The sequence below is a fragment of the Ambystoma mexicanum genome, chromosome 11 (genome assembly GCF_040938575.1).
Source record: "Ambystoma mexicanum isolate Mex_15411 chromosome 11, UKY_AmexF1_1, whole genome shotgun sequence".
NCBI lineage: Eukaryota > Metazoa > Chordata > Amphibia > Caudata > Ambystomatidae > Ambystoma > Ambystoma mexicanum.
The window spans coordinates 665,162,797-665,234,885 of NC_090934.1; positions in this window are offsets into that span (position 1 = coordinate 665,162,797).

Sequence of the window (72,089 nt, forward strand, 5' to 3'; positions counted from 1 at the left end):
CCGAAGTTTATAATATTACAGCTACAGGTTTTAGTTTCATATTGAAAACCATGTGTAATTTCTGCAGTTACTTCCAACTGAAAGGTTCTTCATCACTTTGATGTGATTTCAAGGCTGGCAAATCGTCTTCAGATTGTTTAGTTGGATACATGTTATGTTCTACCTCAGTCATGGCTATTTTTGCTTCATTTAGAATGAATGGTTCTCCAAGTGGTTTTGACTTCCTGTAAGGGATGTTGGACTACCTTCAGGAGTGTCTCTATCTAGTTGAGATTCAATTTCTTCCTCTTGTTGGCATTCATTGTCCAACATTTATTTGTATGGGTTGACATTGACATGCTGTATACTCCTTCCATTTGCTTTGACTGCAGCTTCAAATGATTCATAGCCACCTAATAATTTGTATTTTCTCCAAGGTTTGAAAAGTTACAGTAGGGCCATATAATAAAGTTTGCTATGTTGTGGAGATTTAAATGATAATTTGATATGATTCATTAGGCTGGGTTCGGTAAATTTCACTAGGCTTCCTTCACAAGCTGAGACTGAATATTTGCTAGTTGTCTCATCTGGTGTGCCATTGTTTTTGCAGGTGTAGATTTGGGCTATGCAGAAGAGGCACATTTTTTCCAAAGCAGTTATTCTGTTTGTGTGTTATGTCACAATTACATTGTTTTTTTTTAAATGTCCTGTATGTTGGAATTATTTTTGGCTATTGTTTCTATCTCTTGGTATGATTTTAGTATTTTTTTCAGGATGAAGCTGGACAAAGGATTAGCCCGACAATGTGTTCAGATTTGCCATATAGGGCTCTACCTTTTAAACGGACTGCAGCTTCGTAGCACCCGCATTCTCTATGGGTCAGCATTTTTATACCAAAGCTGTACTATTTTTGTGACAGTGTTTTGACAGATGATACATCATCCCAGAGGTATATTTGCTCTGTTTTCTGAGCTTTAGTGGGATATGCTGTGACATATCTTGCAAAAGCAGTGGGTTTGTTTGAAATGTATTGTATGTCTATGTTTACATTTCACAAGAAGACAATGATTGCATTGCAATCATTGATTTACTAAGATGCTTCGTCCCTTTTAATGTTGTATTTGTTTTTACAGGATTTGCCTTTTACACTGTGTTTAACAGAAAACATCAAGCTATTTACTTGTCCTTTTTTTGCAAACTGGTCTAGGGAAACCAAACCGACATTTGGTACAGTATTTACCTTTGTTTTTATATCTATGATGGCAGTATTTGCCACACTTACATCTTTGAAAGCATAGGATTTGTGTACGTAGGTCACTATGGGTAGTTTCCTCTGGATTGATATTCTTTTCTCCAAAAGAAGTGTTGCAGATCTACGAGTGGAGGGGTAGTTTTATTGCAGATGAAGTGCGGCATGGCAATGAAGCGATGGTGAAAGCAACTTGATACATTGACAGGGTCAAGAGAACAAAGTTCTCCTATTGTTTTAATATCTATTGGCTCTTTATTTTGGTTTGCAGTGCGTACAAAGTTGTGCAAGTAATCCAATGCGTACTCTGCACAACTTAAAGTAACAAACCATGTGGGTGGTCCTAGGTTTCTTAGCAAACAACGTAAATTAGAATGATGTTGGAACGAGTTTTCTTTTGTACCACACATTTTTGCAAAAGAGATTTATGATTCTTGACTACAAAACCTCATATTTGTCTTTTATCTTTTGAAGCAGTTGGGAAGTGGACATGTTTAAAAAATGTGTGTCTCTTTCTAATGTGTGTGAAACTCTATAAGATAGAATTGCTAGTTCACTTTCAAACAGGAGGTGGAAAATGGAAAATGTATTTCACAGTCTGTCGGAATCTGGGGTCTTCGGAAAATATTCTTAAAGAGCGATATTCAGATGCACTAATGTGTGTGGATCTTTAATCATATTTTCCTCCTTTTCCTGTAGGAAAGATTAGAGGAAAATACTTTGCTTCTACACTTGTTTCCCATATGCTCATTGTGGACCCATTAGTTTGATGCATTTGATATGTTATTGTTGGCTGCAGGAACACGAGCTATACACTGAAATTGGCCAGTTGCTGGTGAATCTTGAATTATTTGGGTGGTTTCTCTTAAGTTTTCCTCTATATCTATATCTTTATAGTATTCATTATTTTCCTTCAGATATTGTAGGGCTTGTCTAATTTTGTTTAAGTCAACTAATTGTTGCCAAATTGTTTTGTCTTTTGTTCATACACAATTATCTAGTACACTCAAATATTGATCTATTGGCCTTTATACTCTTAGAGGTTCTACATTTTCTTTAATCTCTAATGGCAAATATACTACTTTGCCACCTATGCCTTTCAATAACTCAGATGGAGGCAATTTGGCTGTTTTCGGTTGAAGGCATATTATAGATTGAAATGTTTGTGTTGTTTGGATTGTAATACTCTCATACAAGTTAAGTTGTTGGGGAGCCTCTGGGAGTGGGAATATGTCTAAGTTATTAATAGCATGTGCTGGCATTTGTTTATTGTTAAGCTTTGTATTGCAGTACGTGCAAACTATTGAGGAGTCAGTTATTTTGTATTTATTTTCTGTTAGTAGATTCAAAGCTATTTAGAACCATTGGGATTCCTTATTCTCCTATTGTCTAGGCCATATCTACTCTTTCGAGCAGGTGGCGAATGGTTGCAGTGTAAGGGATGTAATGAGTGAGGTTGGAAAGTGTGAAATGCATATGGAATTTAAAATCGAAAATGCTGACTGTTTAAAAAAGTTTCTTTTTGGGAGCATTTTCTTGAAAGTTCAAAAATGCACATGTGCATTTATAACAGCAGTGTGTGTAACTTTTTTGTAAAAGAAAAACAGAAGGAAAAGAGGTGTAGCACCTTTTTAAGTGGCAGTTGGTGAGTGGAAGTTTAACATGTTGGCAGTACATGCATACTTGCCAACATGATCAATTGCAAGATGTAGGTGCTTATGTAGTCTTGTTTTTTTTTCTTTGCATTCTGAGAGTTGTAGTTGCACATTTTCCATCATAACCTGGATTGCAACTGTCACAAGGCATAGAAGAAACTAAGATTGGATAAGCACCTACACATTGGAAAGCATCATGTTATCAAGTATGTAGGTACTGTCAAGAAATTAATCGTCCACACACTAAGTGGCAATTAAAAATGTTGCACAAATGTTTTGCATCTTTGTTTTCTTTGTTTTACAAAGAAGTTACACCCAATGCTGCTGTAAGTGTATGTATGCATTTCTTAACTTTCATGAAAATGCTTTTAAAAATAAATCTTGGTTAATACACAGCATTTTCGAGGCCTGGTTATTTTTTGACATTCTGGGACTTGTAGTCCGATTTGTGTAATGGATTACAAGTCACATAATGCAAAGAAAGAAACCAAGACTTGTTAAGCAGCTATGATATGATATGATGATATGATATGGTACTTATAACGCGCCTATACACAAGTGTTTCAAGGCATGATGAGGCAAGGGAGGGGGAACAGAGGGGAGACAGAGACAACGATCTTACTAGGCCAGGTGACATTGGAATCACGCAAGTGCAGGAGAGGGGAACAAGTGCAGAGGGCAAGGGGGAGGGGGTAGTGCAGTACATGGGATCGACAATAAAAATGAATAGAATAATAAAAACAATAAGTAAAAGTGTGGCCAGCTGGTGGCAAGTGCAAGGGTAAGTGCAAACATCAGGTGTCAAGTGCGTTGAGGGGACTGTAGGGATACAGAAAACAGTCCCCAAGTGCACGGGATGGCAGGAAGGCAGTGCAGGTGTGCAACTGGCGAGATCAGTGGGTAGCCAGGTGACCAGTGCAGTTTCAGTTTCAGCCAGTAGTTCAGCAGGTTAGAGGAGGAGAGAAAGCAGAAGCAAAGAGGAAGGTTTTGAGGTGCTTCCGGAACCGTAGATGGTTCTCCTCAAGTTTCAGGGAGGCAGGGAGGCTGTTCCAGAGGGAGGTCCCAGCCAAAGAAAGAGATCTACCAACAACGTGTTGCTTGGTGAAGGGACTGACCCTGAGGGAGTTGGAGGCAGATGAGCGAAGAGCTCGAGAAGGAAGATATTTAGGAAGAGAGAGTTGAAGATATTGAGGCCCCAGGCCCCAGAAGGCCCTGTGGACAATGCAGAGGGTTTTAAACTTAATCCTGAAAGCCACTGGGAGCCAGTGCAGAGATTTCAGTCCTGGAGAGATACGATCCCAGGGCTTGAGGCCAAGGACAAGTCTTGCAGTCCTGTTCTGGATGAGTTGCAGAGGTCAGAGAGTAGAAGCAGGCAGATTTAGAAAGAGGCTGTTGCAGTAGTCCAGCCTAGAGAGAACCAGAGCTCTGGAGACAGTGAGCTTCTGGGGGAAGGAGAGGAAAGCAAGAATACCTCTGAAGAGGTGCAACTGGTAGTGTGACTTCTTAGATACGTCAGAGATGTGAGGAGAGAAGGAGAGTGTGGCGTCAAAGATGACCCCAAGGTTTTTAGCCTCACAGGTGGGATCAGGAAGAGGGCCAAGAGAGACCCGCCAGAGAGCAACAGGAAAGGAGGGTAAAGGTGTGCCAATGATGAGAATCTTGGGCTTACTAGCATTAAGGCAGTGATCATTGGCGGCACACCCCTCCTGGATAGCAGACAGACAGTCCGAGATGAGAGAAGGAGAAGAAGTGGTGGAAGGGAGCCTGAAAATGAGTTGAGTGCCGTCTGCATAGCACTGAAAGTTGGGGCAGAGAGTGGCAAAGCGGTGGGTAAGAAGTGCCAGGTATTAGTTGAACAGCCAGGGAGAGAGGTTAGACCCCTAAGGAAGAGATAGAGGAGAGGAAGGACACACGTTGGACCTGGGAAGGTCGATCAGAGAGGAAAGAGGTCAGCCAAGCAAGGGCCTGATTGGTGATACCCAGGTTGTCACAGAGACGGTTGAGCATGATGGCATGGTTGACCGTGTCAAAGGCAGAAGAGAGATCAAGTAAGATGGGGACACAGGGGATGTTGGAATCGAGGTTGGAGAGGAGGTCTTCACAGATATTCAGGAGAGCTGTTTCATGCTTCTGGCAGCTTTGAAGCCAGACTGATCGTCATGGAGACAACAAACAGATTCAGTGTGAAGATTAAGCTGGTAGATGGCCAGCTTTTCCAGGAGTTTGCCCAGGATGTGAGTGATGGAGATTGGGAGATAGTTTGCCAGGCAGAGGGTTTCTTAAGAAGAGGAGAAGGAGTGGTTGCAGAAGTCAGCCAGAGCGGGGGCCAAGGTGTCAATGTGGTCCTTGATGGTTTTGGAGGAACATGGTTGAACCTGTTTTGATGCTACTTTCATAGATCAGACTTGTCTAGAAACCTTGTCTGGGGAGAACAGGGGAAAGGCAGAGAAGGAGGGAGGAGAGGTGGCCAAAGAAGGGCCAGAAGAAGAGCAGGGAATAGAGGGGCCAGAGGGAGAGGAAGAGAAAGAGAGGACAAGATGTCCTGAGATTTAGAGATGAAATTAGAAGCCATAGCCATGCACAGAGCCTGGGATTAGATGGGAGAGGTAGAAACTGCAGCAGGATAGGCCAGCTCCTTGCAGATTTTTAAGAGTTTGGCCAAGTTGTTAGATGCTGCAGAGACAAAGACTTGGATGTGGGCTCTCTTCTTGGTGCGGACAGAGACCTGGTATTGCCTTTGGAGCAGGCGGCAGGCCAGTTTGTTATAGGATGTTCCAGAAGCACACCATTTCCTCTCAGCCACCCTACACTTGTGTTTAAGGGTGGCGAGGTCTGAGTCATATCAGGAGTTGCACTTGGCTTTGGGCTTCAAGTGGATCCTCATGACATGGGCAAGAATATCGATAGTATCCTATATAGCAGAGTGGAGCATCGAGAGGGCTCTGTCAGGGTGGAGGTCAGCCAAAGGGGGAGGAAGGGGAGAAAGTGGTGGTGAAAGCCTCAACTGACATATGCTTCATGGGTCAGAGAACCAAGAATGTAGGGGGCAGTGCTGGAGTTGGCTTGACCTGGGGGGTGGAGAGAGTGAGCTGAGAGGAAAGGAGAAAGTTATCACTGTAGGAGAGAGGAGTGCTGAGAGGGACAGAGAGGGGAAGGTCTGTAGAGATCAGAACATCACGAGTATGCCCTGCAGAGTGAGTTGGGCCAGAGGGGAGGCTAGAGTGTGAGAGTCACAAGGGTCGCAAAAGAGTCCAGAGGAAGGACAGGAAGCATCCAGGTGGATGTTAAAGTCTCCAAGAAAGAGGAGTTGAGTGGTTGAGACCAGGAGGGAAGAGGATAGGTCTGCCCACTTAGCAAGGAAGGAGGAGATCTGACCAGGTGGCCAATAAATGGTAGCACAGTAAGGGAATGGCTAGGAGAGAGAGAGGGTCTGCAGACGAGGCATTCGAAAGAGGAGTATGTCTGCGGAGGAATGACAGAGGCAGGAATCCATTTGGGGATGATCAGGGCTACACCAATTCTGGGACATTGGACCTGGGCACAGAGAGGATCTTGTAGCCATCAGGGAGGAGTGTGTCAAAGCTTGTGACAGAGCTGGCTGTGAACAATGTCTCTGTGAGACCAAGGATATCCAGGTCTTCAAGGAGGCGGCAGATGTCAGGAGTGTTTGACAGCTGAGCGAGAGGTAAATGTGGCAAGAAGGAGAAGGTTGCCATCCATGAAAGACTTCCCGGGAAGGGTTCAAATCAGAGGTACACCCTGCAGAGGTGTAGAAGACGCCTGAGGGTGGGCAGAAGAGGAAGGAGGGGAGGGCAAGGTAGCCAAGGTAAACATTAATGATGACCTTAGAGGAGTCAAAGAAGGCCAGGATGGCCTACCACCAGATGCCATCATTAATGGGAGAAGAAGAGATGGGAGAAAGCACAGAGACCATATGAAGAGTCCATAGGTCTGGCAGGGGAACGACAAAGAGGATTTCGGTGAGGGTTTGCCCAGAGGAGGCACTGGTATAGGTATCACCGATAGGGTGGCCTGGGTTGGAGACCAGGATGTCCTTTTTATACTTCTTCCTACCAGATTTAGTGAGGAGAGCAGGATAGTCAATAGAGAAGCCGTTTGAAAAGATAGGAGAGACAGAGAGCACCATAGAGTAGGTAGGGAGAGGAGTGAAGAGGAAGGGTGAGCGAGCGAGGGGGTAGGGGCAGGGAAAAGACTAGGAAAGAACTCCCAGGGAGGAGTGTAGTCAGACAAGACAATGAGACAATAGTAGAGAATTGAACAAAGATGACAAGGGCTCAGACAGTAGAAGAACAGTTTGCTAGGCGGACGCTTTGCTAAGAAGGCAAAAGCAAAGACAGCACTACTTTCTCAATGTAGTTTAACAACAGAGACAGGTCTAAGAGTCCTGTATAATGGGAGAAAGGCCTAGGTTTCACAATAAATCATTCAAAATGTTTAAAGGGTCCCTTGCTTTTCAATCTCCACCTGGGTTTTTCCAGTCATGTATGTTATTCTGAATTATATTATAACATACCACTACCAATGTACGTATCAAAAATATCAATTTATTTCCATTTCATAAAAATACATCAATAAAATACATGAATCATATTTCATTTTTGTAAACAATTTTCTAAAAAACTTTCTTTCACTTGACAAGCTAGTATCAGTCACAATCTGTTTTCAAGTACATTAGACAATTAAACATTAATTAGTCAATAACACCAGTTTTCACTAGGAATCTATTGTCAAACCCAGTCTGCTGCTGACGGAAGGATACACTAGTTCTCATTGCTTCTTATCTTCCATACCACTGTCACTCATTCTACCACACATTGAGTCCTCATAAACTCCGAACATGTTTCTTTCCTTGAACATTAAACAATTGACTAGGAAATTCTTCAGGGGTGTGTACTTTAACAGTTTAATATGGAAACACCATGCTTGTCTTCATCTTTGTTAAGTGATTTCCTATTTCACTCTTTTCTACCATTCGTCTGGACCAAACCATGGATGGATACCTATGAAAAGCAAGTAAACACAGAATTATTTCATTAATTAACTATTCACAATTGTAATTTTATTATTACAAAAGTCATATTTTAGTTATTTGGGAAGGGACAATTAATTTTGAACCTCCTTCCTTTCTCTTGTCATGCACTACCCCTACTTATTCCAGGTAACAGGTAACGTAGGGGTGCTTCCTCTATTTAAAACATTTTGGCCTCTTTCCTGTATCAGAATTTTTTTTTCTTCTAATCACATTCCAAGATCTTTAGATTATCGCCAATTGTTGTTGGGACACACAGTCTTAAGTTAAAACATTGTTTACCTTTCTGGTAGATCTTCCTATCCCCATACTGTAACTTCTGGGATGAAGAGTTTTAGAATCTGATTGATGAAATTCTAGCACTCCTGCAGCAATGGTCACAAAAGGAGAGACACATATCAATTCTCGCTCCTATCATCAACCTCTACTACTCAACCACGGTTTGTGTATCTCTTTGTCTACATCCCTACTAACTTTACCTTCTTATCCAATTGCTGGTATGCAGATTCCGCTATCTTAATACACTCGGGCAGCTGATCATATGGCTTTTGTAGTCTTCAGGTATCCACAGGTCTCAGGCCATCCCTATTCTGTGTTCTTGACAGTACAGGGCACAAGAAAGCCAAATACAGATTGTTAAGTCTCTCTTGAAAGCCAGACTTCTTCGCCTTTTCTTCCTCCTTATCTACCCATATTTAAGGGAAACGGGATCTAGCCTGTTGGCTTACCTGGGTGACTCTGTGCGTTTAAGCACTGACGTTGATGCCGACTGCACCTCTGAATCCTCTCGCCGTCCTAGCCAGCCCTCATGTCTGTAGTTCAGCTCCTCATCTATAGCTCAGTATCGCAATCAGATCTCTTTTTAAGATGCACTGTTTGTATCATCATCGCCGAAGCGTTGTCACGCAATTGATCCGCAACCATTGGTCCTTTCCTCTAGTGTTTGATGCATGTTTCTTTCGTTGTATTGGGCAACCACTCTACCTTAATCCTTCTAAGTGTCAATTTTTAAAACCACCATTATCTTTTTCTTTACTTTGTTGTTACTCAAGCCTTTGCCCCGTTCTGTTGATCACAATGAGGTTCAGGGGGGAATGTCTGTCATCGCTTCACGCGACACTCGTTTTTCACCAGGCTACTTTTTATCCTTAAGGAATGGAGTGCCACTCGTCGAGGTAATTCTATCCAGTTTCCTTCATGTTATCTGTACTTTTTTATTATTATTTCAAAAACAGAGACAAAGAAGATTCTATGAGGTAGTGGCCAGATTATTCAAATGCACTTTTCGTCTACATCTCCTAGATGCAACCCTCTCCGTGCCTCATTCTGTTCTTTCATTCAGACCTACCTCTGTGCTTTTTGTTAGGAATATTAATTCCTTCTCTTTTTGCATCAGTTTTCTGCATTCCATATTTGTATCGTTACTGCTCTTCACCTGATAGACTACAGACCACCTTATTCCTCTGCTTTATGTATTTTTTCGATAAAGTGTCCCATTAGAGGGGCCGTGTTGGTTTTGTTTTTAATACAGCTTTTATGCTCTGTAATCCAAGTCTTAATTTTTCTCTCTGTCATCCCTATATAGAGCTTCTTACTGGGGCACCAAATCACATACACTACAAATTTAGAATTACAGTTAGTTAAAACCCTCTGCTTCCATATGCTGGTTAGGCCTAGATCTATTTCTGTGTATTTTTTGGTCTGTTGGTAACAGGAACAATTACCACATGGGTAATGTACCTCAGGTGCCGACATGCCCCAGGTTCCATCAGTGTGGGCTGGGCCTTTACTTGCTTTGTAATGTCATTACGCATTATCTGATCCTTAACCATTCTGCTCCTCCTGAAAGTAATCAATGGTCTTTCTATAGGACACTTTGCTTTTTCTAGGATTCTCCAGTTGCGGTTGACAATTTTTCCTATCCAATTTGATAGACTACTGTAGGTGTTCACGAAGAGCAAACTCTCTTTCTTTTTTTCTTTGGATCTGGACTGATGCTCAAGTATCGCTTCCCGGTGATTATTGTCCGCTCTTTTCATTGCTTTTTTAAAAAGCTTTACTGGATAGCCCCTTTCATGTAGGCTGTCTTTCAGTCTCTTAGCTCCTTCTTTATAGTCCTCCAAGTTAGTACTATTTTTCTTAATCCGCAAAAACTGTCCAAAGGGCAGGTTGTCGTGTTGTGGGTTGGATGATCACATGGCAAACATGCGTGATACAAAGAATACTGTTCCTACATTACGCTAATGTACGGTGTATGCTACAGAACCTTGGCCCACCCACATGGTTTGTCACTTTGAGTTGTATGTGGTAAACTAAGCCTCCTTCACATATCAGGAACACCATGAAGGTAAATAGTTTACATGTAGGTTTATTCTCTGAGATATAAAGTAGAGAAAGCACTGGGACATCCATCCAACCCAGCGCATTAGGTCCAACTGACACCAGTAGAACCCAGCACTCCAAACATCCATCAACACTCCACATAGAATGTCAGTGACATCACCACACCAACACTCCACATAGAATGTCAGTGACATCACCACACCATCATAACACACATTGCCATAATCAGGCCCCAGCACAGATTATGACACATCTCTCTCCTTTCCACTGACACAACACTACACCCATAATAGAGACCCATCACAAATGCAATATTACAAGAAAAGTTACAAATACATAACTCATACTAGCTCAGAAACCATTCTGAACTCCCAACTGAGCCAAACCGCTACACACAACATCTAACCAAGATCTTAAATGGAAAACAAAAAAATTAAACTCGAACCACAGGCACTCCCCCAAAGCGTGAACCCCACTGAACTATAAAACCGCTAAAGGACAACAACAATGGAAAACTTTGATCCTACCACTCAACCTCATATCAACACACTATCCCCATAACTTACCTAGACAGCACCTCACTGCCCATTAAAACTCCAGACAGCACCTCACTGCCCCTTAATGGTCAGCACCTCACTGCCCATTAAAACCATCAGACAGAACCTCACTGCCCCTTAACATGACCAGAAAGCACCTAACTGCCCTCCAGACAGCACCTCACTGCCCCTTAAAATAACCAGACAGCACCTCACTGCCCCCTAAAATGACCACACAGCACCTCACTTCCCCTTAAAATGACCAGACAGCACCTCACTGTCCTTTAAAACCCCAGACAGCACCTCACTGCCCCTTAAAATGACCAGACATCACCTCACTGCCACTTAAAAACCAAGACAGCACCTCACTGCCCCTTAACATGACTAGACAGCACCTCACTGCCCATCAGACAGCACCTCACCGCCCCTTAAAATGACCGCACAGCACCTCACTGCCCCTTAAAAGCACCAGACAGCACCCCAAAAATATGACCAGGGGACATGCCCCTACGAACACCATATAACATCACAGGACAACACATAAAACCCTACAATAACCAATCAAATACAGTTGGCGCCAAAGTCCCTGCGCCAACCCCAACATGTCAATGAAATGCAAAGCAACAAATGCAAAACCAGAACATATGACATGCCGCTAAAGTCCCCTGCACCGACCCCGCACCAACATGTCCGTGAAATGCAAGCAAATAAAATAACATAGCGCTAAAGTCCCTGCGCCATCCCCACAACCACAAGTCCAATTGGACCCATCCTGCAAGGGAAACATTGTTCAAAAACATTATAACTGCCCATGGACCCCAACCCACGAGTCCATACTGCAAACCTAGGGAATGTCCTAAACATTGGGTCACTGTAACGCTCACCTGATTCTCGCAGAGGCGCCGGTCTTGACTGGGCAACTACCGTATCTTCAAAGGTGATGTGTAGCACCCGGTTGGCTCTTTGGGCTGGACCTCTGTGCACTGTATGCCTGACGTGTAGAGTAAGATGTCTGCAGATAGAAAATATGGGGTTAATGAACTTGGGTTATTGGGGTGTCCCTATCTCTTTCCTCTTCTCCTCTCCTGTAGACCCCCAAAGGTTAACGCTCTCACCTTAGGTAAGTGAATGCCGAGCTCTCCATCTGCCTCAGGGCAGGGTGCTGTAACCAGTTTCTTCACTGGATAGGTAGCGCAGGCCTCTTGACTTCAGAGGACTGCTGTCCGTCGTTTACTGCACGAACGGTAAGTTTCGAGTCATTCAAATGTCTTTAAAGTCTTTAGTAATGATGTCTCTTGTTTTGCAGGGTTCCGGCGATGGCGGATGACGGGCTGAAGTGAGTTGAAGATGGAGCCCGTGTGATGAATAGAAGCGCCTGGAAGCACGTAAGTAAGCGCTTGTTGCCTGCTTCACTATGCGCTCTAACTGTCTTTTTATTTTGCAGGTACGAGTTCGGAGCGGCTGCAGGGTGCCGGAATACCCACTGGATTAGATGTGGAAAGGAGTAATGGCACGTGAGTATTAAAGTTCCCCAATGTCTTTAAACGCACCTTGTTTTGTCTTTCAGATGCGGGATGCAGCGCCGAAGGCCTCCGGAGCGTGCCAAGAGTTGGTAAACTTTTGTCTTTCAGATGCCGGAATGCAGTGTGAAGACCTCCGGAGCGCACGAAGAGTAGGTAAGCCTTTGCCTTTCAGATGCCGGAATGCTAACCTGTTCTTTCTTGTCTTTATAGGTGTTGCTGAAGACTGGATTCAGGATGGTAAGCCTTTGCCTTTCAGATGCCGGAATGCTAACCTGTTCTTTCTTGTCTTTATAGGTGTTGCTGAAGACTGGATTCAGGATGGTAAGCCTTTTTCCTTAGGCCCAGGACCGGATGCAGAAGACACGATGAGCGTTCTGCTGCAGAGGTTGCAGAATAACGCAAAGCAAGATTCATCCACCGGGTGTGGTTTAAATAGCCTCCTGTAGTGCTTAGGTGTCTCCTTCCACAGCCACGCCCAAGTAAGAAAAGAGTTCCTGGTAAGAAAAGAGTTCCTGCCTTCCAGAAGAGTTCCAGTGTTCTGAATCTAGGGAGTGGCTCCAGCCCCACCCAACAGGAAAAGTAGTTCCAAACAGAAGAGGATCAGAGGCTCAACTGGCAGGCAAGTAAGCAGCATGGTCTGCTGAAGGTAAGTCCACCCAAGCATTATGAGCCCGGCGCTTCCAGCGCTGGGACTGGGCATATTTATGAGCCTGGTGCCACTGGCGCCAGGACTGGGTCCAAAAGGTCCCAATTGGGACTGGTTGGCACTCGGAACCTGGGTTATGGATCTGCTTCCAAGGGAGTTGGGAAAACCCTGACCTTTTGGAAGCAGAGATCATGACAGTACCCCCCCTCAAGGCCCCTCCCAAACCGGGCTTCTCCGGGGGTTTTGGCTTGTCAGGAAATGTTCGGTGAAATCTTTTGATTAGGCGAGGAGCGTGGACATATTCAGCAGGTTCCCAGGATCTCTCTTGGGGGCCGTAGCCTTTCCATTCAATTAGGTAGAATAGTTTAGATTTGGAGATCTTGGAGTCCAGAATGCTTTTGACTTCAAACTCGAGTTCTCCATCCACTAGGATAGGTTTTGGAGATTTGGTTAGTCGGGTTTGAGGTTGCACGGGTTTTAATAGAGAGACGTGGAAGACCGGATGTATCTTCATGTGCGGGGGCAAGTCCAACTTGACCGCTACTGGGTTTACTGTGGTAGTGATGGAATAGGGACCAAGGTATCTTGGGTTGAATGTGCGTGGCCCTTTTAGAGATAGATATTTGGTGGATAACCAGACTTGATCCCCTACTTGATAGTGAGGGGCTTCCTTCCGATGTTGATATGCTCCTTTCTTGTATTGTTCTTTAGCCCTTTGAAGGTGAGAAACAGCTTCCTTAAAGGCTTGGGTGATTGTAGAATGCAGGTAGTCTACTGCTGGTGTTTCAAGATCTTGGAGGGGATCCAACTCCGAGGTTCCAGGGTGACTGCCGTACAAAAGAAAAAACGGGGTTTTCCCAGTTCCCGAATGGACAGAGTTATTGTAGGCATACTCGGCTATCCAAAGGATATCTTTCCAAGTTTTTTCAGTTTGTTGCAGCATGCAGCGTAAATACTGTTCCAGAGTTTGATTGGTCCTCTCGGTTTGTCCGTCGGTCTGAGGGTGGTGGCTGGTCGATAGTCTCACATCAATTTGAGCCGACCGACAGCAACTTCGCCAAAAATGAGAAATAAATTGACTACCTCGATCCGAAATTAGAACCGAAGGAAAACCGTGCAGTCGGACGATGTTTTCGAGAAATTCTCGGGCCAGAGTTGCTGCTGTTGGCAAGCCTTTGAGCGGAATGAAATGCGCCATCTTGGAGAATAAGTCCACGATTACTAGAATCGTATTGTATCCGGAGCATGGAGGTAAATCGGTGATGAAGTCCATAGAAAGCGTATGCCAAGGGCGAGGTGGGATGTCAATAGGGCGTAAGAGGCCTGCTGGTCTTTCCTTTTGACTCTTGTTTTGGTCGCATACTCCACAGGACATTATAAAGTCTCTGATATCTTTTTTCCAAGACGGCCACCAGAAGTAGCGCTTGATCTTTTCTGAGGTCTTGGCTATACCGGGATGACCTTCCATTAAAGAGTCGTGATAACAAGAGATTACTTTTTTCTGTAAATCTGTGCTGGGTAGGTATAATCGTTCTTGGAAATACAATAAGTTGTCCTTTACTGCAAAGTCCTTTCCCTGCAGATGCCAATTCTGTATGTCTGCTGGAGTTACAAGTTGCCTGGCTTTATCCTTAACTTCCTCTATGGATTCTGTGGCGATTACACCCAGAATTCTTTGTTCGGGAATGATTGGTACAGGTTTAGGGTTGACCAAGTGTTCTTCCACTCCCATCCGAGAAAAGGCATCGGCTTTACCGTTCTTTGTACCAGGTCGATAGGTAATTATGAAGTCAAACTCGGCAAAGAATAATGCCCAACGGAGTTGTCTAGAGGATTGGGCTTTTGCGGTCTTCAAATATTGCAGGTTTCGGTGATCCGTAATCACAGTAACGGTGTGTCGGGCCCCCAGCAGATAATGCCGCCAAGCCTTAAAGGCAGACTTGATAGCCAGAAGTTCCTTGTCAGTAATCGTGTAATTGATTTCAGGAGGCGAGAATTTGCGGGACCAAAATGCCACGGGATGCAACTGATTGGTTACCGGGTCTTTTTGTGATAGAACTGCCCCCATGGCAAGGCTTGAAGCATCAGTTTCCACGATGTAGGGGAGTTCGGGACGAGGGTGTTTTAAGATTGGTGCAGAGATAAATTTAGTCTTCAAATCCTGGAAAGCTTGTTCCGCCTCGGTAGACCATTCAAAACGTTTGTTTTTCTTTAACAAGGCAGTGATGGGCTGGACTATTCGAGAGAATTCGGGGATAAACCTGCGGTAAAAGTTAGCGAAGCCTAACATGCTTTGCACACCTTTTACGGAGGATGGTGATGGCCATTTGAGAACTGCATCGACCTTCTTTGAATCCATACGCACTCCGCCAGGTGATAATATGAATCCCAAGAATTCAACTTCAGTCACGTTGAAAACACATTTTTCCAACTTAGCGAAAAGTTTGTGTTGACGCAATCTTTCGAGGACCATTTTCACGTGTTTCCGATGTTCAGATTCCGATGAAGAATAAATGAGGATGTCGTCAATGTAAACAACAACACATACATTTATGAGCTCTCTGAGGACATCGTTCATAAAATATTGAAAGGCGGCCGGGGCATTGCAAAGTCCGAAGGGCATGACCTGATATTCAAATAGCCCATACTTGGTGCGGAAGGCCGTCTTCCATTCATCGCCCTCTTTTACTCGTACCAAGTGGTAAGCTCCTCTAAGATCCAGCTTTGTATATATGCATGCTTTTCTGACTTGGTCCAGGAGTTCAGGGATCAAAGGTAACGGATATCTATTCTTAACGGTGATCTGGTTCAGGGAGCGATAATCGATACAAGTTCTAAGGTCTCCTTCCTTTTTTGGAACGAAGAACAAAGCTGAAGAAGCAGGGGACTTGGAAGGACGAATAAACCCATTTGCCAGGTATTGATCCAGGTATTGTCGAAGGTGAAGGTTCTCAGGCTCGGTGAGGGCATAAATTCTACTACAAGGAGGAGTAGATCCAGGTATCAGGTCTATCTGGCAGTCATAAGACCTATGAGGAGGTAGAGAGTTAGCCTGATCCTTCCGGAAAACATCTTGGTATTCTAGGTATTCGGGAGGTAACTGGGGAGTCTCTGAAGAAATTGCGGCCAGTGCAACACCAGGTGGAGGGTGACAAGTAGAGACACATTCTGGAAACTGGACCGTTCTTGCTCGCCAATCGATCAGAGGATTGTGTTTCTCTAACCAAGGTATTCCTAGAATAATCTGAAACTGAGGGGCCTTGATCACATCGAACACGATCTTCTCATGGTGTCCATCTTGACTTACTAGCGTCACCTCTTGAGTGGTATGCGTTACTGGCCCGGAGGCTATCTCCGTACCATCCACCGTAGTAATGACGTCCTTTACAGCCTTGGGACAAAGAGTTAGATTCATCCTCAAAACCATTTCATGATCCACATAATTGCCGATGGCACCGCTGTCGACGTAAGCTTCAATTGCATGTAATCGATCCGGATTATCAGGGCTAATGAGGACCATAGGTATCACGAAATGCGAGGTCACGGAACTGGTTTTCACGCTCGGCAAGAGGACCTCTATTCTTGTCGGGCGAGGTCGTTTCCCTGCTCAGAGTTTGTAACTTTGGTAACTGCAGCTCCTACTGCCTTCTTGGCAGGTTTCACCGGACAGTCTCGAAGAAAGTGCCCTGAGTTTCCGCAATATAGGCATAATTGCAACTGTTTCCTCCTTTCCCGCTCCCTTTGTGTTAGAGGACCTTTCAGACCACCTATTTGCATGGGTTCCCCGGAGTCTACTCCTTTGGAAGGAGTTGGCGGTTTGGAAAATACTCGAGCATCAAACTTGGAACGATCGGCCTTCCTGTTCTGCAGCCTGTGATCTATTTGAACGACCAAGTCTATATAATCCGAACAGTCTTGTGGGGGATTCACTACTTGGGCTAAAACGTCTTTGAGCTCTCCACGTAGACCTCTATAAAACAGCGTAATCCTTTTGTCCTCAGGCCATTGAGTTTCCACTGTTAGTCTATTGAAAGATGCAATATAAGCCAAAAGGTCTTGATTACCCTGTCGCAACGAAAGAAGCTCATTGTCCAAGGCCTGCCCCTGTGAATGTCTTGCGAACAGTTTTTTCATACTAAGCTGAAAGGCTTGAAAATCATGGAGAACCGGATCATCGTGATTAACTAGAGGGATCGACCAGTCTGCCGCATTGCCACTAAGGTACGAAAGTACAAAAGCTACTTTTGCTTGATCAGTTGGAAAGGCTGCTGGCCGGCATAAGAAGTGCAACCGGCACTGATTGATAAATACTGCAAACCTCTTTGGGTCACCAGAAAATCGTTCGGGCGGAGCCAGAGGTACATTCCCAGGTAGGTTGATCTGCACTGGATTCATAGAGGATGTTGAAGGAAGATTTGCCCCTGATGCGGGTAACGGGGTCTGTCCGGCTTGTGACTGTAGCACTTGTCTAGCAAGATTGTCTGTTCTCTCCTTGGAAATAATTAGTTCCCTTCTTAGAGCATTCGTTTCCTGACGAGCTGCATGCACTTCTGCCCTTAGTTCCCCAAGTAACCGGGCTAGGGGGTCAGTATCCGAGGTTTCCATAGCGCCTGGGCGAGAGCTTTGCGGTAGGCTTTGCGTTCTGTAACGCTCACCTGATTCTCGCAGAGGCGCCGGTCTTGACTGGGCGACTACCGTATTTTCAAAGGTGATGTGTAGCACCCGGTTGGCTCTTTGGGCTGGACCTCTGTGCACTGTATGCCTGACGTGTAGAGTAAGATGTCTGCAGATAGAAAATATGGGGTTAATGAACTGGGGTTATTGGGGTGTCCCTATCTCTTTCCTCTTCTCCTCTCCTGTAGACCCCCAAAGGTTAACGCTCTCACCTTAGGTAAGTGAATGCCGAGCTCTCCATCTGCCTCAGGGCAGGGTGCTGTAACCAGTTTCTTCACTGGATAGGTAGCGCAGGCCTCTTGACTTCAGAGGACTGCTGTCCGTCGTTTACTGCACGAACGGTAAGTTTCGAGTCATTCAAATGTCTTTAAAGTCTTTAGTAATGATGTCTCTTGTTTTGCAGGGTTCCGGCGATGGCGGATGACGGGCTGAAGTGAGTTGAAGATGGAGCCCGTGTGATGAATAGGAGCGCCTGGAAGCACGTAAGTAAGCGCTTGTTGCCTGCTTCACTATGCGCTCTAACTGTCTTTTTATTTTGCAGGTACGAGTTCGGAGCGGCTGCAGGGTGCCGGAATACCCACTGGATTAGATGTGGAAAGGAGTAATGGCACGTGAGTATTAAAGTTCCCCAATGTCTTTAAACGCACCTTGTTTTGTCTTTCAGATGCGGGATGCAGCGCCGAAGGCCTCCGGAGCGTGCCAAGAGTTGGTAAACTTTTGTCTTTCAGATGCCGGAATGCAGTGTGAAGACCTCCGGAGCGCACGAAGAGTAGGTAAGCCTTTGCCTTTCAGATGCCGGAATGCTAACCTGTTCTTTCTTGTCTTTATAGGTGTTGCTGAAGACTGGATTCAGGATGGTAAGCCTTTGCCTTTCAGATGCCGGAATGCTAACCTGTTCTTTCTTGTCTTTATAGGTGTTGCTGAAGACTGGATTCAGGATGGTAAGCCTTTTTCCTTAGGCCCAGGACCGGATGCAGAAGACACGATGAGCGTTCTGCTGCAGAGGTTGCAGAATAACGCAAAGCAAGATTCATCCACCGGGTGTGGTTTAAATAGCCTCCTGTAGTGCTTAGGTGTCTCCTTCCACAGCCACGCCCAAGTAAGAAAAGAGTTCCTGGTAAGAAAAGAGTTCCTGCCTTCCAGAAGAGTTCCAGTGTTCTGAATCTAGGGAGTGGCTCCAGCCCCACCCAACAGGAAAAGTAGTTCCAAACAGAAGAGGATCAGAGGCTCAACTGGCAGGCAAGTAAGCAGCATGGTCTGCTGAAGGTAAGTCCACCCAAGCATTATGAGCCCGGCGCTTCCAGCGCTGGGACTGGGCATATTTATGAGCCTGGTGCCACTGGCGCCAGGACTGGGTCCAAAAGGTCCCAATTGGGACTGGTTGGCACTCGGAACCTGGGTTATGGATCTGCTTCCAAGGGAGTTGGGAAAACCCTGACCTTTTGGAAGCAGAGATCATGACAGTCACCACATAAACACAACAGCAATGCATAAGCAGGCCTTGAACTCCTAACACTGACCCAGGACCCACTATCCCGAGGCCACTACATACACACAACGATCATCACCGGCCTCCCCCGACACCTACCGCATCAGAACCTTTGGACTGATAGATCCTCCATGCCATGCGAGCCCCAGAGGTCTTGATCCAGTGCTCGCCACCTTGGCAGCCTTCTTGTCAAATCACCTGCTTGTGGCTTCCACCATCTTCCAGCACACACATAGTATGTGCCCATTATTCCAGACACGGTCACCGCTCTTCCCACCAACTCCAATGACAAACGTCTTCCAGCAGACATAAACTCAGCGCCCTCCCGTTGTGCTGAAAAATCATTAATTCGAGGACCGCCCAGTCTATTTGAGGAGCACACAGCCTTAGCATGTGTCCCAAACCTACAGTTGTGCTTCTCTGGAAGATACCAAGTTCCTCCTCCAGCGCCGGCAAATCTCATGATGAACGTTGCGTTCCAAGAGAACGTAGCTGCAACATTCAACGTTGCATTCCAGCAAGACACGCTGAGACACCGGCCCAACTTCCAACTACATCATTGTAACTGCTACCGAGACCAAGAGCAGTGCACCGCGCTCCAGCTCACTCTGAATGTCCTCTTCGATGCATCTGGGATACATCATCAATCTGATTGCAAGCTCTGTGGAAGACACATCACAAGCCACCACGACTCCACTAGCCACAGCCATGCCCCCTGCGCATCTGTTGCTGTGCCCCCCAGGCGGTCCTACGCACCGGAGGCACGTCAAAACGCCACCAACCAGCGCACACAAGCAAAATTGCAAAAGTCCTGTACTCGGACCAAACCAGGCGAATCCACAGCGCTTTTCTGTGCTCTCCTACATGGCGACCAGGTGTGAGCCCATATACTGCCCTCAACCTCTGAAGAAGCCACTGCAGCCCCTTCTGGCACCTCCACAGTACTACCGGACCACTCCACCAGGGCCCGTAACACCATCGGCCGCTCCAGACAATGGGCCACCTCAGCCCCTGCTCGACCCCTTGACAAAATGCTCTCAACGGCGCCACCTAGCCGTTTCAGCCCTCAGCTTCTACAGGAGCCACTGCAGCCCCATCCAGCACCTCCGCTGAACACCTGGACATCTCCCCAAGAGTCCGCGCACCGACCGCCACTCCAGACAGTAGGCCACCTCAGCCCAGCGCCGCCTGGCAGTCCCACCTTATGGACCAGCAACAGTGTGCTCTGCCGAAATAGGTCCCCAGCCTTGGACCTTCACTGCACCGCCCGGCCTGCAGCCTCTTCCTGGAAGGCAGCGCTTCTCACCAGCTGCCCCTTCCTAGCAGCATAGGAACCATCCTCGTCGCCAGTGTGGTAAACTAAGCCTCCTTCACATAACAGGAACACCTTGAAGGTAAGTAGTTTACATGTAGGTTTATTCTCTTAGATATAAAATAGAGAAAGCACTGGGACATCCATCCAGCCCAGCACATTAGGTCCAGCTGACACCAGTAGAAACCAGCACTCCAAAAATCCATCAACACTCCACATAGTATGTCAGTGACATCACCACACCAACACTCCACATAGAATGTCAGTGACATCACCACACCATCATAACACACATAGCCATAATCAGGCTGCAGCACAGATTATGACATTGTGCAGAATATGCATGGGAGGACTTGCACGACTTTCTACGCATAGCAAACCAAAACATAAAAGGGATAGACATAAAAACACCAGGAGTACTCTGCTCTCCTGACCCTGTAAATATATCAAGATACTTTCACCACTGATTGTAATAAAATAATTTCTCCCCAAAAAATATCAATCCAGAGGAGCACCACACCCGCAGTGGATAAAAGATGCTCCTAAATTTGGCCAGGACAGAGACGCCACTGTTTTGCAGTTCATTCACAAATATGTCACTTTCAAAAATCCTTCAGACCTGACCTGCCAAGCGGAACGACACCCGCGAGCAGACTTACACGGTAGCACTGGCACAGTTATTAATGGTGCCGGTGCTACCGGCCTCCCCATTCCCATTGAGTCCTATGGGACTCAATGGGAAAGGCGAGCAATTTTTACTGACACTGGGCAAAGGCGAATTACCGGGTCTGCTAGGGCTAGAATGCCCCGGTACATCCCCATTGGTAAATAAATTACTCTGGCGGCAGGCGTGTTGGTATTTAATGGCACAGCTACCGCCAAACCTGTAATGACCCCCTTAGCCCGGCTAAGCCTTGGTCCTGCTGCATTCAGAAAAAGAGTTCTAAAATCATACCAAGAGATTGAAACAATAGCCAAAAATGATCCCAACAGCCAGGACATTTGGAAAAACTATTTTTGGACACATTTTTTGGACACATAATACCCAAACAGGAGTATTGCTTTGGAAACCATGTGTCTATACCACATAGCCCAACTCTTCTCATCCAAAAATAATATTAAACCAGATGCAAAAAAACGTAAATACATAGTCAAAAGTTGTGAGGGAAGCCTGGTTAAACTTACCAAACACAGCCTGATTAATCATATGAAGCTATCATTTAAAACTCCTCAACATAGATAACTTTACTACATGTGCCTACTGCAACTTTTTAAACCATGGAGAAAAAAAGATTCATTGTACACCCATGCCTCCTATGAAGATGCTTCCAATGCGAGTGAAAGCACTATAACAGATATATATTTCAAGCAGTACAAAAACATGTTGGACAATGAACGCCAACAAGAGGAATAACTTCAAGCACAACTAAATGTAGACACTCCTGAGAGCAGTCAACCTTCCCTTACATGAAGCCAAGAGCCACTTCGAGAGCCACTCATAGCTAATGAGGCAGAATTAGCCATGATTGAAGTAGAAAACACTATGTGTCATTATGAGGAATCTGAAAAAAGGTTTGCTGTACTGAACTCACAACTGAATGACAACGGTGTAGCATTTTCCTGGAAGTAACTAAAGAAATTGAACATGGTTTGCAGCATGAAACCAAAACTTGTACCTGTCAAAGTTATACACCTGTACTCCTCTATGTAAGTGGTGAAGCTGGTTCAGGCCAAACATTCTTAATAAAAATCAGCAGATTCCTCTAAGAGTTCACAAACAACAAGCTTTCAGCTGTTGCAACAGCCCCCTAGCTGCCTACAACATAGGAGGTGTTACTTTACACCAACCACTGCTCCTTCCAGTAGAACACCAAAACAAATGAGAGTACTGCTGCTACTGAACTACGCAGAATTCTGAAACAAATGAAAATGCTCCTAATAGTTGAGGTAAGCATGGTCTCTAAACCTAATGTTGGCTTTAATTCACCTCGAATTACAAGATGTACTTAAAACGGACTACAAATAACTCTTTGGAGGAAAACACATTATTGTTTTCGATGATCTCCTACAATTAACACCAGTGAAAGGTGAACCTATTTTTAAAACCTTAGGATACAAACTGTGCTGTAACACACTTGGCAGCATAGGAAATATACATCTCTGACAACATTTCCAATACAGAGAACTAACTCAAAACATGTGCCAGTCAGCAGACCTCACCTATGCTAAGATTTAAAAAAACATTAGACTGGTCTTCTTTCTAAAGATGCACAATCTATCTTACATAGTAGACTCATCTGTGAGCTATATGGGCATGGTACATCTGCTCCTGATGTCAATGGAACAATTGACAAGAGCACATTTGAAATATATGTCCTTAATGCCAACCATAGCAAGATGTACACAATTCAATGAGACAATGTTAAAAAGACATGCAACCAATAGTGTATGTTAGGTCCGCAGACAAACTGGAAGTGCACAGCATGACACTCACTATGCGTCAACAGCAACAACACGACTAATTAGCTTAGAAAAATGTATCTCCAACACAGCTAGTTTGGAGAAAATGTTAACGTGTTTCAATTGCATAGTAATTCTGAAACGTAACCTTGATGTGGAGCAAGGTTTAGTTAATGTAGCAATTGGTACAGTTGTTGGCTTGCAGACGTATCCATATGATAACAACGTTCAATTTGTCAGCATCCACTTTAACAAACTTTCAGAAGTGAAAAGGATAGGCTGATCAACAGTATGATTCCTTCTTTTAAAAGACATGTATGTACGCAGAGAAACGTTTTCTTTGTCTCTTGCATATGAGTCACTATCCACAAATCGCAAGGTCTAACCCTAGATCAGTCATTGATTGACATTGGCAGCACAGTCTTGAAAGAAGTTATGTATTATATAGCACTGCCCCGTCTATGTACACTCAAAGGACTATTTATAGTCTTTTTTGATGCAAACAAAGTCAAGGCTGACATTCCTTGCATCCTAGAGAACAACAGACTATGGGCATTCTACACACCCCATCTTGATATGTACCCTGTTCCTCAAAAAGGTAAACTTGTTAAAATAAAAGTAATGTGTAAAGTGTATTATATATGCGATTGGTGAAGATTGTAGTATGACAAAGAATCAAAGAAGAAGCACTACAACAACTACCCACAAAACGAATCCTGGATTAATTAAAACAATTAAAACGACTTTAAATTAATGTTGGAGAAGAAGTAAAATCAATTAAAAAGGATAATGAAAATTTGGGAGAAATTATGGACAGTGAAAATCACATTAATTTAGAAAACATGAAGCTGTGTCTTTTTAAATATTCCATCAGAAACATTGCAAACATGAACTATGATAAGTTATTGGGGGCAAGTTTGCCATTCCTGAAACAAGGGTGCATAATCAGGCATGAACTAGGTCTACTTTCTTTATGTAGTACTTATGCCTGAAAACGTTGCTGTCTACGTAGGAAATGCCTTATATCCACCACTTCAGAATTTAGCATTGTGCACTCATAGCTTTATTGCCACATGGAATCAGGAAACCATGAAAATCATGAGGGAGGCAAATATGTCACCTGAGCTGTTAATGAAAATTCTGACACGTCCTAAGCAGAAGCTCTACCAACATGACTGGATCTGCACTCAGGACCAATGCATGAAATATATAGATTTCCAAAACAACCCATATGGCTTCAAAAAATATTGATTCCTCAATCATACCTAATTAAGTTTCCATCCCCCTCATACAGAAGTGCTTTTGTGATATTTCGGTTTAATTTATGGTGAACAAATGTTGTCCTACCAAAATGGAAACTCATCCCCAAATATGCAGATTTTGCAAAAAAATAGGTAAAGCGGAAAATCTGCAATATCTATTAACAGCATGTCCGATGCTTGTAGTCGGGCTGACTTCTCACTTGAAAATGTATTCCAAAGACCTCAGAAATCTAACACCTGAAACTCTATGACATGTTATATTTCAAACATGACTCACAAATGTAAAAATTGCTATAATTAGATTTCTTCTATCGTTAAATCTCATCTGAAGAAATTAAGTATCATTATAGCTATAATTAATTGAGAGACTTGGACATTTCTAGAATCTTTTATATGTGACTTTATATATTGTATCATTACTTTTAAATCACTAAAATGGGATATATATCGATTATATGCCCATAAATAAGATTTTAGATGATTATTTGATCTTCATTGTACCCCTTGATATGTATTCTAGAGAGATACCGATGCTATAAGTGATCAAGATGATAATGAAAAAGTGAAATGGTCTTATATGTATGTTTTGTCATTGTTTTATACTGATCATTTCTGCATGTTTTGTAAAGATTCCTTTGAGAATCAACACAATAAAAAAGCATACACATACTACAAACAATATAACATAAACCATTCATGATAAAAATATCAAGAGAAAAGCTGCGAAATAATGCACTAGCACTGAGTTACTCCACACAGCTAGACTTTTCACGCCTACCAATCCTCTGCTTAAAGACTGTGGGTCAACTACAGTTAGACAACATTCACTCTACTGGTACTCACATAACTTTGCTCTGTCACAGCCTTCACCCTCCTAACACCCATGTAATTAGTCCTTCTTATTCATCCAGTAACATGTAAAGTCAAATGCCTCACGTGTTTCTATCTATTCAACTATCATTGGGCCAATAGCCAGACTCACTATCCTACATTTCACCTACACACTAATCACTACTATGTCTACTCCACAAAACATATCAACATGTATGTCCTCCCTTCACTGCCCATCCCCACTGCACTAAACTTCAATGACCATGTCACCTAAGCAAACCTAGACAACCATGTTAGCAAACCTTATCCATACTACTGTTCCCCCAACCCACTATGCACCCCCATTCATTTTACATCTCTCTATGTCAGTGCATTGCATTACAACATATTGCATTACATAGTATGGAACCCAAATATATTCCTGTACTTCCAAAGTACACCGTTTGCACGCAAATTGGAAAAATGCCAAATATGATTGTTCATTGTTCAAAAGTATTACCAACAATTACATGACAGTGAAAATTCTGCAGTATAAAAAAAAATCCCATATACTAAGAAAACAAACAGAATAAGTTCCTATATGAAGGAACTACTGTCCCCTGCACACTATCGCAGGCTCCTCTAAAAGAGCCAAATAGTTAGGATATAACTTGTATTCACCAATGGGTGAATTGTGTCTGTTCAATACTCTGTTATTCCAATATTAAGGTAGACAATACATTTAGGATTTCTTAATGACAGGCAACTGTACAATTTTCTTTGTTTTCTCCATAAGTTGTATTATTTTTCAAAAGTGGCCCAACGCGTTTCGAGAAAAACATCTCTTCTTCAGGGGTATGTACATTCAAAATATCAATCCAATCTAAGAAAAAATTACAGAGAACATCAAGTTACTGTCTTTATATGAATTATCCCATTCAATGGGGATTCAAAGTAGATACTTTTTCGTGCACATGAGGACCGAGTCCTAAATCTCCTAAAACATCCACTGTGTTCATTCCTATGTCCAGCTGATCCATATAAATGTCACGTTTTCAGATATTAATAATCATTATTGTAATTGTTCACCAAAAAGAAATTTCGAAGTATGCATTGTAATTTGTCTACACACTAAAATAAGGTACTCAAGTGAGTACATTTAGAAGAACAAGAAGTTATCCCTATATAGGTAAGTATATTGACCAGTGCCCGTTATAGTCTCTCAGATTGATGATTGTCAGAGAAAGAATATAGATGTGTAAGATCAAGATGGACTGAAATCTAAAGTAAATCAGGTAAGTGTTAAAGAGCCAATAAGGAGTTGAATATCAAGGGTGAGAAATCTTACCAGGTGGAGTGGGTACAAGTTCACATTCTCTATTTGGGCTGATGCAGGCTAACTGCACAGATACAATTATGGAGGGTTGATACCTCACAGCGGGTATCTCAGAAGGGGTAGTCAAAACCTGAAGAACAAGAATGAAGTACTTAAAATGTATGCCACGGGGCTCAAGTAGGTTTTGGAGCAATTCTATAGTGAAGAGGAGGGACCTAGGTCAAGTGGTCGCTTACCCAAAGTGTGTGGATTAGTGGTGGAGCTCCTTCCTCGCTAGTCCGTACAGGGGCGCAACAGTTATAGCATCGGCTGCACCTGCCAAAAATACACGACATGCCATTTGCCTGCTCGTACCCGTGGCTGTGGTCTGTCACAGTCGTTACCCATGGCTGCTATATGCCTGACAGGGCATGATGCTTCATTGGCTGATAGAGTAGCCTTGGATATTTTAAAAAAGGACAACACATGCATTTTTTCTTTTCCAGTTCTTAAAAGAGCCTTTCAGTTCTTCTACCAACACATCACCAACATTTTCAATCAGAGAAATACTCTTCACCTCTATGATAATCCAAAACATTTTGAAAAACTTGTCTGTGCTCTTTCTTTAGGTGATTAATTAATTTTCTTTTTCAAAAGAGAAAAAAACCTCTGCTCCCTGCCAAAAGTGTTTCTCCACAATCGCAGCATATACATCTCATTTCAAACACTCCATCTAAAATAATATTATAAAACCAAAGAAAACTTGTAAACCAATGCTTAGAGAACTCATGACCTATTTCCTCAACATCACTATTAACCCCATTCTCAAAAGAAAATCCACAATCTTCTGAACAAAGACATTCCTCTCCTTCTGGAGTTGGCTCCATGTTTCAAATATCAAATAAAATATACATATCTCTAAAACAGCACTGTTTCCTAAGGTTGCTCCTCACCCATCTACAATTTTATCAGCATATATAAACATCACTTGAGAAAATGCATTCTCTTAAAGTCCCTATACAATTCAACAGCATCTGAGGTACTTGAAATCCTATTGGCAGCCCCCCACTACACAAACAATGAACAACCAATCACAAAGCAAACACAAGCATTCCACCTTCTCTCCTCATTAATCTTCCGCCATTCCAAATTCTAACTCTGAACTGGCAAGACGTATTTCTCTGTACCACTAGAACAATGGATCAATATACGGAATGGCTGGAGGAGAATTACCCTACAGAAGAAAAGATTAGAAAAGAAGACTCTCAAAACAATGCTACAGAAGAAGATACACCACAATCAGGATATTTTGAAAGTGTACTGTATCTTCAATTGTTTAAAAATATTTCACAAAGGAAGCACCACAGCAAGGACCCACCAATCTGATTATGGATTCCTTGATGGAATTAGAAGAAATCATTATGAATATACAAAAAGATATGCAAGCAATGACAAAACTAATCATGAAGAGTAAAAATGCAGAAAATGTGGCCACAGAACAAGATATATCATGTATTATAAATAAAACTGAATGGAAACCCATAACCATATCCCCTCCCAAATAAACTGGATTTCAACAAACTTTATTTGAATATTTATATACCACTTTCATATATGTACACCTATATGCATTATTATTGATTCAAAAGTATTTCAAATATTACACTAACTGTTTGCAAACACTACATTCAATACATACTTTTTTAAAATTTGTGTTTGGTTAAAAAAAACCTTTACAAAAAACTCTAAGAAAAAGAAATGCACAATGATTTGTGAAAATAACATATTGCATTAAAATTGTTGCATCTGTGCATATGCAAAATAATTACTAAAACAATGTGTTCAGAAAATAGTTTCCAACAATATCAACATTCCACTTTGTGATAAAACAAAGAGGATTTTCCCTTTTTCTATAAATTCTTCAAATATTTTTTTCAAAGACTGCTAAGTCTTTTTTGATAACCTTTAAAAGGTGTCCTAATGCAAAAATGAATGGATAATAGGAACCGTGCATGAGTCTATCCCATAGGATTTCAGTAGAATTTACATTTACAGTACACACAAATTTCAATAAAAACAAAGTCTGCAGTGTTTTAAATTGCAGACATTCTAATACAAAGTGTTTCAATGTTTCATTTGGTTCATCACAATTTGGAAACCTAAATTTCCCCGTCTGCATAGACAGTGGTATATCCTCCCAATGTCTACATCCCTCCTTGGTTCTAAATTGGTTTAATTTAAACCGAGTAGAGAGAGCTCTTATGAATGTGCAAGGAAATATGGTAATATATGCACAGCATGGCAATCTCTTTCGTATCACTTTCGCGTATTCTGTGTAAGTTGAGTATTGCTGTAATTGCTCAACTGTGTGAATGCAGTCATTGTCAAACTGTTTTTTTTTTTTAACAAATGCAGGTCTAAAGCATAGAACAAAAGGGGTCACAGAGAGGTCTTCTAGTATTCACTGCATCCGTTTTTAGTAATTAGTGATAGAGTATACCGTTTTTGCTTCCATCAGATTATGTAGATCACTGTATAAACAATTGCTTGCAGGATTTAAAAACTTTGCGTAGTTGCAAATGATCACCATAGTACTCTGCATGAGAGAGAAATGAGACTGAACTCATGCCTAATAACAGAATTAGGTATGGATTTTGCTACATTAATGGCTCCTTTAAGTAAACGACTTTGTAAGGAATCCAGGTAATTACTCATATCAAAAGGGCATATATCAAGAATATAAATTAGTATTGCTTGAACTTTCATTACTAAGAAATCCTTTAGCGGTTTGAGAGAGAAGAGACAGTATTTGGCAAAAATGATCTTCATTTGGCTAGCCAATGGTTGGTCTTTCTGATTAAGTCTTTCTTTCCATATGGCAATAGATGAATTACTGCTTACATGGTAACCTAAGTGATGTATCTCTGTTAGTTGTTGTAAGGTAATTTCTCTGATTTTCTATGTGAATGATTTTCATTTTCTACCTGCATGAAAAAGCACTATGCTAGTTTTGCTCACATTGGGTACTAAATTCAGGTAATAAGCATAGCTTTCAAATAACTGGAGTATAGTCTGGAGGCCTGCTGGTGTAGAGTCCATGATGATAAGGTCATCAGCAAATGCAAGCCAGTGCAATCTTAGTATTCCCATTCTAATAGAGTACATACCCAACCCGTTCCATAGATCATCGAGGTCGCACAGATCTAGATTAAATAACATTGCTGCGAGGTTACAACCCCGTTTAAGGCCTATAAAAGTGTTAATGGGTTCGGTCATTGCTCCTTCTCTGGTGATTCTAACTTTGTAGGCTGTGGCAGAGTGCAACCTCATCAGCCAAAAGACAATTCCTTCAGGTATTCTCAAATGTATTTGTTTTCGCCAGAGGAGATCCCTCACTACAGAATCGAACGCCGCTGACAGATCAATGCTCGCGATATACACAGGGTTGGCTCCTTTCTTTTTTGTATTCACTATAATGTGGGAAATCAAAGTTGCATTCAACACTGTCCCTATTCCCTTCCTAAATCTAATCTGGGCTTTGGATAGGGTGGTATTTTGTGTTATAAACTTTTCTCGATCATATAAAAGTAGACTTGAGAATATTTTAGCAGAGGTATCTATTAAGGAGATGGGTCTATAATTTTGGGGATCTTTCAGATTTCCTTTCTTATAGATTGGGACAATTATGGATGTGCCCCATTGATCGGGAGTATTACTGATTTTTATTATCAGTTCTAATTTGATCTTAAGAATCGAAGGCCACAAAACAGGGTCAGCTTTATATACGCATGAGGGAATTCCATCCTTGCCAGGGGCTTTCGAGAGGCCAAGTTTGTTTATCGCCCAAATGATATCATGCTCAATCCAAACAAGGCAATCCCATTTCACGTTTCTAGTCAGTATAGTTGTAATGCCATTAAAACATGGATTACAGGAGAATTTCACTGAGATAAATTTAACCCAATTTTCAGCAGATATTGTATTCTCAGTGATTACCCGATGTGTAGAATTTATGTTTTGTATAGTAGACCATACTGCCCTAGAATCATGTTTACATAATTTATGAATAATCTCACAGTTTTGGTTGTTGTGTTTCTCGATTCTCAAGTATCTCAATTAGTTTTTATACATCTGGAGAATTTGTTTTTTTTAAATACCAGTATTGGGGTAAATCCTTTATGGTTTTTTTAAGTTGGCGAATTTCCTTGTTTTTTGTGCGTTTTAACAGTTGCACCTCAGGGTCATATTTTGGACCATTGGAGAGTGCATTCCTTACAGGTTTAGCATTTATTGATTGTATAGCCAGAGTTACAATATCTTCTATCATCATTTCTTTTATGAAGGGAGATAGTAGATAGTTATCGGTCCTTTTTACTATTTCAAACTCAATCTGTATCTTTTGTGAGATCTCATTGCACAGACAAGGATTCCATCTGATAGATATCTTAGGACGGTCATCTTCAATCAAAGTGAGCAAGGGATTTACCTTATAACTATGATAGGTCATGTCTAAGTTTAAATGTTTAGGAGGATGATCACTAGTTGTGATCGGATAGACAACAACCGGTGTCACTAGATGAATTAACGTATTGGAGGTAGCAAAAAGTCAATCATTGAGACAGCAGATCCTCGACTCCATGTATGCTGCTGCCCCAATTCAGTGACCTTCACAAAAGCTATCTTCCACGTATCAAAATAGGCAATCCACTTTGTTCCATGAGTCTGAGCTAAACTGTTACCTATGCTCCATCTGGGTAAGCTTTCTCCTTTCATATCTATACATCTTGAGTTAAAATCACCAGCAATGATAATATTATAATAAGGACTCTAGGTATATATACTTTCTAAGCATAAGTCTAAATCATCAAACATATTTTCTAGAGGCAATTTTTTAGCGGATTCCAATGCATTGATAGAATAACTAAAGGGCCTTCAATTTCTTTGTGCACATCAATTATTATTGCTAGCACATTTGGTGATGAATACACACCGTTGGCATTACATTTCATTCTTTTGTTAATTGCTATTGCAAGGCCTCCCATCAGGCGTCCCAATTTCCCTAAAATAGCATGACTGCAAAAAGTATTAAAGCCTTCTAGGTTTATTCCATGAACACTCATTGTTTCCTGTAGCAGAATAATCATTACTCCAATAGGTTCCTCTCTCCTTGGTACCGGCTTCTGCAAAAATTCATCAGCTGCTATTTCGCAGTTAAATGTATGAAGGCAGAACCCAAGTTTCTTTAGATCAGATCTAAATGCCCAAATATGTTTCAGCACATTGGTGTTAGATACATAACATATCATTCGATGATTATCAAAATTGGCAAGAGCTATCCTATCAAAGTCACCAGTAGTGAGGATGAGGAGTGTTGTAATGCAGGCAATAACATCTAGGAGGTATCTTCGATTAATTCATTGGCCCCTAAGAATGTCAGGATTTCCCCCCTGTCCGATGATATTAAACTCGGGGGGCGACGGTGTTGCTATATTATTCATTGGTTCCGAGTGGGTGGTATGAGGTGGGATATTTATTGGCGGGGTACCTTCTTCACAATGTGTCTCTGGGCAAGAGGTCAACACACCCATCTTTGATGATAAAGTGGAGGACCCAGGCTTCGATAAGTCAGTGCCGGGAGCACATAATGGAACATTCATATTGATAGATGGTCCCTCATAATGCAAATGATTTTTCTCCCCTGTTAAATTCAATTCCTTGGCAAGTGAGTGTGATGAAACTATCCCACTTTCCACCGCAGTAGTCAAGGAGTGAATCATATTTGCATAGCTCAATGAATGAATCATAAAGTCTCCCATTTAGCCGTCAAGCCTGGGACCAAGTGGAACTCTGCATGATGGATTGAATCCCGCTCTTGATGGACTTAAATGTATGTCCAGCACAGCCAGATTTTGTTCTAAGACTAGAGGGGCGCTTGTCATATTGGATTTAGCATCTCTCATTTCTAATTGAGGAAGACTGCTACATTTCCCTGGACCACATAAGATAACATAATCATTTTTGGTAAGGGGGTATTCTGATTTAGCACCTTCATGCATAGATCTACAAGCATTAGCATAGGTATTCCGGTTGTCAGAACCAAAGTCCTCAGGAACCACCAGAATTTGATCTAGGGATTTGTTGGTAGGTGGATCAACTTTTTGGAGTGCCACATTGTCCACTTTGTTCAGTACTTTGTTGCTAGATTTCATACCTATACTAGGGAAGTAATCCTTCAAATCGAGCCTATTTTTCTGGCATTCATTAGAGGAGGGTTCGGAGAAGACAGACTGGCTACCAGATTGAGAGCCCTTTACTGTTGCGTTTGGAATATGCGCCTTATTGTGCAAAGGGGAGGGTTTGTCGGAGACCCCCAGGTTTTGACTACTGAGAGGTGAATTCCTCTTGTTTTTGTTATTGTTTTTTTTAAAATATTTTTTAATGATTTTGCGGAAAGAGTTGCAAGAAGTAGAGCTCGACTCTCTTCAGATAATTGATCAACATCAATTACATCATCGTCCTGGAGGCAAGGAATCACATTCACCTGTTCAGGATCAATTGATTCCCTTTCTTGCAATCCATTGCTGGGCTTTTTTTCTATTAACAATGTGTCATTCCTGCGCTTCTCAGCCTGTTTAACCACTCTGAGATGGGCTTTTTTAAAGCACCGGGATAAAAATGAAGATTTCCGTTTTAGAGTGTTCGCATTACTCTCATCATATGAAGTATCATCTATGATTTTTAGGAGAACAGAGGGGCTATCAGCAGTTGTAGATTCTTGAGGTGTCGAAAGAGGAGTGGTAGGTTGAGATTCTATTGCTAATCTCATTTTAATTTCTCTCAAATCTTGTTTAATTAGGTCAATAGTTTCGACTAATTGTTCAAGGATGTATCAGGGATTGAATCCAAAAGTTGAGTGGGCAACTCTTCTGACTTTTGTAAATCATTTGTTACGCAAGCAATGTCATACTGAGTTTGCTCATCAACCTGAGGAGGTCTGTTATTTGATTCGATTGTTGGAGCTCTCCCATGAGTACAATTGCAATGGATTGCAAGATTGGCCTCTTTTGCCATGATGAAACCTTCAAGGCTATTAAATGTGTATATTATTTCATTTGAGGTGTTTTTCATCTCTCTTAGTTCCATGTGCGTAAAGTCATGCCCTTTATCCAATAGGTCCAATATCCTGATAATTGCAGGGAAAGTATATAGGATGTGGGGGTGGAGATGCACCTAATAGGTCCTTGATCTCATCCCCATGACGCCCTTCATGCTCTGTATTCAATGAAGGAGTATTTTGCTTAGGGGATTTCATCTCTAAATGTTTACAAGCAATCTTCACCTTCTTTGGGGTAATATGTGGATTGTTAATGTATTCTTGGTTGCTTTCTTTAAGTGAAAGTTCAAAAGGGAGAAGAGGTTTAGGTTGGGGTTGAAAGGGTAAATCAGATAGGAGTCTATCAAGTTTGTATATTGCCAGGGGTCCCTCTGCTAACATATCAAAGGCTGACCCTCTTTCCGCTGGTGAAATGCTTTGTGGATTCTCAGCGTTAGGAAGTACAGCATCCATATCGCACAAAATTCCTACAGCTGCGCTCTCATAAACTGACGAGTCTTTGAATTGTACAACTTCTGCAGGTGTATTACCATTAGGAGTACCGATCTGTAACTCTTTGCTACTATTAGGTTGTTCTTCATCGGCCTTGTTCGAGAGTACATTAATGACAGGGGATATAGGCATTTTAATACTATCAGTATTATTTGCTCGAAATGGGTTTAAGAAGTCACACTCTACATGAACATTTTAATATGCGGTATTGCCAGGGCATATTGTAGCATCAACATTCAAGATGTTTAAGGCAGGCGGCTCCGTTAGGCAGCCACTGCGAAGCCCAGATGCCATTAAAGTAGCGTAGTGTTATAATATGCAAAACATTTGTTAATTTGTATTATTACGGTCTGTGACCTACTAGTATGATGGTAAATAAAGAAATTAGGGTTGCCACCTTCACGCCACCCTAACAGCCCAACAGCCAGTCACTTGGCAATTCACTTTGCAATGTACGCGCAATGCGCATGAATACCGTATTTGAATACTGAGTCGCAGGTCGTGATGCGAGACAAAGAGGCGTGTCGGTGGGTGGGTGGCCTTTTGAAGTAGGTAGTTCCTCTTTAAAACAAGAAAAGAGACAGGAAAGCAGAAGTAAGTACCTAATGGTACGTATACACTAGTCACAAACACAAACACAATAAACAGTATAGAAGTCCATTTCAGAGCTAGCAAGCAAGTCCCTTTAACCACCAGCAACAGAAGTCTGTGTTGCGAGAGTGCGCTGCTTCCTCTTGGCGACTAGTGCGGCAGTAGATTACTTGATATAGCTTCCAATGTGAAGGATCTGAGTACCAGAGCAGCGTAGCAGTGTGCAGCACAACAGCCAGTCAGTTGGCAATTCACTTCGCAATGCACGCGCAATGCGCGTGAACACCGTATTTGAATACTGAGTCGCAGGTTGTGATGCGAGTAAAAGGGGCATGTCAGTGGGCGGGTGAAGCAGGTGGTTCCTCTCAGCAACAGAAATCTGTGTTGCAAGGGTGCGCCACTTCCTCTTGGTGACCAGTGCGGCAGTAGAACACTTGATATAGATTCCAATGTGCAGGATCTGAGGACCAGAGCAGCGTAGCAGCGTGCAGCCCAACAGCCAGTCACTTGGCAATTCACTTCGCAATACGTGCGCAATGCGCATGAGCACCGTATTTGAATACTGAGTTGTTGTGATGCAAGAAAAAGGGGCATGTCGGTGGCCAGGTTGGTGGGAGAAGTAGGTGGTTCCTCTCAGCAACAGAAGTCTCTGTTACGAGGGTGTGTTGCTTCTACTGGGCGACTAGTGCAGCAGTAGAACATGTGATATAGATTCCAATGTGCAGGATCTGAGGACCAGAGCAGCGTAGCAGCGTGCAGCCCAACAGCCAGTCACTTGGCAATTCACTTTGCAATGCATATTTAAAAAATGTTCCAAATTAAAAGACATTTTAAAAGAGTATGTTTAGCCGCGACTATCCAATGACGCTGCACCATCGAAATCACTCCTGGGACACCCCCCGGTCATTGCTGCATTACCCGCATCTACAACTGCTGATGGCTCATTGGGCTGGATCATAGCCATGGCTATACATCTATGTTTTAAAAAAATATATAATATCCTTCTATCTGAAAAAAAGAAATCAGTTTAATGACACACACACTTTAATAAGCTCAATTTAATACACCCAGTTTTATGACCCTATTACTTTATATGCAGTGCATCACATGCACTGTATACCAGATACAACATTAGTTCACAGTACACTGTTCTTCTCTTTGCACATACTAATCATTGGGTCATTGGGGAAAAGAAATCCAACCTGGATTAAAAAAACCTATACAACGATATAGAAAACAAAGGAAACACCATAACAAAAAACAAACAGGGATATATAAACTGGGTTAAAGTAAACAAAGAACATTATACTGGTAGCATGCAGAAAAAATTATGAGAAGGTTAGGAAAACTTGGAGAAGAAGAGAAAATAGGGTAAGATAAATAAGCTTGGAGAACAATTCATCAAACAAATATACTTTATCAAACTACTTTTTTTTTCCTTTTTCATTTTTGGCAGCATTGTCTTTTTAATGTTGTCATTTTTATTGTTTTATATTTTGCTCCCTACTAAAACATTCCAACATGTCTGAACATGAGAGCACAATTACTGATATTTTCATCTTTTGAACCAACAATCCACATGAATGAAAAAACAGCAAACAGTTGGCGCTTCTTCAAAATCAAGGAAGACTGCATAAAATGAGGCAGAGGAGATACTCTTCACCTTCTATAATAGAACTCTATACCGTGGACCTTCTAATGTTCCATCAATAGTGATTAATCCATCATAAAAGAAAAATGCATGGGTCATATTCCTTACATAGACAGAGATCAGCAGCACCTGCAGAACCTCCATCCACTAATGCAACAACGTCAACAGCAGTATCAAATGCACAGACTCTTTTATCTTTCCATGATGCAAATCATGCGTAAACGATGTCAAATCATTGAAAGGATGGAAAGATCACTAAGAATGCTTTCCGTACATCTGCTGCTTCCATCTTGAACAGTATTGTTTCTCTTGAATATAGGTTGCCATTTCACAGGAGTTAACTGTACAGCATCTAGTGCAAATCCACTGGGATAACAATAACAATTCAACTACAAAAATAAGCACATTACAAATATGAACTTGCACAACACCACCATTTGAATTATCTCAGAAAACACTTGCAACACCTACAATTAATGCATTGCTTAAAATACATTGAAGTACAAGAGGTAAAATCAAAGAAACCATCAGCCTTAATGACAAATACAAAAGGTACATGTCAACATTTTTCAAACTTAAAAAATACAGTAAAAAATACTTGACATTCAAACACAGGAAATGAAGAAAATAATAATGAACACTCTCTGATAGCAATGTCACTACAACTAACACACAAAACACTGAAAATAAACCTTCAAATCTGCAAATACAGAGTTACACTTACTTTCACATCAGCCACACTCCTGCCATGTGCTCAGAGTTCAGGAATCAAAAGGACAAAGCTGCAGAAAATGGTGGCTTTTATACTTTCCCAAACAAACACCAAAAAAAGGACTATATACCAATACAACTACTAAGCTGTCAGATACATTGTAAGCAAAACCTATCTCTAAGCCCTACACAAATGCAAAAGTAACAACAACCAATAGCAAACAATGAAACAGACACAAATCCACCTAGCATCTTTCATAGCCGTGGCTATTCTACGCCGATACATATCTTGATGTGCGCCCGCTGCTATATGCACATTTTCCTGCAAGGCTCAAATCAAATTAAATTGGCTTTCAAACCTTCAAATCAAATAAGTGAACAAAAAATCTACATAAAATAACACACACAAATAAATAAAATTATGTACTGTATCATGCACATGAACATATGATTATTGCACAGAAAATGTATATTTATAGACACAGCTTTAAATATAACCATGGCTCCATCCGTGACCAATGAAACCCCCCCGCTCATGCCCTGTGTGTCTCTCCCCTTCCCCCACCCCCTGCTCATGTCCCGTGTCTCCCTCCCCTTCCCCCACCCCCCGCTCTTGGCCCGTGTCTCCCTCGTGTTCCCCCCATCCCCCTCTCATGCCCTGTGTCTGCCCTGTTCCCGGCACCCCTCCCCCGCTCATGCCACTTGTCTCCCCTGTTACCCCCACCCCCCACTCATGCCACGTGTCTCCCTCCTCCCCCCCACCCCCGCTCCTGCCCCCTGTCCCCCTCCTTTCCCCCCACCACCCGCTCATGCCCCGTGTCTCCCCTGTTCCCCCCTCCCCCTGCTCATGCAACGTGTCTCCCTACTTTCCCCCCACCCCCGCTCATGCCCCGTGTGTGCACTGTTGCCCCCACCCCCGCTCATGCCCTGTGTCTCCCCTGTTACCCCCACCCCCCGCTCATGCCCCGTGTGTGCCCTGTTCCCCCCACCCCCACTCATGCCCCATGTGTGCCCTGTTCCCCCCCACCCCCCACGCTCATGCCCCGTGTCTGCCTTGTGTTACCCCCCACCCCCCGCTCAAGCCCCGTGTCTCCCTTGTGTTACCCCCCACCCCCTGCTCATGCCCTGTGTCTCCCCTGTTACCCCCACCCCCGCTCATGCCCCGTGTCTCCTTTGTGTTACCCCCACACCAGCTCATGTCCGTGTCTCCCTTGTGTTACCCCCCACCCCCCGCTCATGCCCCATGTCTCCCCCGTTCCCCCACTCCCGCTCATGCCCCGTGTCTCCCCTGTTCCCCCACCCCCCGCTCATGCCCCGAGTCTCCCCTGTTCCCCCACCCCCTGCTCATGCCCTGTGTCTCCCTCCTGTGTCTCCCTCCTCCCCCCGCTTATGCCCCGTATCTCCCTCCTTCCCCCCACCCCCGCTCATGCCCCGTGTCTCCCTCCTTCCCCTCCCACCCCCTGCTCATGCCCCGTGTCTCCTGTGTTACCCCCGCTCATGCCCCGTGTCTCCCCTGTTCCCCCACCCCCTGCTCATGCCCTGTGTCTCCCTCCTTCCCCCCACCCCCGCTCATGCCCCGTGTCTCCCTCCTTTCTCCCTCCACCCCCGCTCATGCCCTGTGTCTCCCTCTTTTCGCCCCACCCCCCGCTCATGCACCGTGTCTCCCTTGTGTTACCCCCACCCCCGCTCATGCCCCATGTCTCCCTTGTGTTACCCCCCGCTCATGCCCTGTGTCTCCCTTGTGTTACCCACCACCCACGCTCATGCCCCGTGTCTCCCTTGTGTTACCCCCCACCCCCTGCTCATGTCCTGTGTCTCCTCATTTACCCCCCACCCTCCGCTCATGCCCCGTATCCCCCTTGTGTTACCCCCTACCCCCCGCTCATGCCCCCTGTCTCCCTTGTGTTACCCCCCACTCATGCCCCGTGTCTCCCTTGTGTTACCCACCACCCACGCTCATGCCCCGTGTCTGCCTTGTGTTACCCCCACCCCCTGCTCATGTCCTGTGTCTCCTCTGTTACCCCCCAACCCCCGCTCATGCCCGGTGTCTCCCTTGTGTTAACCCCACCCCCCGCTCATGCCCCGTGTCTCCCTTGTGTTACCCCCGTTCATGCCCCGTGTCTCCCTTGTGTTACCCACCACCCATGCTCATGCCCCGTGTCTCCCTTGTGTTACCCCCCACCCCCTGCTCATGTCCTGTGTCTCCTCTGTTACCCCCCACCCCCCGCTCATGCCCTGTGTTTCCCTTGTGTTACCACCCACCCCCGCTCATGCCCGTGTCTCCCTTGTGTTACCCCCCTGCTCATGCCCCGTGTCTCCCTTGTGTTACCCCCACCCCCCGCTCATGCCCCGTGTCTCCGTTCTGTTACCCCCACCCCCTGATCATGCCCCGTGTCTCCTGTGTTACCCCCCACCCCCTGCCCCGTGTCTCCCCTGTTCCCCCACCCCCCGCTCATGCCTCGTGTCTCCCTCCGACCACCCCACCGCCGCTCATGCCCCGTGTCTCCCTCCTTTCTCCCTCCACCCCCGCTCATGCCCCATGTCTCCCTCCTTCCCCCCAACCCCCTGCTCATGCCCCGTGTCTCTCTCCCCGTCCCCCCACCCCCTGCTCATGCCCTGTGTCTCTCCCCTTCCACCCATCCCCCGCTCATGCCCTGTGTGTCTCTCCCCTTTCTCCCACCCCCACTCATGCCCCGTGTGTCTCTCCCCTTCCCCCACCCCCTGCTCATGCCCCGTAGCTCTCTCCCCTTCCCCCCACCCCCCGCTCATGCCCCGTGTCTCCTCTGTTCTCCCCCACCCTCTGCTCATGCCCCTTGTCTCCCATGTCCCCCCAACCCCTGCTCATGCCCCGTGTGTGCCCTATTCCCCCCCACACCCGCTCAAGCCCTGTGTGTGCCCTGTTCCCCCCACCCTCCACACTCATGCCCCTTGTCTCCCTTGTGTTACCCCCCACCCCCCGCTCATGCCCTGTGTCTCCCTTGTGTTACCCCCCACCCCCCGCTCATGCCCTGTGTCTCGCCTGTTACCCCCCACCCCTGCTCATGCCCCGTGTCTCCTTTGTGTTACCTCCCACTCATGCCCCTGTCTTCCTTGTGTTACCCCAACCCCTGCTCATGCCCTGTGTCTCCCTTGTGTTACCCCCCACCCCCGCTCATGCCCCGTGTCTCCCCTGTTCCCCCACCCCCCGCCCATGCCCCATGTCTCCCCTGTTCCCCGACCCCCCATTCATGCCCCATGTCTCCCCTGTTCCCCCACCCCCGCTCATGTCCTGTGTCTCCCTCCTTCCCCCCACCCCCTGCTCATGCCCCATGTCTCCTGTGTTACCCCCGCTCATGCCCCATGTTTCCCCTGATCCCCCACCCCCCGCTCATGCCCCGTGTCTCCCTCCTTCCCAAACCCCCGCTCATGCCCCGTGTCTTCCTCCTTTCCCCCCCACCCCCCGCTCATGCCCTGTGTCTCACTCCTTTCCCCCCCTGCTCATGCCCCGTTTCTCTCTCCCTTTCCCCCCCACCCCCCGTGTCTCTCTCCTTTCCCCCCACCCCCCGCTCATGCCCCGTTTCTCTCTCCCTTTCCCCACCACCCCGCTCATGTCCTGTGTCTCCCTCCTTCCCTCCCACCCCCCACTCATGCCCCGTGTCTCCTGTGTTACCCCCGCTCATGCCCCATGTTTCCCCTGATCCCCCATCCCCCGCTCATGCCCCGTGTCTCCCTCCTTCCCACACCCCCGCTCATGCCCCGTGTCTTCCTCCTTTCCCCCCCACCCCCCGCTCATGCCCTGTGTCTCACTCCTTTCCCCCCCTGCTCATGCCCCGTTTCTCTCTCCCTTTCCCCCCCACCCCCCGTGTCTCTCTCCTTTCCCCCCACCCCCCGCTCATGCCCCGTTTCTCTCTCCCTTTCCCCACCACCCCGCTCATGTTCTGTGTCTCCCTCCTTCCCTCCCACCCCCCACTCATGCCCCGTGTCTCCTGTTTTACCCCCCGCTCATGCCCCGTGTCTCCCATCTTCCCCCACCCCCTGCTCATGCCCCACGTCTCCCTCCTTTCCCCCTCCACCCCCCCGCTCATGCCCCGTGTCTCCCTCCTTTCCCCCCACCCCCCGCTCATGCCCCGTGTCTCCCTTGTGTTACCCCCCACTCCCAGCTCATGCCCCGTGTCTCCCTTGTGTTACCCCCCGCTCATGCCCCGTGTTTCCCTTGTGTTACCCCCCGCCCTCGCTCATGCTCCGTGTCTCCCTTGTGTTACCCCCACCCCCCGCTCATGTCCCGTGTCTCCCTTGTGTTACCAATCACCCCCGCTCATGCCAGTGTCTCCCTTGTGTTACCCCCCACCCCCTGCTCATGCCCCGTGTCTGCCTTGTGTTACCCCCCACCCCCCGCTCATGCCCCATGTTTCCCGTGTGTACCCCCCCTCCCCGCTCATGCCTGTGTCTCCTGTGTTACCCCACCCCCCCGCTCATGCCCTGTGTCTCCCCTGTTCCCCCACTCCCCGCTCATGCCCCGTGTCCCCCTCCTTCCCCCCACCAACGCTCATGCCCCATGTCTCCCTCCACCCCCCGCTCATGCCCCGTCTCTCCCTCCTCCCCCCCACCCCCCGCTCATGCCCTGTGTCCCTCTCTCCGTCCCCCACCCCCCGCTCATGCCCCGTGTCTCTCCCCTTCCCCCCACCCCCCGCTCATGCCCCGTTTGTCTCTCCCCTTCCCCCCACCCCCCGCTCATGCCCCGTGTGTCTCTCCCCTTCCCCCCACTCCCCGCTCATGCCCAGTGTGTCTCTCCCCTTCCCCCCACCCCCGCTCATGACCTGTATCTCTCTCCCCTTCCCCCCACCCCCGCTCATGCCCCGTGTCTCCCTCCTTTCCCCCTCCACCCCCGCTCATGCCCTGTGTCGCCCATGTCCCCCCCACCGCCTGCTCATGCCCCGTGTGTGCCTATTCCCCCCCACACCCGCTCAAGCCCCGTGTGTGCCCTGTTCCCCCCTACCCCCCGCGCTCATGCCCCGTGTCTCCCTTGTGTTATCCCCCACGCTCCTGTTCCGTGTCTCCATTGTGTTACCCCCCACCCCCCGCTCATGACCCGTGTCTCCCTTGTGTTACCCCCCACCCCCCGCTCATGCCCTGTGTCTCGCCTGTTCCCCCACCTCCCGCTCATGCCCCATGTCTCCCCTGTTCCCCGATCCCCCGCTCATGCCCCATGTCTCCCCTGTTCCCCTACCCCCGCTCATGCCCTGTGACTCCCTCCTTCCATCAGCCCCCGCTCATGACCTGTGTCTCCCTCCTTCCCCCTCAGCCCCCGCTCATGCCCCATGTCTCCTGTGTTACCCCCGCTCATGCCCCGTGTCTCCCCTGTTCCCCCAACCCCGCTCATGCCCTGTGTCTCCCTCCTTCCCCCCACCACCGCTCATGCCCTGTGTCTCCCTCCTTTCCCCCCCTGCTCATGCCCCGTTTCTCTCTCCCTTTCTCCCCCACCCCCGTGTCTCTCTCCTTTCCCCCCACCCCCCGCTCATGCCCCGTTTCTCTCTCCCTTTCCCCACCACCCCGCTCATGCCCTGTGTCTCCCTCCTTCACCCCCACCCCCCACTCATGCCCCGTGTCACCTGTGTTACCCCCCGCTCATGCCCCGTGTCTCCCATCTTCCCCCACCCCCTGCTCATGCCCCATGTCTCCCTCCTTTCCCCCTCCACCACCCGCTCATGCCCCGTGTCTCCCTCCTTTCCCCCCCACCCCCCGCTCATGCCCCGTGTCTCCCTTGTGTTACCCCCCACTCATGCCCCGTGTCTCCCTTGTGTTACCCCCCGCTCATGCCCCGTGTTTCCCTTGTGTTACCCCCGCCCCCGCTCATGCTCCGTGTCCCCCTTGTGTTACCCCCCACCCCCCACTCATTTCCCGTGTCTCCCTTGTGTTACCAATCACCCCCGCTCATGCCAGTGTCTCCCTTGTGTTACCCCCCACCCCCTGCTCATGCCCCGTGTCTGCCTTGTGTTACCCCCACCCCCCCGCTCACGCCCCATGTTTCCTGTGTGTACCACCCCTCCCCGCTCATGCCCGTGTCTCCTGTGTTACCCCACACCCCCCGCTCATGCCCTGTGTCTCCCCTGTTCCCCCACACCCCTCTCATGCCCCGTGTCTCCCTCCTTCCCCCCCACCAACGCTCATGCCCCATGTCTCCCTCCACCCCCCGCTCATGCCCCGTGTCCCTCTCTCCGTCCCCCACCCCCCGCTCATGCCCTGTGTCTCTCCCCTTCCCCCCACCCCCCGCTCATGCCCCATGTGTCTCTCCCCTTCCCCCCACTCCTCGCTCATGCCCAGTGTGTCTCTCCCCTTCCCCCCAACCCCCGCTCATGACCCGTATCTCTCTCCCCTTCCCCCTACCCCCGCTCATGCCCCGTGTCTCCCTCCTTTCCCCCTCCACCCCCGCTCATGCCCTGTGTCGCCCATGTCCCCCCACCGCCTGCTCATGCCCCGTGTGTGCCTATTCCCCCCCACACCCGCTCAAGCCCCGTGTGTGCCCTGTTCCCCCCTACCCCCCGCGCTCATGCCCAGTGTCTCCCTTGTGTTACCCCCCATGCTCCTGTTCCATGTCTCCATTGTGTTACCCCCCACCCCCCGCTCATGACCCGTGTCTCCCTTGTGTTACCCCCCACCCCCGCTCATGCCCTGTGTCTCGCCTGTTACCCCCACCCCGCTCATGCCACGTGTTTCCCCTGTTCCCCCACCTCCCGCTCATGCCCCATGTCTCCCCTGTTCCCCGACCCCCCGTTCATGCCCCATGTCTCCCCTGTTCCCCTACCCCCGCTCATGCCCTGTGACTCCCTCCTTCTCCCCACCCCCCGCTCATGCCCTGTGTCTCCCTCCTTCCCCCTCAGCCCCCGCTCATGCCCCATGTCTCCTGTGTTACCCCCGCTCATGCCCCGTGTCTCCCTCCTTCCCCCCACCAACGCTCATGCCCCGTGTCTCCCTTCTTTCCCCCCCACCCCCGCTCATGCCCCGTTTCTCTCTCCCTTTCCCCCGACCCCCCGTGTCTCTCTCCTTTACCCCCCACCCCCCGCTCATGCCCCGTTTCTCTCTCCCTTTCCCCCCCACCTCCACTCATGCCCTGTGTCTCCCTCCTTCCCCCCACCCCCCGCTCATGCCCGTGTCTCCTGTGTTACCCCCCGCTCATGCTCCGTGTCTCCCCTGTTCCCCCACCCCCGCTCATGCCCCGTGTCTCCCTCCTCCCCCCCACACCCGCTCATGCCCCGTGTCTCCCTCCTTTCCCCCCCACCCCCGCTCATGCCCCGTGTCTCCCTTGTGTTACCCCTCACCCCCCGCTCATGCCCCGTGTCTCCCTTGTGTTACCCCCCACCCCCGCCCATGCCGGGTGTCTCCCTTGTGTTACCCCCCACCCCCACTCATGTCCTGTGTCTCCCCTGTTACCCCCCACCCCCCGCTCATGTCCTGTGTCTCTCCTGTGTTACCCCCCACCCCCTGCTTTTGCCCCGTGTCTCCTGTGTTACCCCCCACCCCCCACCCATGCCCCGTGTCTCCCCTGGTCCCCCACCCCCGCTCATGCCCCATGTCTCCCTCCTTCCCCCCACCACCGCTCATGCCCTGTGTCTCCCTCCTTTCTCCCTCCACCCCCTGCTCATGCCCCGTGTCTCCCTCCGACACCCCAGCCCCCGCTCATGTCCTGTGTCTCTCTCACTGTCCTCCCACCCCCTGCTTATGCCCTGTGTCTCTCCCCTTCCCCCCACCCCCGCTCATGCCCCGTGTGTCTCTCCCCTTCACCCCACCCCCCGCTCATGCCCCGTGTGTCTCTCCCCTTCCCCCACCCCTCGCTCATGCCCCGTGTCTGCCCTGTTCCCCTGACCCCCCTGCTCATGCCACATGTCTCCCCTGTTGCCCCCACCCCCCCACTCATGCCCCGTGTCTCCCTCCTCTCTACCCCCGCTCATGCCCCGTGTCCCCCTCCTTTCCCCCCACTGACCGTTCATGCCCCGTGTCTCCCCTGTTCCCCCCACCCCCCGCTAATGCCCCGTGTCTCCCTCCTTTCCCCCCAACCCTCCGCTCATGCCCCGTGTGTGCCCTGTTCCCCCCACCCCCAATCATGCCCTGTGTCTCACCTGTTACCCCCCGCCCCCTGCTCATGCCCCGTGTCTCCCTTGTGTTACCCCCCATGCTCCTGTTCCATGTCTCCATTGTGTTACCCCCCACCCCCCGCTCATGACCCGTGTCTCCCTTGTGTTACCCCCCACCCCCCGCTCATGCCCTGTGTCTCGCCTGTTACCCCCACCCCCGCTCATGCCACGTGTTTCCCCTGTTCCCCCACCTCCCGCTCATGCCCCATGTCTCCCCTGTTCATCGTTCATGCCCCATGTCTCCCCTGTTCCCCTACCCCCGCTCATGCCCTGTGACTCCCTCCTTCTCCCCACCCCCCGCTCATGCCCTGTGTCTCCCTCCTTCCCCCTCAGCCCCCGCTCATGCCCCATGTCTCCTGTGTTACCCCCGCTCATGCCCTGTGTCTCCCCTGTTCCCCCATCCCCGCTCATGCCCCGTGTCTCCCTCCTTCCCCCCCACCACCGCTCATGCCCCGTGTCTCCCTTCTTCCCCCCCCACCCCCGCTCATGCCCCGTTTCTCTCTCCCTTTCCCCCGACCCCCCGTGTCTCTCTCCTTTACCCCCACCCCCCGCTCATGCCCCGTTTCTCTCTCCCTTTCCCCCCCACCTCCACTCATGCCCTGTGTCTCCCTCCTTCCCCCCACCCCCCGCTCATGCCCCGTGTCTCCTGTGTTACCCCCCGCTCATGCTCCGTGTCTCCCCTGTTCCCCCACCCCCGCTCATGCCCCGTGTCTCCCTCCTCCCCCCACACCCGCTCATGCCCTGTATCACCCTCCTTCCCCCCCCCACCCCCGCTCATGCCCCGTGTCTCCCTTGTGTTACCCCTCACCCCCCGCTCATGCCCCGTGTCTCCCTTGTGTTACCCCTTGCTCATGCCCCGTGTCTCCCTTGTGTTACCCCCCACCCCCGCCCATGCCCCGTGTCTCCCTTGTGTTACCCCCCACCCCCCACTCATGTCCTGTGTCTCCCCTGTTACCCCCCACCCCCTGCTCATGCCCCGTGTCTCCTGTGTTACCCCCCACCCCCCACCCATGCCCCGTGTCTCCCCTGGTCCACCACCCCCCGCTCAAGCCCCATGTCTCCCTCCTTCCCCCCCACCACCGCTCATGCCCTGTGTCTCCCTCCTTTCTCCCTCCACCCCCTGCTCATGCCCCGTGTCTCCCTCCGCCACCCCAGCCCCCGCTCATGCCCTGTGTCTCTCTCACTGTCCTCCCACCCCCTGCTTATGCCCTGTGTCTCTCCCCTTCCCCCCACCCCCCGCTCATGCCCCGTGTGTCTCTCCCTTCCCCCCACCCTCCGCTCATGACCCGTGTCTCCCTTGTTTTACCCCCCACCCCCCGCTCATGCCCTGTGTCTCGCCTGTTACCCCCACCCCCGCTCATGCCCCGTGTTTCCCCTGTTCCCCACCTCCCGCTCATGCCCCATGTCTCCCCTGTTCCCCGATCCCCCGCTCATGCCCCATGTCTCCCCTGTTCCCCAATCCCCCGCTCATGCCCTGTGACTCCCTCCTTCCCCCCAGCCCCCGCTCATGACCTGTGTCTCCCTCCTTCCCCCTCAGCCCCCGCTCATGTCCTGTGTCTCCTCATTTACCCCCCACCCTCCGCTCACGCCCCGTATCCCCCTTGTGTTACCCCCTACCCCCCGCTCATGCCCCGTGTCTCCCTTGTGTTACCCCCCACTCATGCCCCGTGTCTCCCTTGTGTTACCCACCACCCACGCTCATGCCCCGTGTCTCCCTTGTGTTACCCCCACCCCCTGCTCATGTCCTGTGTCTCCTCTGTTACCCCCCAACCCCCGCTCATGCCCGGTGTCTCCCTTGTGTTAACCCCACCCCCCGCTCATGCCCCGTGTCTCCCTTGTGTTACCCCCCACCCCCTGCTCATGTCCTGTGTCTCCTCTGTTACCCCCCACCCCCCGCTCATGCCCTGTGTTTCCCTTGTGTTACCACCCACCCCCGCTCATGCCCGTGTCTCCCTTGTGTTACCCCCCTGCTCATGCCCCGTGTCTCCCTTGTGTTACCCCCACCCCCCGCTCATGCCCCGTGTCTCCGTTCTGTTACCCCCACTACCCTGATCATGCCCCGTGTCTCCTGTGTTACCCCCCACCCCCTGCCCCGTGTCTCCCCTGTTCCCCCACCCCCCGCTCATGCCTCGTGTCTCCCTCCGACCACCCCACCGCCGCTCATGCCCCGTGTCTCCCTCCTTTCTCCCTCCACCCCCGCTCATGCCCCGTGTCTCCCTCCTTCCCCCCAACCCCCTGCTCATGCCCCGTGTCTCTCTCCCCGTCCCCCCACCCCCTGCTCATGCCCTGTGTCTCTCCCCTTCCACCCATCCCCCGCTCATGCCCTGTGTGTCTCTCCCCTTTCTCCCACCCCCGCTCATGCCCCGTGTGTCTCTCCCCTTCCCCCACCCCCTGCTCATGCCCCGTAGCTCTCCTCTGTTCTCCCCCACCCTCTGCTCATGCCCCTTGTCTCCCATGTCCCCCCAACCACTGCTCATGCCCCGTGTGTGCCCTGTTCCCCCCCACACCCGCTCAAGCCCTGTGTGTGCCCTGTTCCCCCCACCCTCCACACTCATGCCCCTTGTCTCCCTTGTGTTACCCCCCACCCCCCGCTCATGCCCTGTGTCTCCCTTGTGTTACCCCCCACCCCCCGCTCATGCCCTGTGTCTCGCCTGTTACCCCCCACCCCTGCTCATGCCCCGTGTCTCCTTTGTGTTACCTCCCACTCATGCCCCTGTCTTCCTTGTGTTACCCCCCAACCCCTGCTCATGCCCTGTGTCTCCCTTGTGTTACCCCCCACCCCCGCTCATGCCCCGTGTCTCCCCTGTTCCCCCACCCCCCGCTCATGCCCCATGTCTCCCCTGTTCCCCGACCCCCCATTCATGCCCCATGTCTCCCCTGTTCCCCCACCCCCGCTCATGTCCTGTGTCTCCCTCCTTCCCCCCACCCCCTGCTCATGCCCCATGTCTCCTGTGTTACCCCCGCTCATGCCCCATGTTTCCCCTGATCCCCCACCCCCCGCTCATGCCCCGTGTCTCCCTCCTTCCCAAACCCCCGCTCATGCCCCGTGTCTTCCTCCTTTCCCCCCCACCCCCCGCTCATGCCCTGTGTCTCACTCCTTCCCCCCCTGCTCATGCCCCGTTTCTCTCTCCCTTTCCCCCCCACCCCCCGTGTCTCTCTCCTTTCCCCCCACCCCCCGCTCATGCCCCGTTTCTCTCTCCCTTTCCCCACCACCCCGCTCATGTCCTGTGTCTCCCTCCTTCCCTCCCACCCCCCACTCATGCCCCGTGTCTCCTGTGTTACCCCCGCTCATGCCCCATGTTTCCCCTGATCCCCCACCCCCCGCTCATGCCCCGTGTCTCCCTCCTTCCCACACCCCCGCTCATGCCCCGTGTCTTCCTCCTTTCCCCCCACCCCCCGCTCATGCCCTGTGTCTCACTCCTTTCCCCCCCTGCTCATGCCCCGTTTCTCTCTCCCTTTCCCCCCCACCCCCCGTGTCTCTCTCCTTTCCCCCCACCCCCCGCTCATGCCCCGTTTCTCTCTCCCTTTCCCCACCACCCCGCTCATGTCCTGTGTCTCCCTCCTTCCCTCCCACCCCCCACTCATGCCCCGTGTCTCCTGTTTTACCCCCCGCTCATGCCCCGTGTCTCCCATCTTCCCCCACCCCCTGCTCATGCCCCACGTCTCCCTCCTTTCCCCCTCCACCCCCCCGCTCATGCCCCGTGTCTCCCTCCTTTCCCCCCCACCCCCCGCTCATGCCCCGTGTCTCCCTTGTGTTACCCCCCACTCCCCGCTCATGCCCCGTGTCTCCCTTGTGTTACCCCCCGCTCATGCCCCGTGTTTCCCTTGTGTTACCCCCCGCCCTCGCTCATGCTCCGTGTCTCCCTTGTGTTACCCCCACCCCCCACTCATGTCCCGTGTCTCCCTTGTGTTACCAATCACCCCCGCTCATGCCAGTGTCTCCCTTGTGTTACCCCCCACCCCCTGCTCATGCCCCGTGTCTGCCTTGTGTTACCCCCCACCCCCCGCTCATGCCCCATGTTTCCTGTGTGTACCCCCCCTCCCCGCTCATGCCTGTGTCTCCTGTGTTACCCCACCCCCCCGCTCATGCCCTGTGTCTCCCCTGTTCCCCCACTCCCCGCTCATGCTCCGTGTCCACCTCCTTCCCCCCACCAACGCTCATGCCCCATGTCTCCCTCCACCCCCCGCTCATGCCCCGTCTCTCCCTCCTCCCCCCCACCCCCGCTCATGCCCCGTGTCCCTCTCTCCGTCCCCCACCCCCCGCTCATGCCCCGTGTCTCTCCCCTTCCCCCCACCCCCCGCTCATGCCCCGTTTGTCTCTCCGCTTCCCCCCACCCCCCGCTCATGCCCCGTGTGTCTCTCCCCTTCCCCCCACTCCCCGCTCATGCCCAGTGTGTCTCTCCCCTTCCCCCCACCCCCGCTCATGACCTGTATCTCTCTCCCCTTCCCCCCACCCCCGCTCATGCCCCGTGTCTCCCTCCTTTCCCCCTCCACCCCCCGCTCATGCCCTGTGTCGCCCATGTCCCCCCACCGCCTGCTCATGCCCCGTGTGTGCCTATTCCCCCCCACACCCGCTCAAGCCCCGTGTGTGCCCTGTCCCCCCCTACCCCCCGCGCTCATGCCCCGTGTCTCCCTTGTGTTATCCCCCACGCTCCTGTTCCGTGTCTCCATTGTGTTACCCCCCACCCCCCGCTCATGACCCGTGTCTCCCTTGTGTTACCCCCCACCCCCCGCTCATGCCCTGTGTCTCGCCTGTTACCCCCACCCCCGCTCATGCCCCGTGTTTCCCCTGTTCCCCCACCTCCCGCTCATGCCCCATGTCTCCCCTGTTCCCCGATCCCCCGCTCATGCCCCATGTCTCCCCTGTTCCCCTACCCCCGCTCATGCCCTGTGACTCCCTCCTTCCCCCCAGCCCCCGCTCATGACCTGTGTCTCCCTCCTTCCCCCTCAGCCCCCGCTCATGCCCCATGTCTCCTGTGTTACCCCCGCTCATGCCCCGTGTCTCCCCTGTTCCCCCAACCCCGCTCATGCCCCGTGTCTCCCTCCTTCCCCCCCACCACCGCTCATGCCCTGTGTCTCCCTCCTTTCCCCCCCTGCTCATGCCCCGTTTCTCTCTCCCTTTCTCCCCCACCCCTCCGTGTCTCTCTCCTTTCCCCCCACCCCCTGCTCATGCCCCGTTTCTCTCTCCCTTTCCCCACCACCCCGCTCATGCCCTGTGTCTCCCTCCTTCCCCCCCACCCCCCACTCATGCCCCGTGTCACCTGTGTTACCCCCGCTCATGCCCCGTGTCTCCCATCTTCCCCCACCCCCTGCTCATGCCCCATGTCTCCCTCCTTTCCCCCTCCACCCCCCGCTCATGCCCCGTGTCTCCCTCCTTTCCCCCCCACCCCCCGCTCATGCCCCGTGTCTCCCTTGTGTTACCCCCCACTCCCCGCTCATGCCCCGTGTCTCCCTTGTGTTACCCCCGCCCCCGCTCATGCTCCGTGTCCCCCTTGTGTTACCCCCACCAACGCTCATGCCCCATGTCTCCCTCCACCCCCCGCTCATGCCCCGTGTCCCTCTCTCCGTCCCCCACCCCCGCTCATGCCCTGTGTCTCTCCCCTTCCCCCCACCCCCCGCTCATGCCCCATGTTTCTCTCCCCTTTCCCCCACTCCCCGCTCATGCCCAGTGTGTCTCTCCCCTTCCCCCCAACCCCCGCTCATGACCCGTATCTCTCTCCCCTTCCCCCTACCCCCGCTCATGCCCCGTGTCTCCCTCCTTTCCCCCTCCACCCCCCGCTCATGCCCTGTGTCGCCCATGTCCCCCCCACCGCCTGCTCATGCCCCGTGTGTGCCTATTCCCCCCCACACCCGCTCAAGCCCCGTGTGTGCCCTGTTCCCCCCTACCCCCGCGCTCATGCCCCGTGTCTCCCTTGTGTTACCCCCCATGCTCCTGTTCCATGTCTCCATTGTGTTACCCCCCACCCCCCGCTCATGACCCGTGTCTCCCTTGTGTTACCCCCCACCCCCGCTCATGCCCTGTGTCTCGCCTGTTACCCCCACCCCGCTCATGCCACGTGTTTCCCCTGTTCCCCCACCTCCCGCTCATGCCCCATGTCTCCCCTGTTCCCCGACCCCCCGTTCATGCCCCATGTCTCCCCTGTTCCCCTACCCCCGCTCATGCCCTGTGACTCCCTCCTTCTCCCCACCCCCCGCTCATGCCCTGTGTCTCCCTCCTTCCCCCTCAGCCCCCGCTCATGCCCCATGTCTCCTGTGTTACCCCCGCTCATGCCCCGTGTCTCCCTCCTTCCCCCCACCACCGCTCATGCCCCGTGTCTCCCTTCTTTCCCCCCCACCCCCGCTCATGCCCCGTTTCTCTCTCCCTTTCCCCCGACCCCCCGTGTCTCTCTCCTTTACCCCCCACCCCCCGCTCATGCCCCGTTTCTCTCTCCCTTTCCCCCCCACCTCCACTCATGCCCTGTGTCTCCCTCCTTCCCCCCACCCCCCGCTCATGCCTGTGTCTCCTGTGTTACCCCCCGCTCATGCTCCGTGTCTCCCCTGTTCCCCCACCCCCGCTCATGCCCCGTGTCTCCCTCCTCCCCCCCACACCCGCTCATGCCCCGTGTCTCCCTCCTTTCCCCCCCACCCCCGCTCATGCCCCGTGTCTCCCTTGTGTTACCCCTCACCCCCCGCTCATGCCCCGTGTCTCCCTTGTGTTACCCCTTGCTCATGCCCCGTGTCTCCCTTGTGTTACCTCCCACCCCCGCCCATGCCCCGTGTCTCCCTTTTGTTACACCCCACCCCCACTCATGTCCTGTGTCTCCCCTGTTACCCCCCACCCCCCGCTCATGTCCTGTGTCTCTCCTGTGTTACCCCCCACCCCCTGCTTTTGCCCCGTGTCTCCTGTGTTACCCCCTACCCCCCACCCATGCCCCGTGTCTCCCCTGGTCCCCCACCCCCCGCTCATGCCCCATGTCTCCCTCCTTCCCCCCCACCACCGCTCATGCCCTGTGTCTCCCTCCTTTCTCCCTCCACCCCCTGCTCATGCCCCGTGTCTCCCTCCGACACCCCACCCCCCGCTCATGTCCTGTGTCTCTCTCACTGTCCTCCCACCCCCTGCTTATGCCCTGTGTCTCTCCCCTTCCCCCCACCCCCGCTCATGCCCCGTGTGTCTCTCCCCTTCACCCCACCCCCCGCTCATGCCCCGTGTGTCTCTCCCCTTCCCCCACCCCTCGCTCATGCCCCGTGTCTGCCCTGTTCCCCTGACCCCCCTGCTCATGCCACATGTCTCCCCTGTTGCCCCCACCCCCCCGCTCATGCCCCGTGTCTCCCTCCTCTCTACCCCCACTCATGCCCCGTGTCCCCCTCCTTTCCCCCCACTGACCGTTCATGCCCCGTGTCTCCCCTGTTCCCCCCACCCCCCGCTAATGCCCCGTGTCTCCCTCCTTTCCCCCAACCCTCCGCTCATGCCCCGTGTGTGCCCTGTTCCCCCCACCCCCAATCATGCCCTGTGTCTCACCTGTTACCCCCCGCCCCCTGCTCATGCCCCGTGTCTCCCTTGTGTTACCCCCCATGCTCCTGTTCCATGTCTCCATTGTGTTACCCCCCACCCCCCGCTCATGACCCGTGTCTCCCTTGTGTTACCCCCCACCCCCCGCTCATGCCCTGTGTCTCGCCTGTTACCCCCACCCCCGCTCATGCCATGTGTTTCCCCTGTTCCCCCACCTCCCGCTCATGCCCCATGTCTCCCCTGTTCTCCTGTTCCCCGTTCATGCCCCATGTCTCCCCTGTTCCCCTACCCCCGCTCATGCCCTGTGACTCCCTCCTTCTCCCCACCCCCCGCTCATGCCCTGTGTCTCCCTCCTTCCCCCTCAGCCCCCGCTCATGCCCCATGTCTCCTGTGTTACCCCCGCTCATGCCCCGTGTCTCCCCTGTTCCCCCATCCCCGCTCATGCCCCGTGTCTCCCTCCTTCCCCCCAACCACCGCTCATGCCCCGTGTCTCCCTTCTCCCCCCCCACCCCCGCTCATGCCCCGTTTCTCTCTCCCTTTCCCCCGACCCCCCGTGTCTCTCTCCTTTACCCCCACCCCCCGCTCATGCCCCGTTTCTCTCTCCCTTTCCCCCCCACCTCCACTCATGCCCTGTGTCTCCCTCCTTCCCCCCACCCCCCGCTCATGCCCCTTGTCTCCTGTGTTACCCCCCGCTCATGCTCCGTGTCTCCCCTGTTCCCCCACCCCCGCTCATGCCCTGTGTCTCCCTCCTCCCCCCACACCCGCTCATGCCCCGTGTCTCCCTCCTTTCCCCCCCCACCCCCGCTCATGCCCCGTGTCTCCCTTGTGTTACCCCTCACCCCCCGCTCATGCCCCGTGTCTCCCTTGTGTTACCCCTTGCTCATGCCCCGTGTCTCCCTTGTGTTACCCCCCACCCCCGCCCATGCCCCGTGTCTCCCTTGTGTTATCCCCCACCCCCCACTCATGTCCTGTGTCTCCCCTGTTACCCCCCACCCCCCGCTCATGTCCTGTGTCTCTCCTGTGTTACCCCCCACCCCCTGCTCATGCCCCGTGTCTCCTGTGTTACCCCCCACCCCCCACCCATGCCCCGTGTCTCCCCTGGTCCACCACCCCCCGCTCATGCCCCATGTCTCCCTCCTTCCCCCCCACCACCGCTCATGCCCTGTGTCTCCCTCCTTTCTCCCTCCACCCCCTGCTCATGCCCCGTGTCTCCCTCCGCCACCCCACCCCCCGCTCATGCCCTGTGTCTCTCTCACTGTCCTCCCACCCCCTGCTTATGCCCTGTGTCTCTCCCCTTCCCCCCACCCCCCGCTCATGCCCCGTGTGTCTCTCCCTTCCCCCCACCCTCCGCTCATGCCCCGTGTGTCTCTCCCCTTCCCCCACCCCTCGCTCATGCCACATGTCTCCCCTGTTGCCCCCACCCCCCCGCTCATGCCCCGTGTCTCCCTCCTCTCTACCCCCGCTCATGCCCCGTGTCCCCCTCCTTTCCCCCCACTGACCGCTCATGCCCCGTGGCTCCCCTGTTCCCCCCACCCCCCGCTAATGCACCGTGTCTCCCTCCTTTCCCCCCAACCCTCCGCTCCTGCCCCGTGTGTGCCCTGTTCCCCCCCACCCCCAATCATGCCCTGTGTCTCACCTGTTACCCCCCACCCCCTGCTCATGCCCCGTGTGTGCCCTGTTACCCACCACCCCCACTCAAGCCCCATGTGTGCCCTGTTCCCCCCACCCCCCGTGCTCATGCGCCGTGTCTCCCTTGTGTTACCCCCCACCCCCGCTCATTCCCAGTGTCTCCCTTGTGTTACTCCCCACCCCCCGCTCATACCCTGTGTGTCTCTCCCCTTCGCCCCACCCCCCGCTCATGCCCTGTGTGACTCTCCCCTTCCCCCCACCCACACTCATGCCCCGTGTGTCTCTCCCCTTCCCCCCACCCCCCGCTCATGCCCTTTATCTCTCACCCCTTCCCCCCACCCCCTTCTCATGGCCCATGTCTCCCTCGTGTTCCCCCACCCCCCGCTCATGCCCCGTGTCTCCCCTGTTCTCCCCCACCCTATGCTCATGCCCCTTGTCTCCCCTGTCCCCCCACCCCCTGCTCATGGCCCGTGTCTCCCTCGTGTTCCCCCACCCCCGCTCATGCCCCGTGTCTGCCCTGTTCCCCCCTGACCGCCCGCTCATGCCACATGTCTCCCTGTTCCCCCCACCCCCCCGCTCATGCCCCGTGTCTCCCTCCTCCCCACCCCCCCGCTCATGCCCCGTGTCCCCCATGCTTTCCCCCCCACTGCCCGCTCATGCCCCATGTCTCCCCTGTTCCCCCCACCCCCCGCTCATGCCTCGTGTCTCACTCCTTTCCCCCCACCTCCCGCGCATGCCCTTTGTGTGCCCTGTTCCCCCACCCCCCGGTCATGCCCCATGTCTCCCCTGTTCCCCGACCCCCCGCTCATGCCCCATGTCTCCCCTGTTCCCCCACCCCCCGCTCATGCCCCGTGTCTCCCTCCTCCCCCCCACCCCCCGCTCATGCCCCATGTCTCCTGTGTTTCCCCCGCTCATGCCCCGTGTCTCCCCTCTTCTCCCACCCCCCGCTCATGCCCCATGTCTCCCTCCTTCCCCCCATACCCCGCTCATGCCCTGTGTCTCCCTCCTTTCCCCCCACCCCCCGCTCATGCCCCGTTTCTCTCTCCCTTTCCCCCCCAGCCCCCGCTCATGCCCCGTGTCTCTCTCCTTTCCCCAATCCCCCCCCCGCTCATGCCCCGTTTCTCTCTCCCTTTCCCCCCCACCCCCGCTCATGCCCTGTGTCTCCCTCCTTCCCCCTCACCCCCCACACATGCCCCGTGTCTCCTGTGGTACCCCCCGCTCATGCCCCGTGTCTCCCCTGTTCCCCCATCCCCTGCTCATGCCCAGTCTCCCTCCTCCCCCCCACCCCCGCTCATGCCCCGTGTCTCCTTCCTTTCCCCCTCCACCCCTTCGATCATGCCCTGTGTCTCCCTCCTTTCCCCCCCACCCCCACTCATGCCCTGTCTCCCTTGTGTTACCCCCACCTCCCGCTCATGCCCCGTGTCTCCCTTGTGTCATCCTCTGCTCATGCCCCGTGTCTCCCTTGAATTACCCCCCACCCCTGCTAATGCCCCGTGTCTCCCTTGTGTTACCCCCCACCCCCTGCTCATGTCCTGTGTCTCCCTTGTGTTACCCCCCACCCCCTGCTCATGCCCCGTGTCTCCCTTCTTTCCCCCTCCACCCCCCGCTCATCGCTCATGCCCCGTGTCTCCCTCCTTTCCCCCCACCCCTGCTCATGCCCCGTGTCTCCCTTGTGTTACCGCCCACCCCCCTCTCATGCCCCGTGTCTCCCTTGTGTTACCCCTTGCTCATGCCCGTGTCTCCCTTGTGTTACCCCCCACCCCCGCCCATGCCCTGAGTCTCCCTTGTGTTACCTCCCACCCCCCGCTCATGTCCTGTGTCTCCCCTGTTACTCCCCACCCCCCGCTCATGCCCGTGTCTCTCCTGTGTTACCCACCACCCCGCTCATGCCAGTGTCTCCATTGTGTTACCCCCCACCCCCTGCTCATGCCCCGTGTCTCTCTTGTGTTACCCCCCACCCCCGCTCATGTCCCATGTCTCTCTTGTGTTACCCCCCACCCCCCGCTCATTCCCCGTGTCTCCTGTGTTACCCCCCACCCCCCACTCATGCCCCGTGTCTCCCTCCTTCCCCCCACACCCGCTCATGCCCCGTGTCTCCCTCCTTTCTCTCTCTACCCCTGCTCATGCCCCGTGTCTCCCTCCGACCCCCCACCCCCGCTCATGCCCTGTGTCTCTCTCACTGTCCCCCCACCCCCTGCTTATGCCCTGTGTCTCTCCCCTTCCCCCCACCCCCGCTCATGCCCCATGTGTCTCTCCCCTTATCCCCACCCCCCGCTCATGCCCGTGTGTCTCTCCCCGTACCCCCACCCCTCGCTCATGCCCCGTGTCTGCCCTGTTCCCCTGACCCCCATGCTCATGCCACATGTCTCCCCTGTTGCCCCCAACCCCCGCTCATGCCCCGTGTCTCCCTCCTCTCTACCCCCACTCATGCCCCGTGTCCCCCTCCTTTCCCCCCACTGACCGCTCATGCCCCGTGTCTCCCCTGTTCCCCCCACCCCCTGCTAATGCCCCATGTCTCCCTCCTTTTCCCCCAACCCTCCACTCATGCCCCGTGTGTGCCCTGTTCCCCCCACCCCCAATCATGCCCTGTGTCTCCCCTGTTACCCCCCACCCCCTGCTCATGCCCCATGTGTGCCCTGTTACCCCCCACCCCCGCTCAAGCCCCGTGTGTGCCCTGTTCCCCCCCACCCCCCGTGCTCATGCGCAGTGTCTCCCTTGTGTTACCCCCCACCCCCTGCTCATTCCCCATGTCTCCCTTGTGTTACTCCCCACCCCCCACTAATGCCCTGTGTGTCTCTCCCCTTCCCCCCACCCCCCGCTCATGCCCTGTTTGACTCTCCCCTTCCCCCCACCAACGCTCATGCCCTGTGTGTCTCTCCCCTTCCCCCCACCCCCCTCTCATGCCCCTTATCTCTCACCCCTTCCCCACCCCCTGCTCATGGCCCATGTCTCCCTCGTGTGCCCCAACCCCCCGCTCATGCACCGTGTCTCCTCTGTTCTCCCCCACCCTCTGCTCATGCCCCTCGTCTCCCCTGTCCCCCCCACCCCCTGCTCATGGCCTGTGTCTCCCTCGTGTTCCCCCACCCCCCGCTCATCCCCCGTGTCTGCCCTGTTCCCCTGACCCCCCCGCTCATGCCACATGTCTCCCCTATTCCCCCACCCCCCCGCTCTTGCCCCGTGTCTCCCTCCTCCCCACCCCCCGCTCATGCCCCGTGTTCCCCTGCTTTCCCCCCACCGCCCGCTCATGCCCCATGTCTCCCCTGTTCCCCCCACCCCCCGCTCATGCCCTGTGTTTCACTCCTTTCCCCCCACCCCGTTCATGCCCCGTTTCTCTCTCTCTTTCCCCCCAGCCCCCGCTCATGCCCCGTGTCTCTCTCCTTTCCCCAACACCCCCCGCTCATGCCCCGTTTCTCTCTCCCTTCCCCCTCACCCCCGCTCATGCCCTGTGTCTCCCTCCTTCCCCCTCACCCCCCACTCATGCCCCGTGTCTCCTGTGTTACCCCCCTCTCATGCCCCATGTCTCCCCTGTTCCCCATCCCCCGCTCATGCCCCGTGTCTCCCTCCTACCCCCCCAACCCGCTCATGCCCCGTGTCTCCCTAATTTCCCCCTCCACCCCCCCGCTCATGCCCTGTGTCTCCCTCCTTTCCCCCCCACCCCCACCCCCACTCATGCCCCATGTCTCCCTTGTGTTACCCCCACCTCCCGCTCATGCACCGTGTCTCCCTTGTGTTACCCCCCGCTCATGCCCCGTGTCTCCCTTGTGTTACCCCCCACCCCCGCTAATGCCCTGTGTCTCCCTTGTGTTACCCCCCACCCCCGCTCATGTCATGTGTCTCCCCTGTTAGCCCCCACCCCAGCTCATGCCCCATGTCTCCCTCCTCCCCCCCACCCCCGCTCATGCCCTGTGTCTCCCTCCTTGGGGCATGGAGAGAGACACGGGACATGAGCAGGGGGCAGTGTCTCCCTCCTTCCCCCCACCTCCCACTCATGCCCCGTATCTCTCCCCCCGTCCCCCCACCCCCCACTCATGCCCTGTGTCTCTCCCCTTCCCCCCACCCCCTGCTCATGCCCTGTGTGTCTCTCCCCTTCCCCCCACCCCCGCCCATGCACCGTATCTCTCTCCCCTTCCCCCCACCCCCCGCTCATGCCCCGTGTCTCCCCTGTTCTCCCACACCCTCGCTCATGCCCCTTGTCTCCCCTGTCCCCCCCACCCCCCGCTCATGGCCTGTGTCTCCCTCATGTTTCCCCAACCCCCCCGCTCATGCCCCGTGTCTGCCCTGTTCCCCTGACCCCCCGCTCATGCCACATGTCTCCCCTGTTGCCCCCACCCCCCCGCTCATGCCCCGTGTCTCCCTCCTCCCCACCCCCGCTCATGCCCCGTGTCCACCTCCTTTCCCCCCACCGCCCGCTCATGCCCTGTGTCTCCCCTGTTCCCCCCACCCCCCGCTCATGCCCCATGTGTGCCCTGTTACCCCCTACCCCCGCTCAAGCCCCGTGTGTGCCCTGTTCCCCCCACCCCCTGTACTCATGCCCCATGTCTCCCTTGTGTTACCCCCCAGCCCCGCTCATTCCCTGTGTCTCCCTTGTGTTACCCCCACTCCCTGCTCATGCCCTTTGTCTTGCCTGTTACCCCCACCCCCCGCTCATGCCCCGTGTCTCCTTTGTGTTACCCCCCACCCCCGCTCATGCCCGTGTCTTCCTTGTGTTAACCCCCACCCCCGCTCATGCCCTGTGTTACCCCCCACCCCTGCTCATGCCCCGTGTCTCCCCTGTACCCCCACCCCCTGCTCATGCCCCATGTGTCTCCCCTTCCCCCCACCCCCCCGCTCATGCCCCTTGTCTGCCCTGTTCCCCTGACCCCCCCGCTCATGCCCCATGTCTCCCTCCTTCCGCCCCACCCCCCACTCATGCCCCATGTCTCCCTCCTTCCCCCCCACCCCCGCTCATGCCCCGTGTCTCCCTCCTCCCCCCACCCCCGCTCATGCACCGTGTCTTCTTCCTTTCTCCCCCATCCCCGCTCATGCCCTGTGTCTCCCTCCTTTCCCCCCACCCCCTGCTCATGCCCCGTGTCTCTCTCCCTTTCCCCCCACCCTCCGCTCATGCCCCGTGTGTCTCTCCTCTTCCCCCCACCCCTCGCTCATGCCAAGTGTCTCCCCTGTTCTCCCCCACCCTCTGCTCATGCCCCTTGTCTCCCCTGTCCCCGCTCATGCCCGTGTCTGCCCTGTTCCCCCCACCCCCCACTCATGCCACATTTCTCCCCTGTTCCACCCCCCCCGCTCATGCCCCGTGTGTGCTCTGTTCCCCCCACCCCCTGCTCATGCCCCATGTATGCCCTGTTCCCCCTCACCGTCCGCTCATGCCCTGTCTCCCCTGTTACCCCCACTCATGCCCCGTGTGTGCCCTGTTCCCCCCCACCCCCTGCTCATGCGCCATGTGTGCCCTGTTCCCCCCACCACCTTCGCTCATGCCCCGTGTCTCCCTTGTGTTACCCCTCACCCCCTGCTCATGCACCGTGTCTCCCTTGTGTTACCCCCAAGCCCCCACTCATGCCCTGTGTCTCCCCTGTTACCCCCCACCCCCCGCTCATGCCCCATGTCTCCCCTGTTCCACCACCCCCCGCTCATGCCTTGTGTCTCCCTCCTTCCCCCCCACCGCCCGCTCATGCCCCGTGTCTCCCTCCTTTCCCCCTCACCCCCCGCTCATGCCCCGTGTCTCTCTCCTGTTCCGCCCACCCCCCGCTCATGCCCCGTGTGTGCCCTGATCCCACCATCCCCGCTCATGCCTCGTGTGTGCCCTGTTCCCCCCAACCCCCGCTCATGCCCCTTGTGTGCCCTGTTTCCCCCCCACCCCCTGCTCATGCCCTGTCTCCCCTGTTACACCCCACTCCCCGTTCATGCCCGTGTCTCCCTTGTGTTACCCCCCACCCCCCGCTCATGCCCCGTTTCTTCCTTGTGTTACCTCCTGCTCATGCCCGTGTCTCCCTTGTGTTACCCCACACCCCCGCTCATGCCCCGTGTCTCCCTTGTGTTACCCCCACCCCCGCTCATCCCCCGTGTCTCCCTCCTTCCCCCCCCACCTCCCGCTCATGCCCTATGTCTCCTTCCTTTCCTCCCACCCCCCTCATGCCCCGTATCTCGCTCCCCTTCCCCTCACACCCACTCATGCCCCGTGTCTCCCCTGTTCTCCCCTACCCTCTGCTCATGCCCCTTGTCTCCCCTGTTCCCCCCACCCCCCAATCATGCCCTGTGTCTCCCCTGTTACACCCCACCCCCTGCTCATGCCCCGTGTGTGCCCTGTTACCCCCTACACCTGCTCAAGCCCTGTGTGTGCCCTGTCTCCCTTGTGTTACCCCCCACCCCCCGCTCATTCCCGTGTCTCCCTTGTGTTACCCCCCACCCCCTGCTCATGCCCTTTGTCTCGCCTGTTACCCCCCACACCCCGTTCATGCCCTGTGTCTCCTTTGTGTTACCCCCACCCCCGCTCATGCCCCGTTTATCCCTTGTCTTACCCCCCACCCCCGCTCATGCCCCGTGTCTCCCTAATTTCCCCCTCCACCACCCCCCGCTCATGCCCCATGTCTCCCCTGTTCTCCCACCCCCCGCTTATGCCCCATGTCTCCCCTGTTCCCCCACCCCTCGCTCATGCCCTGTGTCTCCCTCCTTCCCCCCACCCCCCACTCCTGCCCTGTGTCTCCCTCCTGCCCCCACCCCCGCTCATGCCCCATGTCTCCCTCCTTCCCCCCCACCCCCCACTCATGCCCCATGTCTCCTGTGTTACCCCCGCTCATGCCCCGTGTCTCCCCTGTTCCCCCACCCCCCGCTCATGCCCCGTGTCTCCCTCCTTCCCCTCCACCCCCACTCATGCCCCGTGTCTTCCTCCTTTCCACCCCCACCCCCCGCTCATGCCCTGTGTCTCCCTCCGTTCCCCCCACCCCCTGCTCATGCCCGTTTCTCTCTCCCTTCCCCCCCACCCCCCGATCATGCCCCGTGTCCATCTCCCCTTCCCCCCAGCCCCCGCTCATGCCCCGTGTGTCTCTCCCCTTCCCCCCACCCCCGCTCATGCCCTGTGTGTCTCTCCCCTTCCCCCAACCCCCCGCTCATGCCCCTTGTGTCTCTCCCCTTCCCCCCACCCCCTGCTTATGCCCGTGTCTCCCCTGTTCTCCCCCACCCTCTGCTCATGCCCCTTGTCTCCCCTGTCCCCCACCCCCCGCTCATGGCCCGTGTCTCCCTCGTGTTCCCCCCACCTCCCCCGCTCATGCCCCATGTCTGCCCTGTTCCCCCAACCCCCCGCTCATGCCACATGTCTCCCCTGTTCCCCCCACCCCCCGCTCATGCCCCCTGTGTGCTCTGTTCCCCCCCACCTCCCGCTCATGCCCCATGTATGCCCTGTTCCCCCTCACCGTCCGCTCATGCCCTGTGTCTCCCCTGTTACCCCCACCCCCATTCATGCCCCGTGTGTGCCCTGTTCCCCCCACCCCCTGCTCATGCGCCGTTTGTGCCCTGTTCCCCCCACCACCCACGCCCATGCCCCGTGTCTCCCTTGTGTTACCCCTCACTCCCTGCTCATGCCCTGTGTCTCCCTTGTGTTACCCCAGCCCCCACTCATGCCCTGTGTCTCCCCTTTTACCCCCACCCCCGCTCATGCCCCATGTCTCCTGATTTACCCCCGCTAATGCCCCCTGTCTCCCTCCTTCCCCTCCACCCCCACTCATGCCCCGTGTCTTCCTCCTTTTCACCCCCACCCCCCGCTCATGCCCTGTGTCTCCCTCCGTTCCCCCCCACCCCCAGCTCATGCCCCGTTTCTCTCTCCCTTCCCACCACCCCCCGATCATGCCCCGTGTGTCTCTCCCCTTCCCCCCACCCCCCGCTCATGCCCCGTGTGTCTCTCCCCTTCCCCCAACCCCCCGCTCATGCCCTGTGTGTCTCTCCCCTTCCCCCCCACCCCCCGCTTATGCCCCGTGTCTCCCCTGTTCTCCCCCACCCTCTGCTCATGCCCCTTGTCTCCCCTGTCCCCCACCCCCCGCTCATGGCCCGTGTCTCCCTCGTGTTCCCCCCACCTCCCTCGCTCATGCCCCATGTCTGCCCTGTACCCCCAACCCCCCGCTCATGCCACATGTCTCCCCTGTTCCCCCCACCCCCCGCTCATGCCCCCTGTGTGCTCTGCTCCTCCCCACCCCCCGCTCATGCCCCGTGTCTCTCTCCTACCCCCCGACCCCGCTCATGCCCCGTGTCTCCCTAATTTCCCCCTCCACCACCCCCGCTCATGCCCTGTGTCTCCCTCCTTTCCCCCCCACCCCCACCCCCACTCATGCCCCGTGTCTCCCTTGTGTTACCCCCACCTCCCGCTCATGCCCCGTGTCTCCCTTGTGTTACCCCCCGCTCATGCCCGTGTCTCCCTTGTGTTACCCCCCACCCCCGCTAATGCCCCGTGTCTCCCTTGTGTTACCCCCCACTCATGTCATGTGTCTCCCCTGTTAGCCCCCACCCCTGCTCATGCCCTGTGTCTCCCTCCTCCCCCCCCCCCGCTCATGCCCTTTGTCTCCCTCCTTAGGGCATGGAGAGAGACACGGGACATGAGCAGGGGGCAGTGTCTCCCTCCTTCCTCCACCTCCCACTCATGCCCCGTGTCTCTCTCCCCGTCCCCCCACCCCCTCTCATGCCCTGTGTCTCTCCCCTTCCCCCCACCCCCCGTTCATGCCCCGTGTGTCTCTCCCCTTCCCCCACCCCCTGCTCATGCCCCGTGTGTCTCTCCCCTTCCCCCCACCCCCTGCTCATGCACCGTATCTCACTCCCCTTCCCCCCACCCCCGCTCATGCCCCATGTCTCCCCTGTTCTCCCCCACCCTTGCTCATGCCCCTTGTCTCCCCTGTCCCCCCACTCCCCGCTCATGGCCCGTGTCTCCCTCATGTTTCCCCCACCCCCCCGCTCATGCCCCATGTCTGCCCTGTTCCCCTGACCCCCCGCTCATGCCATATGTCTCCCCTGTTGCCCCCACCCCCCCCGCTCATGCCCCGTGTCTCCCTCCTCCCCACCCCCGCTCATGCCCCTTGTCCACCTCCTTTCCCCCCACCGCCCGCTCATGCCCTGTGTCTCCCTTGTTCCCCCCACCCCCCGCTCATGCCCCGTGTGTGCCCTGTTACCCCTACCCCCGCTCAAGCCCCGTGTGTGCCCTGTTCCCCCCACCTCCTGTGCTCATGCCCCATGTCTCCCTTGTGTTACCCCCCAGACCCCGCTCATTCCCTGTGTCTCCCTTGGTTTACCCCCCACCCCCCCGCTCATGCCCCTAGTCTGCCCTGTTCCCCTGACCCCCCCGCTCATGCCCCATGTCTCCCTCCTTCCGCCCCACCCCCGCTCATGCCCTGTGTCTCCCTCCTTCCCCCCACCCCCGCTCATGCCCCGTGTCTCCCTCCTCCCCCCACCCCCGCTCATGCACCGTGTCTTCCTCCTTTCTCCACTATCCCCCGCTCATGCCCTGTGTCTCCCTCCTTTCCCCCCACCCCCTGCTCATGCCCCGTGTCTCTCTCCCTTTCCCCCCACCCTCCGCTCATGCCCCGTGTGTCTCTCCTCTTCCCCCCACCCCTCGCTCATGCCAAGTGTGTCCCCTGTTCTCCCCCACCCTCTGCTCATGCCCCTTGTCTCCCCTGTCCCCGCTCATGGCCTGTGTCTCCCTTGTGTTCCCCCCACCTCCCCCGCTCATGCCCGTGTCTGTCCTGTTCCCCCCACCCCCCACTCATGCCACATTTCTCCCCTGTTCCACCCACCCCCCCGCTCATGCCCCGTGTGTGCTCTGTTCCCCCCCACCCCCTGCTCATGCCCCATGCATGCCCTGTTCCCCCTCACCCCCCGCTCATGCCCTTTGTCTCCCCTGTTACCCCCACCCCCCACTTATGCCCCGTGTGTGCCCTGTTCCCCCCCACCCCCTGCTCATGCGCCATATGTGCCCTGTTCCCCCCACCACCCGCGCTCATGCCCCGTGTCTCCCTTGTGTTACCCCCAAGCCCCCACTCATGCTCTGTGTCTCCCCTGTTACCCCTCACCCCCCGCTCATGCCCCATGTCTCCCCTGTTCCACCACCCCCCGCTTATGCCCAGTGTCTCCTTCCTTCCCCCCCACCGCCCGCTCATGCCCCGTGTCTCCCTCCTTTCCCCCTCACCCCCCGCTCATGCCCCGTGTCTCACTCCTGTTCCGCCCACCCCCGCTCATGCCCCGTGTGTGCCCTGATCCCACCATCCCCGCTCATGCCTCGTGTGTGCCCTGTTCCCCCCAACCCCCACTCATGCCCTGTGTGTGCCCTGTTTCCCCCCCACCCCTGCTCATGCCCTGTCTCACCTGTTACCCCCCACTCCCCGTTCATGCCCCGTGTCTCCCTTGTGTTACCCCCCACCCCCCGCTCATGCCCCGTTTCTCCCTTGTGTTACCTCCTGCTCATGCCCGTGTATCCCTTGTGTTACCCCCCACCCCCGCTCATGCCCTGTGTCTCCCTTGTGTTACCCCCACCCCCGCTCATCCCCCGTGTCTCCCTCCTTTCCCCCCCACATCCCGCTCATGCCCTATGTCTCCTTCCTTTGCCCCCACCCCCTCATGCCCCGTATCTCTCTCCCCTTCCCCTCACACCCCGCTCATGCCCCGTGTCTCCCCTGTTCTCCCCCACCCTCTGCTCATGCCCCTTGTCTCCCCTGTTCCCCCCACCCCCCAATCATGGCCTGTGTCTCCCCTGTTACCCCCCACCCCCTGCTCATGCCCCGTGTGTGCCCTGTTACCCCCTACCCCTGCTCAAGCCCCGTGTGTGCCCTGTTCCCCCTCAATCCCCCGTGCTTATGCCCCGTGTCTCCCTTGTGTTACCCCCCACCCCCCGCTCATTCCCTGTATCTCCCTTGTGTTACCCCCCACCCCCTGCTCATGCCCTTTGTCTCGCCTGTTACCCCCCACACCCCGCTGATGCCCTGTGTCTCCTTTGTGTTACCCCCACCCCCGCTCATGCCTGTGTCTTCCTTGTGTTAACCCCCACCTCCGGTCATGCCCCGTGTCTCCCTTGTCTTACCCCCCACCCCCGCTCATGCCCTGTGTCTCCCTCCTTCCCCCCACCCCCCGCTCCTGCCCTGTGTCTCCCTCCTGCCCCCACCCCCGCTCATGCCCCGTGTCTCCCTCCTTCACCCCCACCCCCCACTCATGCCCCATGTCTCCTTTGTTACCCCCGCTCATGCCTCGTGTCTCCCCTGTTCCCCCACCCCCCGCTCATGCCCCGTGTCTCCCTCCTTCCCCTCCACCCACACTCATGCCCCGTGTCTTCCTCCTTTCCACCCCCACCCCCCGCTCATGCCCTGTGTCTCCCTCCGTTCCCCCCCACCCCCTGCTCATGCCCCGTTTCTCTCTCCCTTTCCCCCCCACCCCCCGATCATGCCCCGTGTCTTTCTCCCCTTCCCCCCAGCCCCCGCTCATGCCCCGTGTGTCTCTCCCCTTCCCCCCACCCCCCGCTCATGCCCCGTGTGTCTCTCCCCTTCCCCCAACCCCCCGCTCATGCCCCGTGTGTCTCTCCCCTTCCCCCCATCCCCCGCTTATGCCCGTGTCTCCCCTGTTCTCCCCCACCCTCTGCTCATGCCCCTTGTCTCCCCTGTCCCTCACCCCCCGCTCATGCCCCGTGTCTCCCTCGTGTTCCCCCAACCTCCCCCGCTCATGCCCCATGTCTGCCCTGTTCCCCCAACCCCCTGCTCATGCCACATGTCTCCCCTGTTCCCCCCACCCCCCGTTCATGCCCCCTGTGTGCTCTATTCCCCCCCACCCCCCGCTCATGCCCCATGTGTGCCCTGTTCCCCCTCACCCCACGCTCATACCCTGTGTCTCCCCTGTTACCCCCACCCCCATTCATGCCCCGTGTGTGCCCTGTTCCCCCCACCACCCACGCTCATGCCCCGTGTCTCCCTTGTGTTACCCCTCACTCCCTGCTCATGCCCCGTGTCTCCCTTGTGTTACCCCCAGCCCCCACTCATGCCCTGTGTCTCCCCTTTTACCCCCACCCCCGCTCATGCCCCGTGTCTCCCTCCTTCCCCCCCACCCTCCACTCATGCCCCATGTCTCCTGATTTACCCCCGCTCATGCCCCGTGTCTCCCTCCTTCCCCTCCACCCCCACTCATGCCCCGTGTCTTCCTCCTTTCCACCCCCACCCCCCGCTCATGCCCTGTGTCTCCCTCCGTTCGCCCCACCCCCCGCTCATGCCCCGTTTCTCTCTCCCGTTCCCCCCACCCCTGATCATGCCCCATGTCTTTCTCCCCTTCCCCCCAGCCCCGCTCATGCCCCGTGTGTCTCTCCCCTTCCCCCCACCCCCCGCTCATGCCCCTTGTGTCTCTCCCCTTCCCCCAACCCCCCGCTCATGCCCTGTGTGTCTCTCCCCTTCCCCCTACCCCCGCTTATGCCCCGTGTCTCCCCTGTTCTCCCCCACCCTCTGCTCATGCCCCTTGTCTCACCTGTCCCCCATCCCCTGCTCATGGCCCGTGTCTCCCTCGTGTTCCCCCCACCTCCCCCGCTCATGCCCCATGTCTGCCCTGTACCCCCAACCCCCCGCTCATGCCACATGTCACCCCTGTTCCCCCCACCCCCCGCTCATGCCCCCTGTGTGCTCTGTTCCTCCCCACCCCCGCTCATGCCCCGTGTCTCCCTAATTTCCCCCTCCACCCCCCGCTCATGCCCTGTGTCTCCCTCCTTTCCCCCCCACCCCCACCCCCACTCATGCCCCATGTCTCCCTTGTGTTACCCCCACCTCCCGCTCATGCCCCGTGTCTCTCTTGTGTTACCCCCCGCTCATGCCCCGTGTCTCCCTTGTGTTACCCCCCACCCCCGCTCATGTCATGTGTCTCCCCTGTTAGCCCCCACCCCTGCTTATGCCCCGTGTCTCCCTCCTCCCCACCTCCCCCGCTCATGCCCTGTGTCTCCCTCCTTAGGGCATGGAGAGAGACACGGGACATGAGCAGGGGGCAGTGTCTCCCTCCTTCCCCCCACCTCCCACTCATGCCCCGTTTCTCTCTCCCCGTCCCCCCACCCCACGCTCATGCCCTGTGTCTCTCCCCTTCCCCCCACCCCCCGCTCATGCCCCGTGTGTCTCTCCCCTTCCCCCCACCCCCTGCTCATGCCCCGTGTGTCTCTCCCCTTCCCCCCACTCATGCACCGTATCTCTCTCCCCTTCCCCCCACCCCCCGCTCATGCCCCGTGTCTCCCCTGTCCTCCCCCACTCTCGCTCATGCCCCTTATCTCCCCTGTCCCCCCCAGCCCCCGCTCATGGCCCGTGTCTCCCTCATGTTTCCCCCACACCCCCGCTCATGCCCCGTGTCTGCCCTGTTCCCCTGACCCCCCGCTCATGCCACATGTCTCCCCTGTTGCCCCCACCCCCCGCTCATGCCCCGTGTCTCCCTCCTCCCCACCCCCGCTCATGCCCCGTGTCCACCTCCTTTCCACCCACCGCCCGCTCATGCCCTGTTTCTCCCCTGTTCCCCCCACCCCCCGCTCATGCCCCGTGTGTGCCCTGTTACCCCCTACCCCCGCTCAAGCCCCGTGTGTGCCCTGTTCTCCCCACCCCCTGTGCTCATGCCCCATGTCTCCCTTGTGTTACCCCCCAGCCCCGCTCATTCCCTGTGTCTCCCTTGTGTTACCCCCCACTCCCTGCTCATGCCCTTTGTCTTGCCTGTTACCCCCACCCCCCGCTCATGCCCCGTGTCTCCTTTGTGTTACCCCCCACCCCCGCTCATGCCCGTGTCTTCCTTGTGTTAACCCCCACCCCCGCTCATGCCCTGTGTTACCCCCACCCCTGCTCATGCCCCGTGTCTCCCCTGTACCCCCACCCCCTGCTCATGCCCCATGTCTCTCCCCTTCCCCCCACCCCCCCGCTCATGCCCCTTGTCTGCCCTGTTCCCCTGACCCCCCCCGCTCATGCCCCATGTCTCCCTCCTTCCGCCCCACCCCCCGCTCATGCCCCGTGTCTCCCTCCTCCCCCCCACCCCCGCTCATGCCCCGTGTCTCCCTCCTCTCCCCACCCCCGCTCATGCCCTGTGTCTTCCTCCTTTCTCCCCATCTCCTGCTCATGCCCTGTGTCTCCCTCCTTTCCCCCCACCCGCCGCTCATGCCCCGTGTGTCTCTCCTCTTCCCCCCACCCCTCGCTCATGCCCCGTGTCTCCCCTGTTCTCCCCCACCCTCTGCTCATGCCCCTTGTCTCCCCTGTCCCCGCTCATGGCCTGTGTCTCCCTTGTGTTCCCCCCACCTCCCCCGCTCATGCCTGTGTCTGCCCTGTTCCCCCCACCCCCCACTCATGCCACATTTCTCCCCTGTTCCACCCACCCCCCGCTCATGCCCCGTGTGTGCTCTGTTCCCCCCCAACCCCTGCTCATGCCCCATGTATGCCTTGTTCCCCCGCTCATGCACTGTGTCTCCCCTGTTACCCCCTCCCCCCACTAATGCCCCGTGTGTGCCCTGTTCCCCCCCACCCCCTGCTCATGCCGCATGTGTGCCCTGTTCCCCCCACCACCCGCGCTCATGCCCCGTGTCTCCCTTGTATTACCCCTCACCCCCTGCTCATGCCCCGTGTCTCCCTTGTGTTACCCCCAAGCACCCACTCATGCCCTGTGTATCCCCTGTTACCCCCCCACCCCCTGCTCATGCCCCATGTCTCCCCTGCTCCACCACCCCCCGCTCATGCCCTGTGTCTCCCTACTTCCCCCCCACCGCCCGCTCATGCACCATGTCTCCCTCCTTTCCCCCTCACCCCCCGCTCATGCCCCGTGTCTCTCTCCTGTTCCGCCCACCCCCCGCTCATGCCCCGTGTGTGCCCTGATCCCACCATCCCCGCTCATGCCTCGTGTGTGCCCTGTTCCCCCCAACCCCCGCTCATGCCCCGTGTGTGCCCTGTTTCCCCCCCACCCCCTGCTCATGCCCTGTCTCCCCTGTTACCCCCCACTCCCCGTTCATGCCCCGTGTCTACCTTGTGTTACCCCCCACCCCCCGCTCATGCCCCGTTTCTCCCTTGTGTTACCTCCTGCTCATGCCCGTGTCTCCCTTGTGTTACCCCCCACCCATGCTCATGCCCCGTGTCTCCCTTGTGTTACCCCCCACCCCCGCTCATCCCCCGTGTCTCCCTCCTTTCCCCCACCTCCCGCTCATTCCCTATGTCTCCTTCCTTTCCCCCCACCCCACTCATGCCCCGTATCTCTCTCCCCTTCCCCTAACACCCCGCTCATGCCACGTGTCTCCCCTGTTCTCCCCCACCCTCTGCTCATTCCCCTTGTCTCCCCTGTTCCCCCCACCCCCCAATCATGCCCTGTGTCTCCCCTGTTACCCCCCACCCCCTGCTCATGCCCCGTGGGTGCCCTGTTACCCCCTACCCCCGCTCAAGCCCCGTGTGTGCCCTGTTCCCCCCCACCCCCCGTGCTCATGCCCCGTGTCTCCCTTGTGTTACCCCCACCCCCCGCTAATTCCCCGTGTCTCCCTTGTATTACCCCCCACCCCCTGCTCATGCCCTTTGTCTCGCCTGTTACCCCCCACACCCCGCTCATGCCCTGTGTCTCCTTTGTGTTACCCCCACCCCTGCTCATGCCCGTGTCTTCCTTGTGTTAACCCCCATCCCCGCTTATGCCCCGTGTCTCCCTTGTCTTACCCCTCACCCCCGCTCATGCCCTGTGTCTCCCCTGTACCCCCATCCCCCGCTCATGCCCCATGTCTCCCCTGTTCTCCCACCCCCCGCTTATGCCCCATGTCTCCCCTGTTCCCCCACCCCCCGCTCATGCCCTGTGTCTCCCTCCTTCCCCCCCACCGCCCGCTCATGCCCCATGTCTCCCTCCTTTCCCCCTCACCCCCCGCTCATGCCCCGTGTCTCTCTCCTGTTCCGCCCAACCCCCGCTCATGCCCCGTGTGTGCCCTGATCCCACCATCCCCGCTCATGCCTCGTGTGTGCCCTGTTCCCCCCAACCCCCGCTCATGCCCCGTGTGTGCCCTGTTTCCCCCCCACCCCCTGCTCATGCCCTGTCTCCCCTGTTACCCCCCACTCCCCGTTCATGCCCCGTGTCTCCCTTGTGTTACCCCCCACCCCCGCTCATCCCCCGTGTCTCCCTCCTTTCCCCCCCACCTCCCGCTCATGCCCTATGTCTCCTTCCTTTCCCCCCACCCCCCTCATACCCCGTATCTCTCTCCCCTTCCCCTAACACCCCGCTCATGCCACGTGTCTCCCCTGTTCTCCCCCACCCTCTGCTCATGCCCCTTGTCTCCCCTGTTCCCCCCACCCCCCAATCATGCCCTGTGTCTCCCCTGTTACCCCCACCCCCTGCTCATGCCCCGTGTGTGCCCTGTTACCCCCTACCACCGCTCAAGCCCCGTGTGTGCCCTGTTCCCCCCCACCCCCCGTGCTCATGCCCCGTGTCTCCCTTGTGTTACCCCCACCCCCCGCTCATTCCCCGTGTCTCCCTTGTGTTACCCCCCACCCCCTGCTCATGCCCTTTGTCTCGCCTGTTACTCCCCACACCCCGCTCATGCCCTGTGTCTCCTTTGTGTTACCCCCACCCCCGCTCATGCCCGTGTCTTCCTTGTGTTAACCTCCATCCCCGCTCATGCCCCGTGTCTCCCTTGTCTTACCCCCCACCCCCGCTCATGCCCTGTGTCTCCCCTGTACCCCCACCCCCCGCTCATGCCCCATGTCTCCCCTGTCCTCCCACCCCCCGCTCATGCCCTGTGTCTCCCTCCTTCCCCCCACCCCCCGCTCCTGCCCTGTGTCTCCCTCCTGCCCCCACCCCCGCTCATGCCCCGTGTCTCCCTCCTTCCCCCCCACCCCCCACTCATGCCCCATGTCTCCTGTGTTACCCCCGCTCATGCCCTGTGTCTCCCCAGTTCCCCCACCCCCCGCTCATGCCCCATGTCTCCCTCCTTCCCCTCCACCCCCACTCATGCCCCGTGTCTTCCTCCTTTCCACCCCCACCCCCCTCTCATGCCCTGTGTCTCCCTCCGTTCCCCCCCACCCCCCGCTCATGCCCCGTTTCTCTCTCCCTTTCACCCCCACCCCGATCATGCCCCGTGTCTTTCTCCCCTTCCCCCCAGCCCCCGCTCATGCCCCGTGTGTCTCTCCCCTTCCCCCACCCCCCGCTCATGCCCCGTGTGTCTCTCCCCTTCCCCCAACCCCCCGCTCATGCCCCGTGTGTCTCTCCCTTTCCCCCCAACCCCCGCTTATGCCAGTGTCTCCCCTGTTCTCCCCCACCCTCTGCTCAGGCCCCTTGTCTCCCCTGTCCCCCACCCCCCGCTCATGGCCCGTGTCTCCCTCGTGTTCCCCCCACCTCCCCCGCTCATGCCCCATGTCTGCCCTGTTCCCCCAACCCCCCGCTCATGCCACATGTCTCCCCTGTTCCCCCCACCCCCCGCTCATGCCCCCTGTGTGCTCTGTTCCCCCCACACCCGCTCATGCCCCATGTGTGCCCTGTTCCCCCTCACCCCCCGCTCATGCCCTGTGTCTCCCCTGTTACCCCCCACCCCCATTCATACCCTGTGTGTGCCCTGTTCCCCCCACCCCCTGCTCATGCGCCGTTTGTGCCCTGTACCCCTCACCACCCACGCTCATGCCCCATGTCTCCCTTGTGTTACCCCTCACTCCCTGCTCATGCCCCGTGTCTCCCTTGTGTTACCCCCAGCCCCCACTCATGCCCTGTGTCTCCCCTTTTACCCCCACCCCCGCTCATGCCCCGTGTCTCCCTCCTTCCCCCCCACCCCCCACTCATGCCCCATGTCTCCTGATTTACCCCCGCTCATGCCCCGTGTCTCCCTCCTTCCCCTCCACCCCCACTCATGCCCCGTGTCTTCCTCCTTTCCACCCCCACCCCCCCGTCATGCCCTGTGTCTCCCTCCTTTCCCCAGCCCCCTGCTCATGCCCCGTTTCTCTCTCTCTCCCCCCCACCCCCCGATCATGCCCCGTTTCTTTCTCCCCTTCCCCCAGCCCCCGCTCATTCCACGTGTGTCTCTCCCCTTCCCCCCACCCCCCGCTCA